The sequence below is a fragment of the Halichoerus grypus genome, chromosome 1 (genome assembly GCF_964656455.1).
Source record: "Halichoerus grypus chromosome 1, mHalGry1.hap1.1, whole genome shotgun sequence".
Lineage (NCBI taxonomy): Eukaryota > Metazoa > Chordata > Mammalia > Carnivora > Phocidae > Halichoerus > Halichoerus grypus.
The window spans coordinates 193,666,199-193,738,287 of record NC_135712.1 but is presented as its reverse complement, the minus strand read 5'-3'; the positions used below and the strand labels follow the sequence as shown (position 1 = coordinate 193,738,287).

The following is a 72,089-nucleotide window of genomic DNA, read 5'->3' as shown; positions in this document are numbered from 1 at the left end:
TTTATTGACTTGACCAGCTGTTTTATATGTGCTTACAAACCAGTCAGCTGTGGTTGCCATAGGGCAATGGTCCCCACATCAGCCACATGAGCATCACCTGGGAGCTCATGAAAATGCAAATTCTCTAACTCAGCTCAGACCCATTAAAACAGAAACCAAATTGGAAACACAGCAATTTGGGCTTTAACAAGCTTCTGACACCCCCTCAAGTCTGAGGACCACTAAGGGAACCACTGAGGACCCAAGAATTATCAATTTCTTTAAGTACTCCCTCCCTCCCTTCCTTCCTTCCAATTCATACACAACACCTTCCCTTAAGACACAGTTTTCAAACAAAAGGAAAAAATTATGGGAAAACAAAGGGGTACACTAACTTGAAGTCTCTAACTTGGGTGATGGCATAGGTAAAAGTGTGTACAGATTTAGGCATGATCTCTCTATCTTTAATTCCTTTCCTCTCTCACTCAAGAACACTTACCTGAATTGCAAGCTGGTGCAAGGGAGAGCGCAGTCCACCATTATGATTTGCATATGGGGAGAACAAGAGGTGGTTAAAAGACGGGGTGGGTTCTTTTTTCAAACAACTTATCAAATCCTTTTTTAAAATTTTTTATAATTTCCATCTTTACAGTCATATTCCATCCCTTCATTATATCAACCCTTATTTTTGTACATATATAAGTTTTTCTTTCTTTAAAATTTTGGGAGGGACTTTCTTTTAACAGACCAAAATACACCCAAAATCTAGTGTGTGGCACTGATCTATAAACCAGCCTGATCATATTTGATCACATTCTGTTTTTGTTTTGTTTTGTTCTGCTTTTGTTTGTTTTTATCTTTATCTTTTTCTTTTTTCTTTTTTTCTTTCTTTTTCTTTTTTCTCTCTTTCCCTTTCTTTTCCCACTGCTTCAGGTCTTTTCTGATTTGTTTAGAGTATATTTTCTGGGGACGTTGTTACCCTGCTAGCATTTTGTTCTCTCATTAATCTATTCTCCTCTGCACAAAATGACAAGACGGAAAAAATCACCTCAACAAAAAGAACAAGAGGTAGTACCGACTGCCAGGGACCTACTCAATACGGACATTAGTACGATGTCAGATCTAGAGTTCAGAATCATCACTTTAAAGATACTAGCTGGGCTTGAAAAAAGCATGGAAGTTATTAGAGAAACCCTTTCTGGAGAAGTAAAAGAACTAAAATCGAACCAAGTCGAAATCAAAAAGGCTATTAATGAGGTGCAATCAAATATGGGGGCGCTAACTGCTAGGATAAATGAGGCAGAAGAAAGAATCAGTGAGATAGAAGACCAAATGATGGAAAATAAAGAAGCTGAGAAAAAGAGAGATAAACAACTACTGGATCATGAGGGCAGAATTCGAGAGATAAACGATACCATAAGACGAAACAACATTAGAATAATTGGGATCCCAGAAGAAGAAGAAAGAGAGAGAGGGGCAGAAGGTATAATGGACCAAATTATAGCAGAGAACTTCCCTAATTTGGGGAAGGAAACAGGCATCAAAATCCAGGAAGCACAGAGAACCCCTCTCAAAATCAATAAAAATAGATCAACACCCCGACATCTAATAGTAAAATTTACGAGTCTCAGAGACAAAGAGAAAATCCTGAAAGCAGCTTGGGAGAAGAGATATGTAACCTACAATGGTAGAAACATTAGATTGGCAACAGACTTATCCACAGAGACCTGGCAGGCCAGAAAGGACTGGCAGGACATATTCAGAGCACTAAATGAGAAAAATATGCAGCCAAGAATACTATATCCAGCTAGGCTGTCATTGAAAATTGAAGGAGAGATAAAAAGCTTCCAGGACAAAAAAATAAAGGAATTTGCAAACACGAAACCAGCCCTACAACAAATCTTGAAAGGGGTCCTCTAAGCAAAGAGAGAGCCTAAAAGCAACATAGACCAGAAAGGAACACAAACAATATACAGTAACAGTCACTTTACAGGCAATACAATGGCACTAAATTCCTATCTTTCAATAGTTACCCTGAATGTAAATGGGCTAAATGCCCCAATCAAAAGACACAGGCTATCAGATTGGATTAAAAAACAAGACCCATCGATATGCTGTCTGCAAGAGACTCATTTTAGACCCAAAGACACCCCCAGATTGAAAGTGAGGGGGTGGAAAACCATTTACCATGCTAATGGACACCAAAAGAAAGCTGGGGTGGCAATCCTTATATCAGACAAATTAGATTTTAAACCAAAGACTGTAATAAGAGATGAGGAAGGACACTATATCCTACTTAAAGGGTCTATCCAACAAGAAGATCTAACAATTGTAAATATCTATGCCCCTAACATGGGAGCAGCCAATTATATAAGGCAATTAATAACAAAAGCAAAGAAACACATCGACAACAATACAATAATAGTGGGGGACTTTAACACCCCCCTCACTGAAATGGACAGATCGTCTAAGCAAAAGATCAACAAGGAAATAAAGACTTTAAATGACACACTGGACCAAATGGACTTCACAGACATATTCAGAACATTCCATCCCAAAGCAACGGAATACACATTCTTCTCTAGTGCCCATGGAACATTCTCCAGAATAAATCACATCCTAGGTCATAAATCAGGTCTCAACCGGTACCAGAAAATTGGGATCATCCCCTGCCTATTTTCAGACCACAATGCTTTGAAACTAGAACTCAATCACAAGAGGAAAGTCAGAAAGAACTCAAATACATGGAGGCTAAAGAGCATCCTACTGAAGAATGAATGGGTCAACCAGGAAATTAAAGAAGAATTAAAAAAATTCATGGAAACCAATGAAAATGAAAACACAACTATTCAAAATCTTTGGGATGCAGCAAAGGCAGTCCTAAGAGGAAAGTATATAGCAATACAAGCCTTTCTCAAGAAACAAGAAAGGTCTCAAATACACAACCTAACCCTACACCTAAAGGAGCTGGAGAAAGAACAGCAAATAAAGCCTAAACCCAGCAGGAGAAGAGAAATAGTAAAGATCAGAGCAGAAATCAATGAAATAGAAACCAAAAGAACAGTAGAACAGATCAACGAAACTAGGAGCTGGTTCTTTGAAAGAATTAACAAGATTGATATGCCCCTGGCCAGACTTATCAAAAAGAAAAGAGAAATGACCCAAATCAACAAAATCATGAATGAAAGAGGAGAGATCACAACCAACACCAAAGAAATACAAACAATTATAAGAACATATTATGAGCAACTCTATGCCAGCAAATTAGATAACCTGGAAGTAATGGATGCATTCCTAGAGATGTATCAACTACCAAAACTGAACCAGGAAGAAATAGAAAACCTGAACAGACCTATAACCACTAAGGAAATAGAAGCAGTCATCAAAAATCTCCCAAAACACAAAAGCCCAGGGCCAGATGGCTTCCCAGGGGAATTCTACCAAACATTTCAAGAAGAATTAATACCTATCCTTCTGAAACTGTTCCAAAAAATAGAAATGGAAGGAAAACTTCCAAACTCATTTTATGAGGCCAGCATTACCTTGATCCCAAAACCAGACAAAGACCCCATCGAAAAGGAGAATTACCGACCGATATCCCTGATGAACATGGATGCAAAAATTCTCACCAAAATACTAGCCAATAGGATCCAACAGTACATTAAAAGGATTATTCACCACGACCAAGTCGGATTTATCCCTGGGCTGCAAGGTTGGTTCAACATCCGCAAATCAATCAACGTGATACAATACATTAACAAAAGAAAGAACAAGAATCATATGATCCTCTCAATAGATGCAGAAAAAGCATTTGACAAAGTACAGCATCCTTTCTTGATCAAAACTCTTCAGAGTATAGGCATAGAGGGTACATACCTCAATATCATAAAAGCCATCTATGAAAAACCTACAGCGAATATCATTCTCAATGAGGAAAAACTGAGAGCTTTCCCCCTAAGGTCAGGAACGTGGCAGGGATGTCCACTATCACCACTGCTATTCAACATAGTATTGGAAGTCCTAGCCACAGCAATCAGACAACAAAAAGAAATCAAAGGCATCCAAATTGGCAAAGAAGAAGTCAAACTCTCACTCTTTGCAGATGATATGATACTTTATGTGGAAAATCCCAAAGACTCCACCCCAAAACTGCTAGAACTCATACAGGAATTCAGTCAAGTGGCAGGATATAAAATCAATGCACAGAAGTCAGTGGCATTCCTATACACCAACAACAAGTCAGAAGAAAGAGAAATTAAGGAATTGATCCCATTTACAATTGCACCCAAAACCATAAGATACCTAGGAATAAATCTAACCAAAGAGGCAAAGGATCTGTACTCAGAAAACTATAAAATACTCATGAAAGAAATTGAGGAAGACACAAAGAAATGGAAAAACGTTCCATGCTCATGGATTGGAAGAACAAATATTGTGAAGATGTCAATCCTACCTAGAGCAATCTACACATTCAATGCAATCCCCATCAAAATACCATCCACTTTCTTCAAAGAAATGGAACAAATAATCCTCAAATTTGTATGGAACCAGAAAAGACCCCGCATAGCCAGAGGAATGTTGAAAAAGAAAAGCAAAGCTGGCGGCATCACAATTCCAGACTTCCAGCTCTACTACAAAGCTGTCATCATCAAGACAGTATGGTACTGGCACAAAAACAGACACATAGATCAATGGAACAGAATAGAGAGCCCAGAAATGGACCCTCAACTCTATGGTCAACTCATCTTTGACAAAGCAGGAAAGAATGTCCAATGGAAAAAAGACAGTCTCTTCAACAAATGGTGTTGGGAAAATTGGACAGCCACATGCAGAAGAATGAAACTGGACCATTTCCTTACACCACACACAAAAATAGACTCCAAATGGTTGAAAGACCTCAATGTGAGACAGGAGTCCATCAAAATCCTAAAGGAGAACACAGGCAGCAACCTCTTCGACCTCAGCCGCAGCAACTTCTTCCTAGAAACATCGCCAAAGGCAAGGGAAGCAAGGGCAAAAATGAACTATTGGGACTTCATCAAGATAAAAAGTTTTTGCAAAGCAAAGGAAACAGTCAACAAAACCAAAAGACAACTGACAGAATGGGAGAAGATATTTGCAAATGACATATCAGATAAAGGGCTAGTATCCAAAATCTATAAAGAACTTACCAAACTCAACACCCAAAGAACAAATGATCCAATCAAGAAATGGGCAGAAGACAAGAACAGACATTTTTCCAAAGAAGACATCCAAACGGCCAACAGACACATGAAAAAGTGTTCAATATCGCTCGGCATCAGGGAAATCCAAATCAAAACCTCAATGAGATACCACCTCACACCAGTCAGAATGGCTAAAATTAACAAGTCAGGAAATGACAGATGTTGGCGGGGATGCGGAGAAAGGGGAACCCTCCTACACTGTTGGTGGGAATGCAAGCTGGTGCAGCTACTCTGGAAAACAGTATGGAGGTTCCTCAAAAAGTTGAAAATAGAGCTACCATATGATCCAGCAATTGCACTACTGGGTATTTACCCCAAAGATACAAAAGTAGGGACCCGAAAGGCTATGTGCACCCCGATGTTTATAGCAGCAATGTCCACAATAGCCAAACTGTGGAAAGAGCCAAGATGTCCATCAACAGATGAATGGATAAAGAAGATGTGGTATATATATACAATGGAATATTATGCGGCCATCAAAAGGAATAAGATCTTGCCATTTGCAACGACGTGGATGGAACTGGAGGGTATTATGCTGAGCGAAATAAGTCAAACAGAGAAAGACATGTATCATATGACCTCACTGATATGAGGAATTCTTAATCTCAGGAAACAAACTGAGGGTTGCTGGAGTGGGGGGTGGGGTGGGAGGGATGGGGTGACTGGGTGATGGACACTGGGGAGGGTATGTGTTCTGGTAAGCGCTGTGAATTGTGCAAGACTGTTGAATCTCAGATCTGTACCTCTGAAACAAATAATGCAATATATGTTAAGAAAGAAAAAAAGAAGAAGAAGAATGTAGCAGGAGGGGAAGAATGAAGGGGGGGAAATTGGAGGGGGAGAAGAACCATGAGAGACAATGGACTCTGAAAAACAAACTGAGGGTTCTAGAGGGGAGGGGGGTGGGAGGATGGGTTAGCCTGGTGATGGGTATTGAGGAGGGCATGTTCTGCATGGAGCACTGGGTGTTATGCACAAACAATGAATCATGGAACACTATATCTAAAACTAATGATGTAATGTATGGGGATTAACATAACAATAAAAAAAATTAAAAAAAAAAAAAGACGGGGTGGGCTCTGGGGCCTGAAGTTCACCTCCTCCTATTGGTTGGGAGACCTTGGGCAAGTCTCTTAACCTTTCTGTGCCTCCATGCCTTTATCTGTAAAACATAGACAATAATTGTTTCTATCCCATGGGGTTTCGAGGATTAAATGAGAGAATATGTATATATAACATTCTTAGGATAGGTCTTGGCCCAAAACAAGTCCTCAGTAAATGTTAGCAGTTATTATTAGCACTGATATTATTAGATCAAACAAAGTAATCCTTCCATAAATTTCATTTTGATTGATGTATCAGACTGAGCTCTTTGGACAGCAGGGGACAGAAACTCAGAGCTAGATTCCTTAAAAAGAGAGAATATACTGGTTTGTGGACATCATGGAAACAGTCGCATGAGTTGGCCCCCAAGGATGCCTGCAACCAGGGACTCACCCAGATTCATCCGGGACCCTGTCTGTCTCTCTCCTCTCTGCTTCCCTGGGTATCACCTTCATTCTCAACACTGTCTTCTTTCACAGGGCAAGGAACCCAGTCACCAACTGCTTCACAGCCTCACCGTTTTGTGACCAGGGAAGATGATCCAGTTAAAGCACTCCAGGGATGACCATGACCCACCCTGGGTCATTGCGCTTCTCAGAACCCAGGACCCCTTCACATTCCACCCACCAGACTCAGCAGCAGTACCAATCCACCATGTATTTTGCTGAGGATTTATATCCCTTGAAGGTAAGCCATGAGCAGACTTCCTGAGCCATCTGGCTTGAGAGAAGTAACCAACCATTTTATTCCCTCTTCCTGTTGTTGCTGTCATTCTGACCATTTCACAATCTGGTCCTTGATGAGTGTCCCATCTTTCATGGCTTTTGTTGAGTTTGACCCCAGGCTGAAAATGGGACGTGTGTTTATTTTACCTGACAAAGTACCCATGGCTAAGGCTTGGTGCACTCAAGTACTGTACTTTCTCCCCCTCCAGATGCGGCTGTAATTATAATTTAACTGTCTGGGTCCAACCTAAGGTGAGGAAAAGATATATTAAGTTTGCACACATGTTATTCCCCTACCCCCACTGACATCCCTTCAGCTCCCCACATTTCATATGCGACCACCTTTTGGGGAGGTGTGTATGTGTGTATGTGTGTATGTGTGTGTGTGTGTGTGTGTGTACACACAGTCGCGTTACAATTCTCATTTTGCAAAGTTTATGCAAAAACCAAACACCTGGGTTCAGAGTTTCCTAAAGGAGTCATCTGAAGTAGGCGCTTTATGCCAAAATGTCACAAAGATTTATGTGCTTTCATTTGTGCATTAAATTGAGGACAGGTGGGAGAATGCTCAAGCCTGAGAAAAACTGATAGCTCATTTCTCCCTTAGAAAAGAGATGGCTGCTATGACTACTGCTGGTTTAGATAAAATAGATACAGACCTTGTAAAAAAAAAAAAAAAGAAAGGAAAAGAAAGAAAAAGAAAGAAAAGAAAGAAAGAAAGGAGGGTTCATGTTTGAAAGGCAATATTTCAGCAGCCAAATAATTACCTCTGTGATCATGTTTCTCACAAATGGGAACCCTGGACTGGGATCCCAAGTTGAGTCCTGCCCCCAATTCAAACAGAACGGGCAATCCCCTACCCAAACAGCCAAAAAAATGGCCCGGCGTCTATTCACACTTGCAGAGAAAGGGTCTCTGGAACGGAGGCAAATGGCGGCCTCAACACATTCCATTTTAATGGCTTGCAACAGAGTCGGTTACACATATGTAACCACTCATTTTTTAATTTGATTCTTGTTTCAAACACCTTTTCGGGACCCAATACATCTACAAGATGTCATCACTTGATAGGTCGCTACTCTATGCCTGGCCTTGAAACAAGTGATTCGATGTGCTGAGTATTCGCCTGGATTTGAAATGAGAGTGTGAATTTGCATTTCAGAAAGGGAATACTATTTGGGAAACAGTCAAGCCAGATTTTTCACAAAGGGAAATGAGAGCCGCTCTTGGAAACCTGGTGGTCAGCTCCCTCTGGGAAGGGACACTGCTTGTCCCTGGGATGACCCGGAGGCATTTGGGATAAATCAAAATGATTCTGTGCACTCGATCCCCTGAGGTTCAAACTGAGCTTCTGAATCAAATATTGATCAAACCATTGACTGGTTTCTGAAGCAAGAACTTTCTATTTGGAGATGAGAGCTATGTCCACACTGAGGGGCAAAGAACACACAGTTAGTCCCTGTTTTTGTATGACTTCACTCAATTACATGGATGCAAATGAAATTTGAAACGTCCCAGTGATTTCTGATCTTTTCTTGTGTAGGCAATTACTACCATTCTAGTGATCTATCATTTAAAATGACCGCTAAATATAATAACCAGATAGTAAAAAATGCTCAATAAGCAACAGGGAAAACTCTCAGAGAAAATACTGACTCCCAGACATTTTTTGCAGAAGTTTATTTAGCAGTTCAGCTTGTGATGTGTGTGTTTGTGGGGGAGGGGATAGCTAGGACTGTTGAAGGGAGGTAGATAAAGGAAGACATTTTATACATTGGAGATAAATGGTGTTAATAGTTCAATAAGATAAATTCTGGTCTTTTAGAGCTGAATTCCAGAAGAAATTGCAACATGGGAACTGACACAACATTTTTTTTTTTCTATGCCAGTAAAACACATTATCTTGCAGATTGGAGAGTGGTATATGAGAGCCTGAGCAATATTGGGATGATGCTCTATTTAATTTCTAGAATATTGCATTTCTTCTTGTATTATTTTTAGCTAAAGTTTTGATTAAAATTCCACTGCTTGGTGAGAACAGTCCAAGGTTATATAACAATTTAAAAACAAATAAACAATTCTATTCCCTACCTTTTAAAAAGCATGCCTTGAAAGAGAGCCCTACCTTAAATTTGCACAGTTCTTCATAACAATGGATCCTAACCATTTTTGAGATAAATAACCCAAACACACAAATAATTGTTTACCATGTTAGTGAATCTTTGGACTATTTTTTTTAATTTATTTTTTTTTAGAAAGAGAGAGAAATATGTGGAAGTGGGGGAGGAGAGGAAGAGGGACAATCTTAAGCAGGCTCCATACCCCGTGGGGTTCGATCTCATGACCCTGAAATCATGACCTGAGCTGAAATCAAAAGTCGGACACTTACCCAACTGAGCCACCCAGGCACCCCAATCTATAGACTACTTAAAGCCCATTGCTAGACACTGTACAGGGCTATGGAGTCAGTTTACCACCCCAAGCTCTGTCCTTTCTTGCACAACAAGAATCCATAGACCATCTATTAATGCCATTGCTAGACACTGTGCAGTGTTATGGAGTCCAGTTTCCACCCCCCGCTCTGCACTTTGCACCTTCATTTATAGTCTCTCTCACTTGATTCAAATAATTGTCCTCTGAGGATCTTATCCCTCGAGCCCAGGTCATGCTCACCTCAAAGAGAGTCTGTGGAGGGGATTGAGAACCCAGAACTAACCACTGCCAACTAGAGTCCAGAGGGTCTTACTTTCTCTGTTCCCTCCACCCTGACGTTGGGTCTCTAGCCTCACCTTCCCAGCTAGGATCATAGTTAAGTTTGCACTATGTCTCATTTGGTGGGCTGATTGGGCAGAGTATGAAATTCTTTTTTCCGGAAGGAAATAGACAGAGTTGTTTAGGTTCCCAGTTTGTATCTCCGCAATGCCTACTGGGTCAAGAGTGTTAGTCCTTTACCTCCACGTATCACAAGGACTCCATGAGATAATTCACCCTGGCTCCTTTAGGGTGAATCTCTTCTTGCCATGGTAACACCAGAAACACACTGTCCCAAACCTCTGGGGCAAGTTACTCCCCTATTTCCTTGTCATTGGTAATGAACCCCACTATGACTTAAAATAATAAAAAGAAGAGCTAACCATTAGTACTGGATTTGTGCCAGGCACTTAACACATATTGACTTAGTTCATCCTTACAACAATCCTATTAGGTAAGTGCTATTATTCTCCACCTTTTACCATTTGGGGACCTGGGCACAGAGAGGGTTTTTCTAGTTTGTTTATGATCAAAGCCAATAAAGGTTGGAACCAGGACTCAGATCCCAGGTCCTAGTCCAACTTCTGACCACTTGACTCTACTTAGCAATGAGGAAAGAAAATGCACATATTTACAAATAAACATACATATATGAGGGGTATTGACCAATGTTTTTATTTATTTATTTTTTACTGATGTGAATATGTAATCAAGAAGACTAGAGATACACCATTCAGGTGATGGGACATGGAGTTTGAGAAGAAAGCTATAAGGTATAGGGGTGAGGAGAACCAGGTGCGGTGGACTTGGCTATGAAGGAAAGCCACGGAAGGTCAACCTCTCTTCTTTGTCTAGCACCAACCAGGGGTTGTGGGGTCACATAGGAGGAGGGTCTGGGTGGAAGTCAAGGGGTAGTTCCAGAGGGTAAGGAGTGAGAAGATGAAAGGGAAATGGCACGTGATTCCACTCAGCTGTAGCCAAAATGTCCAGAATAGCTCACAGGCCATGTCTACAGTTCACTGGGAAGCGTAAGCTGGAGACTGTCCCTGTGTACATACTTATGACCTATTGTTATTCTGTCTGCATGCCTGTGTCATACTGTGTACAGTAAAGCTTACATTAGGGGGGACTTGTTTCTAAAGTCAGCAAAGTGAAACTTGCCGAGAGTTGACCTTTCCCTGTGCATCCTTCAAACTGTTCATGAAGTAGAATACACAGACATAGCTCTGTCAGTGAAGGCAACATGGCCAATTTAACCACCAGTAAGGAAAGTGATTTCTGTTTCTTCCTTGGAGCACCCTTGAAAGTAGTTGGCTTGAATTTAAGGGCCATGTTGTTCAAACAATATGGATTTTTCAATAGCAGAATTGCCCTCACCACAGGCTGATGCTTACACTAAGAGATGTACTATGGAACCAGGACAGAAAAAGGAAACATCAGATTCTTATTTCCTTAACTCACGCCCACCTAAGGCATAGCCCAACCGAAGGGAATGAGACCCAGAATTGATCTGAGTGGGCATGGTTCCATTTGACTAAGTTAAGCATGTCTAAGAGAGATTCCTCTGATATATTCATAGGAAAGGCTCGTGCTTAGTCATTACACACTGGTGTGCTGGACTGGCAGTGTAAGTTCTGATTGGACAGTGCCTAGAGTGCCTTACTGTACCAGTCTGAAGTTTTGACTGTCATCCTCTTGAAAGCCTTTATGGACCCACACATGCACGTGTACCTCCATGTACTTGCATCTCCATCCCTTTAGCCTAGACCTTATGTCTGGTACTCCCTAGCTTTAAGGCAGGCTTCCTTGCTTCTCACCAATTGGGCATTATTTCTCCTTCCTTTTACTTCTGTCTTTTTGCCATTTCTTCCACTCCACCTTTTATTATAGGTGATTGGAGATCTGACATCCCATCTAGGAGATGAGCTCATGGATCCTTAGTGACCCCCTTTTCAAGACTATTAGAGGGTTGCCTTTTATAAAGTCAGTGTTCAATAAGTCTTTCATAGCCAATAAAATAATAATGAATGATTCCATTTATGTGTATGGACCATAGAGAGACATGAGAAAAAGAATGAATTAATTATATTAGCACAAAATGCATGACCTTCTGAAGGTTTAATGTGACCAAACCATTCTTGTCTGTGTCCCCCAGTCTCTCTTTCTAATCCCCTAATCCCAACTGCCACTATTGGAAGGAAAGGTGGAATAGAAAACCACTGAATGACAAAGGAATTAGGAAACTTGGAATTTGGAATCTATCTTGGTAGAGAGATGGGAGGTGTTGAGTCAAGATAAGCATCTATCTATGAGTTTTTCTCTTAACAGAAAAGATTATACAAAATGCCTCTCTTTCTCTGTCCTCCTCTCTGCCCACTTGCTCACCATCTATTTTCTCCCTAATTTCCTAATTTCCTAATTACTCTAATAACTTACCAGGAAATAACTTCTTCTCATGGCCCCACTGTGGTGCATTGGAGGGAGTGTAATTCTGGTACCACCTTCTGTTGTGGAAGTCAAAGGGCCAGGGCCAGACCCACCTTTCACAGATCCAGCATAGGTAGGGCAATGTTCTCTCCTGGCACCTTGAATCTTGGTCTCAGAACTCAGGGGCAAAAGGTCAGTAGCAACCCTGTTTGATCAGGCTGACCTGGCTTTGCTTCTCTTCCTGCTCCTGTCTCTCTGGCACTTCCACCAGCCCTTGGCACCTGCCCACCTTTCCAGCTTCTCATGCCGCTCTCTGTGAGTTCCCCAGTAGCCTCTAAAAAATTCCCCAAGGCTTCAAGTCACCAAAATCTGTTGACATTGCTAGCAACCATTACTTCTAACCAAGAAGGTGCTTCAGGAAGCACCTAATTAGTAAATTAGTATCTCATAGATAGATGCTTGTCTTGACTCAACACCTCCCATCTCTCTACCAAGGTGCTTCAGGAAGAAATGTTCTGAACATGCTCTGATTCCACACACACGACCACCACTGCAGGCTGTTAACTAGTCTTGTGAGTCACAAAAAACAACTTCTGCAGGTGAGGAGATGTGCTTTCTGTGGAAACATGCCCACGAGCCAGCCTGGATCTAGCTGCCCCTCAGCCTGCCTGTGTTGTGGGGTGTCTCCTTGCAAACAGTTTAAAGGCTGACTCAAATGAAAATATCCTATACACATATGCAACAGCTACTTCTGTTTTATCAAAGATGAGGTTTTCACACCAGGTTGTCATGGACCAATCCATTCACTAAAGATAATTAGTTTCTTTCCTTAATGAACCTAAATTTCTCACTCAATCCCCTTGGGAAAGCCCCATTACTATTACTTAACTACCTTTAGGGGGATATTGAAAATGACTCCATTCAATTGGATCTAACTGGTTAAAGTAGCTAAATCAAAGCTTCAGAGTTCCAACCCAAATATTTCTTTTTTTGGTTCTTATACACATAATTACATATGATTTACAATGACGCACAAAATTTCCGGAAATAAAAGCAGGAATCTTTGTTCAAAATTTCACCCAATCCAGAAAAAATATACCCAGGCAACAGAAGACGTGTCATGAGCATGGGACACATGAGGCTGGAAAATTTTTGCAGGGTACATCTTCACTATCCCCTGAAATCCCATAAAGGGCAGGAAGGCGAGATCTCAGTGGTGCCTGGGGCGGTAGTAGGGCCAGGAGGTGGGGGAGGGGAATAAAGTTCACAGAGGCTCCAAAACCTTTTGTGTTGCTCTGACAACTTCCTCCCAGTGATCAGGTTTTATAAATATTTCCCCACCAGTATAAAGCTATCTGCAGAAGTGCAAGCTCAGAGGGAGGGGTGTGTGTGAAGGTGGCAGGGGGAGGACCCAACCATGAGGGGTCTTAGAGAAATACTCAAGGTAAGCAGGGCAGTGAAAAACACACTGTAGCTACACTATAAAACTGGAATGGCCACATAAATATCCAAAGGCTGGAGGATTTGCAGCTTAAGACTTGGCCAGTTGGGAAGATGGGAAGGTAGGAGTATCCCGTTGGCTCCTGAGGGAAGGTTAAGCAACCAAATCTTAAACTGCTTATCTGAGCTGAACTTGTGAACTGCTGAGGTTTGCCCATCCTGGGTAATAATAGCTGTGCTCAATTATCAGCTCTAAATAGCAACCATCATGGAAAGGGAACTGGGCCAAAACACTGACTGGGGTTTTGCAACCCCAATGGTGAAATCAGCTTCATGCAGTTGGCCCTGGGCATGTTCTTCCCCATCATCACCCTCTCAAAAAGAAAAAAGAGAAAAGAGAGAGAGAGAGAAGATGGCCCCTCCAGCCATGGACAGATTGGCTTCTTTGGGTCAAGTGGGACCCAGTTCTAGAAGGAAATACTCATAGCCCATATCCCAATTTAAGTAGAGGAATGAGTGGCCTCTGTCTGTGATGTAGGACCTACAAGGCTCCTTGTCCTTGGGTCTTTGCATATCTCTTCAGCCCACTTCACACCTCTCTTCCGCTCACACCTCTGGTGTACTTGTCTCTCAGCCTTCCATCACTTCCCAGACCTTATTGTCTTTAGCCCCTCAGCATCTTTGTGTTTGCTATTCCCTGCCTGGAGTGCTATTTCGCATAACCAACTCTTCTCTTAGCTCTACATTTGTAAGTCAACCTCCCCGGGGAACAGTTCTCCAGAGACCCTCTTGACTAGTTCCCACCTTGTTATCTTCTAGAGCAGAGTCATCAAATGATGGCCTGAGTATCAAATCTGGTGGGCCACCTGGTTTCATAAAGTTTTCTTGGTACCTAGCCATACCCATTCATTTAAACAGTCTGTGGCTGGTTCATGCTACAATGGCAGAGCTGGGTAGTTGTGACAGAGACCACGTGGCCTGCTAACCAAAAATACTTACTACCTACTTCTTTACACTGAAAGTTTGCTGACCCCTATTCCATAGATTTAACACATTCTATAATTATTTTCTCTCTACTTCTTTATTATTTTTTGACTCAAATCTGTAAGTCCATGTAGGCAGGATCTTGTCTTTTTATCTTCAACATCCAGCACATTGCCTGGCACAAAGACTACACACAGTGCTAAAACTAAGCAGGAATTATTATTCCTATTTTCAAGATGGAAATGTTGAGTGGAAAGAAAGAAAATGTATCTGGATTGGAGGGGCTTCCCTGGAGGTAGGCTTTTATTCCTTTTGCTTTAGTCTTCTTTAATGGCCCTTATCGATATTGGTTGGTTTAGAATCTGTTCCCCCAACTGGAATGTGAGCTCCAAGAGGCCTTCTTTTTTCTGTCAGTAGCACCTTGAACAATGCCTGGAACTTAGTGAGAGTTCAATAAATGTGTTGAGTGACTGAGTGAATGGATATCCTTAGCTTTAGAAGGCAGTGTTTCTGACTCCCCTGGAGCTGGATGAACAGTATGATGCACACTGAACATGACTACAGTCATAATCAGCATGGATATTATTTCTCAAAACTATATGGTCATGTTCCAATTATTCATGCCAATAGAGAGGTACCCTGGCTCTGGAAATCCTGAATGCAAATGGTCCAGGCATCCATTCTGTTTGGATGAAAAAGTACCTCCTCTTCTGTAGTTGTGACCAGTAAACTTTCCCAGGGGATTTCATGTTTACTAACTCAGTCAATTCTCTCCTTTAAAGGTGAGGAGAGGAGGTATGTATGGTAGGGGGAAATTTTACAAACATTATGAATCTCAGGCCTGGGCTGGAAACTACCACTTATTGGTTATATGACCTGGGAATGAATTCAGGAATACCCCAAGCCTCAGTGTATCCATCCATTAAATAGTGACACAAGTAAGTCCGTAAGGAGCCATTCATATCATCATCAGTATTATCAGTAACAACTGAAGAGCGGAGTTAGTGTTCAAAGAACTAGTATGATGTAGAACTAGTTTAGAATAGTAGTCAAGAGTGTGGACAGTGGAGCTAAACTACCTAAGTAGAAATCCCAGTTCTGCCATCTATTAGCTCTCTGAACTTAGGTAAGTCGTTACTGTTATCATTATTATTGTTAATGGTTTTACTCCTCAAAGGTCTCCCAAGCCCCTGAGAGCTTTCACTGCAAATTCCAGAAATAACTTCATAACTTCTATTGGGAATAAAACATGGGTCAGTCACCTAGTGACTATCTGAGGACCTTCCCTCTAAACCATCCTCAACCTTCTGTAAAATGGCACCTTTCAATGGCTGTTTGGACTATGACCAAAACATGAGAAAAGAAGTTAAATGCAAAATAAGCTTGGAACATTAGCACTTGGTCTGTGAGAGGCATAGAGAATGTAGTCAAAGGGCAGAATCTTTGATTAAAGTGCCAATGTCCCCACCAATCAATGGCACAGAGCCCATTCCATCCCCTGAAATTACCCTGGAAATTAGAAGTTGGCTGAGCTTTACTTGGGAAGGGAAGGCTAACATGGCTTTAACATGGCTTTCCTTTGCATGGCCTTTTTCTTTTTATCTGAAAAGTGAAGGCCAGTGACAAGATTCTCTTGAGAAAGAGAAACCAGCCTTGAGACTCTCTTACCCAAGTTTTAACTGAGCCCAAGATATACCTTCCATGTTGCGCATTCACCTCTCTTCAGTCAACCTCGCCACTATAACTTTGGACCATAGTAAGCTGACCTTACAAGGTTTTTCTCCATTCTTTTGGGATCCGCTTAAATCCCTTTGGCTTGAGTGACACTCTGGGCAAGTTTTCATGAATGAGACAGAGGAAAATTGTGCCTGAATCACCTGATTAATCAGAGTATATATGTTTTTTTCACTTATGCTACCGTAAGCCCTTTTTATTAATGTATTTAGTCAGTTTGGAGATTTTTATTAGATATTCATGTTTCTAAGTCTTCATCCTAAGGATAAGACAGGCAAGAATTTGCTTCCAAAGCAACTTACTGTTGCTACCTTTTAATAACTGAAGGTTTTAGTACAGTGATTTATCCTTAAGCCTCTTGATAATCCCAGCAACCTCTAGGTGTCAGAAAATGGAAGGCAACCCTCCTGCATTTTGTCCTGTATCCAAGACATAGCGTTAATGGAGTCTAGCTAGACTAAAGACCATTTCCAAACAGGCGAATAAGACGTGGGCAAACCAAGGATCCCACATAAATCCTTCTGTGGAACCAGGAAATGAGCATCTAGTTGAAAAATGTGCCTGTTTTTCTCTCTCCACACCCCTTCCTACCATCTTAATGTTACTTTAAGATTTAGCCCTAAATAACTGAAGCATGGCCTAGAGCCACAAAATATAGGCAGTGAAAAATCTTTACTAGAGCACACCAATAAAGCTAATCCCTTTAATGCTGACGATGGCCCCATTTTTGTCGCCAACATCTCACAGCCTGACAGAGATGGGGAGGGAGTGAGGATTCGCAGAGCAAATAAAGACCCCTCTTGGGTGTAAAAAATCAGCATCCCCAGGCACTTCTGAAGCCCCAACCCCAGGCAAGCTGGGAGAGACCATGTACATTTTTTAGATGGGGTACTTCCCTCACAAGCAGTCAGAACAGAGCCATCCGTTGCCAGAAACCATTCATCAGACTCTGTAGAAAAGGCTGTAGCTCGGCCTACAGACCTCAAGCCAGCCTGTCAGGATCTAGGCTAACAGCCAGAGTGTCAGGGGCTGCGGCTGGTAGCCAACCAGAACTTTGATGTCTAAGGGTTGGCCAGCTGGTATGTGAGGGTGGCCGATGGGCTCTCTGAAACGATATACTCTGCTCAGAGGTCATGAGTTCTGAGAGCGAGCTGGCCATTAAGAGGATCGCCAATAAAGATGGAGGTAGACATTTTCTATTTTTTTAGAAAAATTGTTCAAATTATTTCAGTATTTGTTTTGATTTAAATTTCCATTACACATGCTTTTCATTATGCAACTCAATTAGTATATAAAAGATTTTTCTGTTTAAGATGTTTAAATGAACATAATTGTTCAATTTGGAAAGATTACGATGCTTTTATTTAATTAACACTGCAATAAATACATCGCTCTGTAATGAACCCCATACTTTTCGGCCATTAACCATTCAATAAATTTGCAATATGGAAGGTTCTTTATGGAGATGAAGATAAATAAAGCAACATAAATGAAAGTACGACAGCTATGATGCTAAGCAGCAAATTATAGCTTTTTGCTTCTCATCCACTAGAGTTGTACCTTGATTACAAACATATGTGAGTGTAATAAACAGCATACATTTCAATTACTATTTTGAACATGAGGTACACTGGACGTTAAAGAAAAAATTCCACACCATTGGTGTGGGCTATACTCCATGGCATCTTCCCAACGAGAAGCTCTTTCTGAATTTGTCCAAAGGCTCATCCGTCGTTTGCCTTATCAAACCGGGCCTGGGCCCTGCCAGAACACAAATAATCTATGTCTAGCAGGTAGCCTCTCAGAACCAGCTGGCTCTACAGTGATCAAAAAATGAAAGCCACGTCCCTCATGTGGTGTTCCCTGACACAGGGCCATTACCTGTACCTTCCCAACCACCACAGATCTTGGTAGGTCTTGACGCGGCCAAGGGCATGTCTTCCATGGCCAAGGGCTTCCAGGACCTACCTTCCCTTTCCTTCTCCCTCTCTCACATCAACCGTAGTGAAATGACAAACTTTTCCATGAGTACCACCCTCTGCCCTCTCTAAACCCTGTCCGCTCCTTCTAACACTGAGCCCTGCAAGGTCAGCATACAGTAGCAGGTGCTAGTAAGCCCAGAGTTCAGGTGAACCCACTGAAACTTAGAGAAGTTAAGTATTGGCAAAGAGTCACGGAGCCAAAATCAGGAATCTAAGTTTGTCTCTTATCCAATGCACATGACTAGTATTGGTAGCTATAATATTAATAGCAACAATAGCTAAAATAAAGTGTTAACATTGAAAATAAGGTCTGATATTGAGTGATTATTATGTATGTACCAGGGATTATTACATTGCATTTTATAGATGAAGAAACCAAAGCTTGGATGGTGGGGAGCCTGCTTCAAGGTCACAGGGAGAAAATGGCAACATCAAGCCCAAGTTCTCCAGCTCCTCTGAAGGTTCTCTTTCCAAAGGGTACCCGGGAAGGTCCCCGAAAGCCTTCCTTTAATTCTTAGCACCCTTGCCTCTGCTCTCCTTCATTCCATCCCTGTGGTTTGAGCCTCTTGCAGGGAAATCTTAGAAGGATCATAAGCGGGAGCTCCTCTTTCACCCTCTTCTCCATAGACATCTGGAAAGGTGGTGCCCACAAGCCAGGCAATACCTCCCTCGGTAGCCAACTGGCCATATTTGGCTCACAAGACCAAGGGCTTTCAGGAACAGGAGCCAGAGTACATGTGGGTGTGGAGCCAGGCCTGGTTTTAAGCTCCACCTCTGTTATTTACTAGCTGTGTAACTTCAACCACATTACTGATCCTCTCTGTGCCTCATTTTCCTCAATTCACCCTACCTTCAGATAGTTATCATGAGATACAAATCAGATAACCAATTTTACTTGAATTGGCTTAGTACGTAGTGAATAGTAAAGGCTTAGTACCTGGCAAAATAATAAAGGCTTAGTAGAAGACTCGGGTCCATGTTACAGGTTTAAAAAAAATATAAGCAATTCAGTTGCTCACTCAACAAATACTTATTGAGCACCTATTACTTCTGGATACTGCTCAGGCATTTGGGGTAGACAGGTGAAGTTTCCCCTCCAGCATGTACTTTGTAGTGTATATAGTGTGTGTGTATATATATATATACACACACACACAGACAATATTTCAAGTTGTGACAAAATAAGGAGAGGAGAAGGAACTGACTGATGAGAGGGAAGTGTGGGCCATTCAAGGAGGTGACATATGACCAAGTCCTGAATGAAGATTCAGGTGATGGGGCACATACCATAGTGCCTGAGACACAGCAGGAGGTCAACAAACATGCAGTGGGGATTCAAATCTGGACTTCCACCTCACCTCCCCAGTGGTCCAGTCTGGCCAGATTTGTTCAATCCAGCATACAAACATTTACAGGACCTGCTGTGTGAGAGACACTAGAAGGCGCAGAAAAATTGCCTCTGAGCTTAAAATAGCTTGCTGTCCTTCAGCATCATGATGCTGATAATTAAGGGTTGGAGTGGTGGCCTTTTTCTAGACTCCAGAACATTCTAGGACCCAGATCTCTCTTCTGAGAAGATGAGCCTGGAATATGAGCGAGGGGACAGATGGAGCCATGGGACAGACGTGGCAAGAGGACCACTGGCCAGGCATGGAATCCAGGTTTGCTCATTCAGTGCGAGCAATATTGCATAGAGCAGTGTGAGCTTCTTGCCAAGTCTCTATATCTCTATATAGAAAATGGGAATACTAGTCTCTACCTCACAACAAATTAGCGGAATGATTTAAAATGATGTGTGTAATAGAAACACACCAAATCAAACATGCCGTGCTTAGCAGTTGTCAATCCGAGGTGGTGAGTATGTGATGATCACTATGCTATGTTTTCAATTCAACATTTCTGTACATTTGAAAATTTCCCTAAACATTCGAAACGTTATTAAGAAAAACAATACATGCAAACTGCCTAGGATAAAAGGAGACATTAGATTGCAGTTATTTTGATTTTTTTCATTTGGAAATAAATTCTCAATTCCCACATGGCACCAAGCTCTGCCTTGGAATGGAGATGAAAACAGACCTTCTTTGTCTTTGAAGAATTCACACTCTCCTATACTCTTAACCATCACCATTCTATGTTTCTTTATATTACCCCTGGACCTGATTCCCTATTTTTGCTTCAATTTTATCATTATCACCTTGTATGTGTTTATGTCTTAAGCCACAAATAATTTAAAGAACCAACCAGGATATAACTATATGGGTGGACGGACAAATGAAGGGATGGACAGGTCATTCTAAGGAAAATCTGAGACTTTGCTCAGAAACCTAAGTTGTTGGTCAGTTAAAAACAAAGTCTGCCTTTGGCTCAGGTCATGATCCCAGGGTCCTGGGATCGAGCCCCATGTGGGGCTCCCTGCTCAACAGGGAGCCTCCTTCTCTGCCTGCCACTCCCTCTGCTTTTGCTTCCTCTGTCAAATAAATAAATAAAATCTCAAAAAAAAAAAAAAAAGAAAGCATCCTTTCAATGGCTAAACTGAACTTCCCTTTGTTGGCAGCTCCACCAGCCCTTCGAGGTTCCCCGGTACCTCTGGTAATAGAACCTACCTCCTTGGCCACAGACTGAGCCAATGTCTCAGGCTGAGCCAATCATATTATATCACCATTCCAACCACATGACGCAAGTCAGGCTAGAGACCTTGCCCAGGATTTCCTCCCTGCATAGACCCGTTAGGATGTTAATACAGGAAAATAAGCACCATATCTTCCCATCCCTCCTTCCTCCAAATTGCCTGAAGGAGGAAGTCAAAACACAGAGTGGAAAAAAAAAAGAGAGAATCATATGGTTCCAGGTGTCCCTGGCTCCAGTAACTCTGAGGCCAGCTAGCTCCATTCATATCCATTCACAGAGAGTCTCATGTGTCTGGACCGATAGACTCCCCCTGCCAATGGGCATGCCTCTCTCTCATCTTCTCTCAATATAATTCTTTCTAATAATTAGCCCTGGAGGCCTCCAGAGTGCCTGGGCCTATGTTAGAATCCATTGAGTTTAAGGAAACTCTTTGTCATTCTAGTTGTGATGGTGCTGGGAGGCAGCAAGACAGCAAGTTATGAATTAAATTGTTAGAATAGGCGAAGATTTCTTAAGCTAGTCCCAAAAAGCACTAACCATAAAATAAAAACATAGATAATCTGGATTTCAGTGAAATGAAGAACTTTTGTTTATCAAAGACACTAACAAAACAGTGAAGAAACTGGGAAATATATACAAAATATAGAAACCTAACAGAGGACTTACATCCAGAATATAGAAATAATTCCTACAAATCAATAAGAAAAAGTCCAGGAACATAATAGAAAAAAAAAATGGGCAACAGTTGAACAGGGACTTCATAGAAAAGGACATCCAAATGGCCAATAAGCATACTAAACAGAGTTCAACATCACTACTCTTTAGGAAAATGCAAAATAAAACTCCTAGGAGATATTATTGCCAACCTACAAGAATGGTTAAAGATCAACACCTGAAAATACCAGGTGTTAGTGATGATATAGAACAAGTAAAATGCATACAGTGCTGATGAAGCATAAACTGATAACCTATTTTAGAAAAAAAATATTTAGTTATTCCTACTAAATCTAAATCTAACCCAGGACTTGACAATTCCACTCCTGGGTATACATGCAAGAGAAATAAAAACTTATGTTTACCAAAGGACATATACAAGAATATTCACAATTGCTTTACTTGTAATTGCCCCAAACTAGAAACAGCTTAAATATCTATCAACAGGAGAATGAATAAATAGTCCTATATTCATATAATAGAATGCTACATAGCAATAAAAAAAGAACACATTTTGATACACACAAAAACATGGGTAAATCTCAAAGACATTGTGTTGGCAAAAACTAAACACAAAAGAGTGCATACTGTGTAACTCCATTTGTGTGAAGCTCAAGATTAAGCAAAACTGATTAATGGGGACAGAGCTAAAAGAGGTACTATGTTATTAGGAATAGTACTGACTGGGAATGGGCCCAAAGGAACCATCCAGGGTGCTGGAAATGTTCTGTATTTTTTTCTGTATGTAACGTAATCATACAGGTGTCAAAAATTTATACCCACACATCAGTAAAAATTCACAGAGTTACACCTCCAGGCACATGACTGGAGCCCTATCTACTACTAAAGTAGGGGAAAGCTAGGAAGTATATTTTAAAGCCCAATTTCAGTGTCTTCCAAGAACAACCTCTTTATAAGCAGGGTAGGACTCATGCATTGGAGGTACAGTGCTGTGTGTGGGGTCCTATCTGGAAGTGTTCTCTCTCCCACAAATCCTCTCGCGCCTCATACTTACATAATGCTTTTAAAGGGCAATTCATATCTCTGAGATCATTTGAAATGGCAGCCCTAAGTGACAGACAGGACAGGTATTTTAGTGCCTATTATAGAGTTGTGGAAGCTGGTGGCAAGACTTGCAAGGGTCTGGGAACAGTCCTGAATTGGAGAAACCAAAAGATCGGAACCAAAATATCATGACAAACAATTCAGATTCTGCTCACTCACTCTCGTGCTCTCTCTCTCTCTCTTTCTCTCCCCATCTCTTCTTTCTCTGGTGTGCTTTCTCCTTTTGCTGTTTTTTTACCCTTCCCTATTCTCTCATCTCACTTTCTCCTTGCTTTTGTTTTCCTTTCCTTTCATTGTACTCCTTCCCTCCCTTTCTTACTCTAGCTTACCATGAACTTACCACTGTCTACTGCAAACTAAAACTTCATTCAGAGCTTCCTGGGTCCTGTGCCAGCTCTCGGTTCTGTGTTTCCTCACTTGTAGCATCTTGGCATGGAATGGAACACACACATAACCTCTTCCCAAAGCTCTCCTGCAGCAGAAATCTATCATCCCATTCCTGGCATCTATTACCCCCTTTCTGGGAAGAGCACTTCTCCTTGAGGAAGCCATATTGTCTCTGGTCTCCATCTGTCCCTTTCCTTCTCACTCTCCATGCACCTGCACACATCCGGCCAGTAAGAGCATTCTGGCTCCCAAACTGTAGTGACTGATTCATAGATGGGCACACAACCCAAGCCACGCCAAGGAGACCGACCGATCCTAGGATGTTTTAGGCTGGGTTGTGAATCTAGTGGATGAGTCTAGACCCATTTGGGGTCATCTTTGCCATCAAAGGGGACACACTGCTTGAGAAAGAAATGAACACAGTGGTAAGCAGAGCTGTGTTTTCTAACTTTAAAGTGAAAGCCGCCCACCAGGCCACGAGTGTGGGAGAGGCAAAATATGAAAAACACGGAGGCCCCTCTCGGCACTGCCCAGCTATCTTGTGATGGATTGTGATGGATTACTAACCCACTTTGAGCACCTGCATCCAGTCATGACTGAAGTTAGACTACTCTTAGTCTTCTGAATTCTATAAGCCATATAAATGACCTTCTAAGATTAAGCCAGCTTGAAGTGGGATAGTAGATTAATCTATCAAGATCTCTAATTTTATTCTTCTTCCTATATGTGTGTTTGCCTTGAGAATTTGCAATTTCTCTAAAGAATCAGAGTCTTATTTCCCCACCCCTTGCCCACAGTCATACTCCTAGAAAGCATGAATGAGAGTCAAGATGCAAAGTCAGGTCCTCTGGTTGTAGGACCCTTGCTCTCAACCACTGAGTCACAGGAACAGCAGTTGGGTTGGTGACTGCCTTAATGTCCTGGAAAGCCAAACCCCATGGCAACGTGAATCCCTGGGAAGCTTCGTCAATATTTTCTTAACAACCCTAACTGCACATGAAAACAAGTAAACATTAAAAACTGAGGGCTTTTTTTTTTCTTTTTTAACACACCAGGAAGTCTAGACACCTGCTTTTGTATATTTTCTGGAGGGGGGAAAAATAGACTCATTGTATGAAATTTATTTCAGCCATTTGGAGAGGTTTTAGTAAAGATGGGTTGCGTTTGTGATTCAGCGGTGAGACATAAATGTTTAACACAGGGTCTTCCTCTTCACCCGCTCTTCCCCTACGGATGCTTTGAATAATGCAAAGTCTGTTTTAAGCTCTGCTGATTTACTCAAGAAAATGATCAACATATTTTGAAATATTGGTCATACGGTCTGGCGGACGGGAGCATTAAAACACAGGGTAAAACTCAACAAGCTACTTCCTGTCAGCTGCTTCGCAAGACTTCATGGGCTCATAACACTTAATAAAAAAACATGAGCTGTAAATAATACGTGATTTCAACTGCATTTTTCATCAAATGAACTAGACATTTGTGAGACAGTTTTGTCCTCAGTGAAGAGCACATAAACTCTTTGTGCACGAGATGTTCATTTCCTGCCCCTTCGTTGAGGACCCACTATGTGGTAGGTGCTTTACTGTCAACCTAATTCACATGAAGTAACTAAAACTCAAACAGCCTCCCAAAAAAGGCGATTTCTTATGGCCCTAACTAATAGATAGTTTACACTTCTATCTATGAGGCAGGTCGTCTTACTATCTCTGGTTCATTAGAAGGTCAGCTCCATGAGGACAGAAACTCATGAGTTTATTTACTTCTAAGTCCTCAGTGCCTAAAACAGGGCCTGGCACAAAGTAGGTGCTCATTAATTACCAGATGGATGGATAGATGGATGGATGGATGGATGGATGGTTGGATGAGTAGACAGACAGGAAGCTAAAACTTAGGGAAGCCATCCAGCAAGGAAGTGGCAAAACCAGGCTTTGAACCCAAGTCTGCTGCAAAGTCTCCCATTCACCGAGCGTCTGGTTGGGCAAAGGGAGAAGGCACCCATTGCCATCTTCATCTCTGGTCCCATGAGTCACCACCAGTGGCCTTTCTCTAAAAGTCTCACCCCGTGTCTATGGGCAGAAGAACCTGGGACAGCCCATGGCGACATAGCCAACCACCTCCTCAGGCCGCCTTCCCAAGACCTGTGTGTTTGGGACAAGGGGGGCACAGCAGAGGGCAACCTTGTTCACAAGCCTTCTGAATGCCCCTGATGCTGAAGAACGGGAGGGAAGGGCCCAGCCGGGGCTTGTATGGAAGGACAAAGGTCACATGGGACGAGGTGCCGGATGCGAAGAGGAAGTCCGAAGCTTCACGTGAAGGCGTGTGGAGCTGTGTCCACATTCTCGGCATCAGCCCGCAATGCCTCGTTTCGTGAGGCCCCCAAGGGTTAACCAGGAAGGCGGAGGGGGCAGAATGGGCTGGGGAAAATAAACCTGGAGGAGGAGGAAGACGGGGAAGCAACTGGGGCTGGAACCGTTTTGTTTTATGAATAGTTTATGAGGCGTATCAGGAGTCACACTAACGGGTGAGGGCTGGAATGTTTTCTAACTTTAAAGTGAAAGCCGCCCACCAGGCCACGAGTGTGGGAGAGGCAAAATATGAAAAACACGGAGGCCCCTCTCGGCACTGCCCAGCTATCTTGTAAAACGTGGATCTCGGGGCTACACACACTAGCAAATGTGTCTCTCTCTTTCAATGCTAAACCGCCTTGGGGTTTTTCACAACCACCGTGCTCAGCTCAATGTTTTCCGGGTGACTTATCTCCGGGCCTGGAAACATGTCCCGGGGTGGACCCTGGGGCTGAGGAGGGATCTGGAAGGGAGGGCCCCAGACCCCGTGGGGTGCCCACGCCCACACCAAGTGCTTTCTGTACTTGGAATTATGCACTGGTCACCATGGGGCAAGGAGGAGTCTCACCCAGGGGTAGGCAATCTTGCTGGGGAGGAAGAGCGCACAAGGAGCCTCAGAAAGGAATCTTTATTTGTCCAAATCAGCTCAGTGCCATTAACAACTCCCTGTCCACCCACAGGTGAAGCCACAGGCGCCCCATAAACTCACCCCTCTGTCCAGGGTCTCCTCAGAGACCTGCTTTACAGCTAGAAGGCAGGAGGGTGGTTGGGAAGGATCTGCGTACAGATAAAGGCCACAGACCTAGACTTCTCAGAACTAAGGTCACACACTCAGCAGAGTTCAGTTTCAGGGAGATGGAAACAGGCTGGGGACTCTGAAGGTTAACCCTGCTCCCCTCGTCCTCCCCGGCCATGGCCGAGGGCTGCATCCATCACGGTGTGGAAGAAAGAGCACAGCTCTATTCCCCAGGAGGAGAGGCCTGAGTGTTTCCTGTGGTCCTGAGGACTTTACATTGAGAGAGGCAAACTACTGAAAGGGCCTTCCTAGTTTCCGGCATTTTCTTATTCCCAGGCTCTCATGCTAGAGGGGTCCTGGCCCTGGATCTGCTCCGTACAATGTTCTTTGTGCATCAAAGGACTGAACCTCCACCATGTGACCAGCAGTGTGAAGACAGGAGGTGCGGTCAGGGTGACAAGGGAGTGGGCTTTCATCTTCCTACAGAAGATGCTCTCTTCCTGCTTGCCTTTCTGGGGGCTTTGGCTAGAATAGTGGGTCATTGTGGCGGAGGGTCCACCACCAGCCGGCTGGTAGGCTCCAGTGCACGGACACTCTGGAATGAGGGAGCAGGCCCTCAGGCCTCAGCCCTTTGAAGGCTCCCCAGCGAGAGGTTGGAGGGCTGACAGTTCCCTCTCTGGGGAGTGGGAGAAGCAGGACCCGCAGACCCTCACCCCCGCCTTTGGAACACTGGGGCTCTTTTCTCAGTCTCGCCAAATGGGGAGGGAACATCCGGGTTTAAAGAAGAGACATTTTGTGGGCTTGGCCAAGGGCAAACGTTCACACCTGGTTAGGAAAAAACTTGCCAAATTGTAGAACCATTCTGGCCAGAGCATTTCAGTTCCTCACTGACACGTGGACACATACACCCAGGCACACTCATGCACCCTGCCCTGAGGGGCACACCTCATGACCCAGTCCAGCTATACCCAGGACGAGAAGACAGGTAAACGCAGACTCGTAAATGAGACTGGATGCTCATGGGTGGGATGAAGCACGTGCTGGGTCACCCGGCAGGGACCAGACCTTGGTCTGGACATTTGGTGGAACAATCTAAGGAGGGAGCAGATTCGCCCAGAGGTGGCCCCAACTACCCCGTGGTCACACTCCAGCTGCCATGCACCAACTGACGAGGATCCCATGAGCTCTCCAAGTTTCTCTGTGAAAATGCCTCCGCCCATAATCGAACTCAAATATTTGTCCACTTGGATTCAATTAACTCCTGGTGCAACACAGAGTGCCCAGCAGGCTCTTCAGATGCAGCCTCCTCATCGTAGAGGGGACTTGACGTTTATGTCTCCCTAAGAGGCTGAAACTGTCCTTAAAAATAACTCTGTGTGTGTGTGTGTGTGTGTGTGCGTGTGCGTGTGTGTGTGTGAGAATGAGGGGGAGAGAAACAGAGGCAGGGAGAAACAGAGGCACAAAGCCACACTGAAGGACGGACACCCACCACACTGACCTTTCCAGAAATGGCCCACACTCGGACAAACCCAGCACAGCAAATCAAACCAAGTCCAGGCGTTTCCAAGGAGAGCAGTGCATGTGGTCACCACAGAAACAAGGCTGTACACAGCAGAGTTAATCCTCTTCACACAGCACACCTGCAACTTTTCCACAGCGTGTGTTGTTTGGTTTTGCACACCCACCCCTGACGAGCATCTGAATTAATATAAACATTTCTTAGCCGGTCCTTATGGCAACAGCAGCACCGTGGTGGGAGCGACATACTCGGACAAAGACTGGGTAACGCCTTCTTTGTGTCGTCCTTCCCAGCAGAGCAGGGACACGAGGCCATCCGAGGGGGTTCTGGGGTGATACATCAGTTCATCGGTGGCCTGGACTTGTGCAAGACGGGGGCCAAGGACAGGGCTGTGGGCAATGACTCCGTGTCTGTAACACATGCGAGGGGAGCTTCAGCGGGAGGGGGACGTGAGGATGGCCAGAAGGAGCACTGCTTTTGCCAAAAGTGAGGCATTCACATAAAAGCAGGAAAGGTGGCAGGAGAGAGGATATGGGGGTGGGGGTGGGAGGTGGGCACTGGGCAGAGCTGGTGTGGGAGTACAGAGGCTGGAAACCCAGGAGAAAAGCAAAACAGTTTTCACCAGCAGGAATGGGGAGGAAAAGTCAGTAATCAGAAAATACAAGCCTAGTGATAATCAGCGTGTGAGGTTTTGCCGTGGCTGGTAGGGGCAGAAATCTCCCCTGCAGGGAGGGAAGTGGCAGAGATAAGACCGCAGAACTGAAATGTCTGTGAATGCTGCTGACGGCTCAGTTACCAGTACAGCTGAACGCCTCCCTTTTACCGTGCTGTCCATCACTTGCTGCTCACCAAAGGTGCTGGCGATACACAGTGAATCCCGTAGACATGTAATCCGTAATCTCTCTCCTCTCTCTTTCACTCCCTCCTTCCCTCTCCCTCTTGACAATGAGGAAGCTTTATTGAAGTACATATACATTTCAGGGGATGCAAAACAACAAAAAAGGAAATTACAGTCCAGGATCCCAAGTCAGGCCTTCCATTGCACTATCAACCTGCACCAAATAAACCTTTACTTCAAAGTATTCCTCCATTCTCGTACCACAGACGATGGAAAACCACCCAAGCTTGCCAGCGATCCAGGGGCCTCATAGAAAAGTCAGGTAGTCAATGAGTTGGAAGGCATGAGAGGAAAGAATTCCTCTCGCTGCGTAGACTCCTTTCCCAACTTTGTATGGATATACGTGGAAGAATAAAAAGGTCAGGGAGCATCAGAAAAGGGTCAGATTGTCAGATGGTGTGATAAGCCCTCTCATTTCAGTAAAAAGTACAGGGGAGCTGGGACCATGGGGTGGAAGTGCATGTCTCCCAGGCAAGTGTGTTGGAGAGGGTAGTAGTCAGCCAAGGCTTCCCATAAGAAGTGCGATGCATCTTTAGTCCTAAAGGATGAGCTCAGTTCACCCAGTTAAAAGGGTCTGTGTGCAGTTTTGACACAGGAGGGAACTGTTCCAGGTGGAAGGGAAATGACACAGCCAAAGGCTCAGAGGTTGGGGAGGATATGGTATACTGATGAAACGGACAGTAGTTCAGCAGAGGGGATGATACTTAGGAGGTGGTGGCAATCGTAAGAGACAAACACACAGGCCAGGTTGTGAAGGATCCCATCAGCTCTTGTAAGGTGTTTGGGTCTGGTCCTAAAACTACTTTTCTAACTTTGCTGGTAGGGTAGAGATTGGGGATGTTCCAACTGAGCTGCGTAAGTGGCCTCTTGGAGGTGGTAGCAAAGCTAGAAGGAAGGTGGAATTAGCTAAAATCATGGTTTCCTCTGTTCTTTTCACACTGGAAACTTCAGGCCAAAGAGAATTGGACCAATTGCCTGCAGGGCTGTGAGGTCACGGGCATCCCCCCCACCCCATTTCACTTGGCAGCCTCTTGGGAGAAGGAAAGCACTTATGCTAGAGAAGAATGGGCCCCCGGGCATTTCATGTGGAAGCCGTCTTATGGAAGAACGTGGGATACCAGGTTGGCACGGCTGAAGATGGGTGTAATCAATGGAGTGATGGAAGCAGCCAGGCAGTCTCTGTTTGATTTCATTCTGAGAGGTACCAACAGGGAGCGATGCTAAAGTTTGTGTGTTCGTGCGTCTCCCACTCCCTTCACTGGCTCAGAGCCAGGCTGCTAAGGACTCAGTGGGAGGTCACGGAGAGGAATGATAACCATCTTCAACACGTGCTGCACCATTACCACGCCATGGGCCAAGAGTGAGAAATTCTAGCTCCAAGTCTGGAGTTCAGGAAATCTGGATTGTAATGGCAGCATTACCCCTTGCAAACTCCGTGAGCCTAGTCCATTTGACTTTCTATCTTAACTCAGCATCCCCACCAGTGAAGTGCAGTTTATCATCATACTACTTCAAAGAGATATTTATGGCGAGGGTCAAATTTGATAGTGCATGTGAAGTGCTTAGCGTGGGGCCCGGCTCAGTCAACACTCAGTAAGTGATAGATAACTACCACTGCTCCTGTTATTAGCAGTAGCAGTTTTAGTACTAAGTTAGTATTCATGCAAGTCTTCCTAAGTATAGGGAGACCCACCTTACCAATAAATAGATGCTTGGTTGCACAAGCAAATGCTGATGTGAACCACCCCACATTTTGCCTAAGAGCTGGGAAAGCCACGTAAAACCACCCGGCAGTCACGTCAGCAATCCCTACCAGTAGGAAGCAGTGAGGTTGCTGGAGACTAAGTTAAGGTTTCACTTTCTGACTGGCAGTGGTGGTATAGAGTAAAACGTGAAACAGAGTTGTGTGAAGTAGTCAAACATGGAAAATGTCTTTTCACACATCCGGGCCAACCATGCATTGTGATGAATGGCAGAGTGGAAATGAGCCACATGGGGAGTTGGCGGGGTAGGGGTGGGGGGATCTTCCCAAATGCATCAACATCAAGTACTTTCCACACAACTCAGCACCCAGTGAGATATTTATGGTGCTGAGAATCCACAGATGATGTGTGTCATGAGGCAAGAGCAAAGATCAGGCTTTTATAGGCTTTGGCCTCCTGCGTGTTTATGGTGTTGTACAAATGGGAGCTGCTGAGAAACTAAAATCATGAAGCAGTCCACCTAAGAATCAGGGACCTGGGACCGCCACGGAGACAATGTCTGTTAGAAATGCCACAAGGGGGAAAGATGAGTAAGACGCAGCCCAGTGTTGCCATGCAGATGGCCCCTTACAGCTTACATGTCAAGCTTTACCAAACGGGGATTGTGCCATGCTTGCTATTTGGTGTCATGCCTTTTCTACTTAAAAATATATTTTAGGGAGCCTTACATATCAATAAAGGTGCAACTATCTCCTTATTTTAGAGGTGCATAGGGTTCTATTGTAGGGTGCAAGTAACTTTTGCCTCAACGTAAATTACTACCCAGCATTATAGTCGGGATGGGTATAAATTATGATGCAGTAACAAACTCCAAAGTGCTAGTGGTTTATGACAGTCAATAATCAAAGATTGTGACATTTTACCAACATGAACTTGAGAAAGATTATACTAATTTATAATCCCAAAGGTGATCCAGGAAAGCTACCCATTTCCCCCACACTTCTATGCTTTAGGAAGGAAGACCACAAAAGCAGGTCAATGAAAAGCATGTACTTGGCAAAGGCATTTAGTTGATGCCTTACCCTCAACCTCATGTCCTACTTTCTTCCCACCCAAAGAATCCCAGATGTTCTCTAAAGAAAGCCTCTACGCAGACACCGATCTGTCTGTTAATTATATTGTGTAATGTTGCTTCTAATCTCAGAGTCAAGAATGATTCCCAGGAGGGCCCTCTTCCTGGAAGGATGCAGACTCTCCAACTCCATCCCCCCCACCAAACAAATACATGCCTCTTCTAGCCAGCAAGACATTTATTTTCATAGCTTTGTCATTAGCTCTGTGCAAAGCTCTGAGGGGGGAAGATGACGAAGAAGAAGAGGAAAAGATGACTGAACATTCTTTAGAAGCCACCTCCTTTTGCATTCTGAAGTTTTAGTCACTGCTGATGACTTTTATCTCCAAGGAAATGGTCTCGGTTCCAAGAAGAGATGCTCCTAACTTCACTGGACCTGTATATGGCCACGAGAAAACAGAATTCAGGAACCGGGCTACTGAAGAGGCATAAGAAAATCATTTTGCCAGCAGTGAGTTATCTGTCCACACAAGCCCTGGGAACACCCCAACAACAGTGACATTATCCAGGAACCAGACAGACATAGGCTTATATTTTCCAGGGTTGTGACAACTGGTGGACCTCCACTGTGTTTCTTCCAATCATTGCCAAAGCTCTCCTCACTGGGACTGGCAGGAGGCCTGCTACCTATGACTTGCCTCCACCTCCACTCCAGACAGCTTTCACCTTCCCCTTTATAGTTATAATGCATAGGTTTGCATCCCAATTTATCAGGGTCCAAGGACCATAGACTCAGAAAAACTAGAGTTTCAACCTCAGCTGTTCTGCTTCCTAATGGTGAACTCAGTGAGCTGTTCTCACCTTATAAAACATGGATGTCGGCATCTCTCCTGTTAAGTTGCAATGCAGATTAAATGAGGCTATGATATAAAACTCACACAGTACCAGACACAGAGCAAAACATTCAACCATTATCACAATGTCCTAAGATCTATGTACACTATCTCCAGTCTAAGCCTGGCCTCCTTACCTCACCCCAAAACTAACATAATTGACTCCTATTGGCTTTGTCTACCTCTACTCTCATCTCTTGAATTCCACAGTGAACACCCAGTGGAGAGATCTGTCATTCATTCACTCACTCATTCATTTGGTAATTCAGGCTTATTTTGTGGGAGCCCATCTAGCCTCCTGGTTAGTTCTGGCACCTGGTAGACCCAGTTTGGTGTGTCGAACCTGCCAGTTATCTAACACAGAACCTTGGGAAAGCTACTGAAACTACTGAAACCAGGCTCTGTTTCCTCACCTAAAAATAGGAAAAAGAACTACCCCATCAGGAATTGGTTCTAAAATTTGAGTTTATATAAAACCCATTGGGAAGCTTGTTTAAATGAAGATTTCTGGGCAAGATCTGAGGTACAGCTAGATAACTTTATCTGTAGTCAAACCTCCATGGGAGGCAATATATTTTGAGAAGCTTGCTATGAAGATAGAATCAGATACTTCCGGTCAAGGGCTCAGTCCAGTGCTTTGCGCATAGTAGGTGCTCTTACCTTTAGTTATAGCATCCAACAGACTTTTGGACCAATCAAAAAATGCATGGAGCCCCTTGTATGTGCTAGGCACTGCGGTAGGTATTATAATGCATCAATAACCCAGAGAGATGCAGTCCCGCCAGCGAATCTAGAAGGGCAGGCAGACACAGGACAAATATTCCAAGTATCACAAAAAAAGAAACATGGAGCACTCTAAATCACTGGGGAAATGATTCAGACATTTTTCTTCCCCCATTGCTTCCCATCCCAATCTTTTAAGACCACCAAACTGTGTAGGCACTGGTGTGCTGAGCCAGCTCATACCAGCTAGGGAGAGCCTATTGTTGATTTTTTTTTTTTTTAATTTTGTGAGCTGAGTGACTTCTCATTGATAACTGCCTGTGTTGGGAGTATTGACACCATGGAAATCCGGAAACATCACAAATCAGGGCCAGTTGTTGAGTGCTTCCTAGCACACCACTGCACGCTGGTCCTCTTACCACCACTCCTCTGTCCTTTGCCTTCTCCCACAGTGCTTGTACTGGTTTGATTCCTACCCCTCCAGATCCAATTGACTGGCTCAGAACCACCCGGATGAAATCTCATGACATGTTTAGATTTTTTCCCTGGGAGAGTGGTTGAATGCCAGGTCACCAATCCCGCCGGCAAGGATGCATGCATCTTCATAATGAATTCCACCTGCTGGGCACACCCTGTGCTTCTTGGTGGATAATGGAGGGAAATTTCCCCTCAAGTAACCATGATACCTAATGGACTTTTTCTCATCATTCCTCTAAAGGTCCACTCCTTAGCCCCCTCCACCACTGTGTTGCTCTCTTGGGTCACAGAACAGGCTGTTTCTAGGAATCCCTTCCACAGGGTGGGGACATTCAGGTGATATCACCAGCCAGGTATCTCCCCACGGCCTGGGAGGGAGGAGGGGCTAACCCCGGCAGGCCCCTACCCTAATCAGATCACTGGCTGGCCCCACGATGGGAAATTCTTTTCTCTTGTACAGAACATTCTCTCCTCCCCAGATTCCAACTCTGATAGAAACTCAAAAGGAGAAATGCCAGGCCATAGAATTTAAACAGAAGGGCCTTAGACAATTTATCTCACACTTCAGCAACTTTGCAGTTTATATTTGTAAACCTCACTTATTTACTTGTCCTGTTTTTGTTAAAGTAAACTCATTTGGAGCCACCACATAAAAGGGTTTTGTTTACATGGCCCCTGCTTTCAGTTTAGATTCCTGGTTTAGTCTATTAAAATGAGTTCCATTTTATTCTCCCAAAGAATAAGAAAACTCTAAATAAAGTTCTGAGCTTCCCAGACACGGATAATAGGCCCAAGATTTTGTCCAAAAGGCTCAGAGCGTGGCAAGAGAGAAGGGTGGGGAGGCAGAGAAGGAATTTGTGGGAGGCCTAGGACTGGAGTCTACAGATCAGGCTTGCCTGGGTACTAGAGTTTGAGGCTTGAGGCTTGCCAATGCTTTCTGGCCTGAAAACCATGATAAAGTTCTCTCGGGACAGAGCTGAGAGCTGGTAACTCATGTTGGCTCTGTGGGGCTCACGGGAGGGTTCCCCGAGTCTCATTTCCAGCCTGTTATCTTATACCCAAGACCCTGAGAGTCAGCACCTCACCGTGTGCTTGTGGGAAGGCTCCACCCACTTGCCACACAGGAAATGGTCTTATTACCTACAGAGACAGCTAAAGAAAGCTTATTGGCATTCTGTCACACATCCCTTGGGGTGTGTGTGTGTGTGTGTGTGTGTGTGTGTGTGTGTGTGTAGGGGGTCTTTCTGGAGCACTAGGGGTAGAAATCACTGGCATGGGAAATACCTACTGACAAGAGTGAGCAATTGGAAAGACACTCATCCATTTTTCTCCTCCTCTTCTGGCTCATTTATGTTTCTGGATGGTGGGAAAAGTCACCTCCTAGCAAAAGATTGAAACAGGAGAGATGCGAGAACCACGAGAACTTTCTTACAGATGTGAGACTCCTCCACAGAGTCTGTGGGGCACCCTCTCCCTGATGCCCTTCTTTCTACCTTCCAGGTGGTGGCTAAGCACAACTCACGGATGAGGGCATCTGTGCGAAGGGGCTGGGGAAAAGTTTCCCCCTGCCCGCAGCCCCTGGAGGGGAAGCCAGCTTACTCAGGGGCAGCAGTCAGTAGGGAAACAAAGACAGTGTGAGGAAACTCGTCTGTGAATGTCAGGTGACAGTTAGCATAAATTGGATACATCTGAAGATCCTGAAAGAAGGCCAGGGAAACACCATCCAGTTTAAAAGCACGCGCAACGTGGTGTCAACGTATGTCAAAAACACAAAGCCTCAATTTCAATGGCATTATGCTGAGTGAAAAAACACAATCAAAAGGATCGAATACTGTGTGATTCTATTTAAACAACATTCTCCAAAGGACGGAATCATAGCAATGGAGAGAAGCTTAGTGGTTGGCAGGGATTAGGGAACAGTAGAGGGCGAGGAGGTGTGACTTTAAAGGGGTAGGTGATGGAACAATTAGAATAATTTATGGATGGAATAATTCTGTAACTTGATTGTGGTGGTGACTACACAAATCTGCATGTGATGAAATGGCATAGAACTATATACACCCATTTTACTAACGTAATTTCTTGGTTTTGATATTGTAGTATAATTACATCAGATGTAACCACTGGAGGAAATTGGGGGAAGTCTCGAGACAATACTATATATTCCCATAGATATATTTGTAAGTAAATGAAAACAACAAAAAAAAACCGTCCCAAAACTAAAAGGATATATATCATACTGATTGCTGTGGTCACTTCGCCAAAACAAACGTATTTTAGATTAAGGGCTGCTCAAATGGGTGTTGAGCCTTTTCTGTAATGTTAGAATATGTTCCCAACAGTATGCATTTGTGTATTGTTTTTGTAATTTAAAAAAGCATCATTAACTTTGTGGAGTCAGCCAAAATTAACAAGTATTGACTGAGCATTTGCTATGCGCCAGATATTACAGTGGCAGCAATGAAAAGCCTGACACAGTCCCTGTCCCCATGGAAGGATGGTCCAGCCATACAAACAACCATTTAACAGATGGTCACACAGATCATGCTTGTCAGGATTAAGAGACATCTAGAGCAGTGAAGATGTGGCACGCAGAACCTAGGATTCACTTCCATAGCCTTCACGACCTCCCTGCATCCAGCAGCTACTCACTCACTTGTTCACTCATCTATTCACTCATCAAATGTTCGTTATGCCTTTCTGGATTACCCTGCAGAGACAGAGATGAACAACTAAGGCTTCCTGCTTTAGTTACAGAAGGCACATCCAAGAGACTAACCACTTACAAATTTGGGTAATGCATTTGCCATGGGGTGAGGCTTCTCAAAGATGAGAGAGAAATAGGCTGAACCCCTAGGACCTGCCAGAATGAACAGAACGAGGCAGTCTTGAGCTGGGCCAAAAGGACCAACTATTAACTTTTTTTAAAAGATTTTATTTATTTGACAGAGAGAGACAGTGAGAGAGGGAACACAAGCGGGGGGGCTAGCTGGAGAAGGAGAAGCAGGCTTCCCACGGAGCAGGGACCCCAATGCAGGGCTCCATCCCAGGACTCTGGGATCATGACCCGAGCTGAAGGCAGACGCTTAACTGACTGAGCCACCCAGGTGCCCCCCAACTATTAACTTTTATGGGATTCTGTGAACCAATCAGTCAACACATTCAATGATTAAAAATTAAATTACACACATACTTAGCTTACATTAAAAAACAAATACAATAAATACTTAAGATCTATCACTTCTTAGTTATTTTACTACATTTTGCTATTATCTGTACGTGAAGTTATTAACAGTTTGGGGGTATCTATACAGTGAAAATATGTATATTGGTATGCTACTGAGCATCTCTTCCCAACCCTATGTCCAGTGATGTCGTGTCGGTAGCCTGAAATCAGCCATGGTTGGGGTACTGACATCACAGAAATTAACAAATGCCACAAAGCTGGACTCCCTCCCCACATGCTCTCTTACCCCCCAGAGTTGGTTGTTAAACATGTCCCAGCATACCACTGGACCAAGGGTTAGTTCTGCAAAGGGTACCTTGGTCATTACTATTGAAAACATTCATGTAGTTTTAGGTCTTCCCCTTTCTTTCCTGACCACAGGGCCAGGAGCTCAGCAGATGCTCAAGAGCTCATTAAGGGGTAGAGAAAATGCAAGACAGGACACCAAATATTTCTGTGATGCTTTCTCGTGGCTTCAAACCACACCTAGTGTTTCTTTTGCAAGTGATATCCTTCTATTTTTCTTTGTTTGTCCCAGGGGGTGAGGGGAGACATAACTACTCTAAGGCCCTATAACAGGCCTCTCGTAATGTGATGCAGACCTTACAAACCATGTTGTTGACACAGCCACACAAGAAGCCCATGGCCTGTGCAGGAATTCCCACCTGAGCAGCCGGTGACACCCAGGATTAACACTGCAGGTCAGTCCACAGCGAGTTCACCACTTTGTCTTAGCTTCCAGTACAAGTCCTCCCCCCACTCCCAGCCCCTCCGCCTTTCTGTCTGCCCTCCACCCACCATTTGTGACATAAGATGGATGCTCCCTTCCATTGCTTATGGATCTCACACTGCCAACTTCCCGGGATCTCTACTGCTCCACCGTGAAATACCTTTAGATTTAATACATTGGTTTTCAAACTTGATTGCATGCAAATTTCCCATGGTGGCCCCCATAAAACAGATAAGGACTGAGTTGCTCTAGTTGAAATGGAGTTTGGTTGAGCGGGCTATCTATACAGACCCCACAACATGAAGAGTGCCCCTTGGAGTTGTGTGATTCGGTGGTTCTTAACTCAGGTGCCTGGATTCCCCTGAGTCCTTGCCATCCTGCTTCACCCTACCTCTCAGAACCCTTCAGGGGGCTCCCCAGAGCTTCATGTGGGGATATCTTTCTTCTGACTGCTCAGCATCCCCTTCCCCATCTTCTGGATTCAGTACTTTGATTGTGCTTGGGGGAAACCACCTTGTTTTTTTCAGTTTCACAGGATTTAATGTGGCCAGACTGGCAGTCAAGGCCCTAGGAACGGGATCATCAGAGATAAGGAGAGGTTCAACTCTAAAACTTCTGTGGCAATTGTTGAAAAGAGGCATTGTTTCCACCGGGCTGGTGAGAAGGGTTGGTGGTAGCCTGAAGTTGCTAGCAGCCATCTTGTCTGAAAATGAAATCAATATGGAGCAAAACAGAGCTGAGCAAACGTTTGAGTCCTAGAGACATCTTTCGAGCATTTGGACCCAGCTATGCCTCAGAGTCTGAAGCTAGAAACTCCTGTACTTTTTAGTTACATGAGCCAGCAAATCCTCCTTTTTTGGCCTGAGCCAGTTTGAGTTGGGTTTCTACACAGTTTGAAAACTGATGCCTTCTAATTAGCCGTGTTGGCATTAGCTTGGACAACCAACAATTTCTAATAGAGTTTGGGAAAAATACTGAAAATAGCTCAAAGGAGCTCCTGTTTAACCTGAGGGCCTGAGCAGGCACACATGTATTTCCATGGCCTCCTTCCCAGCTGAACCCTTCTAAAATGGCAGTCAAGGATGTAAGGAGCCATCAACCTGCAGGACCATGAGAACAAGATATCGAAGACAAACAAGAGATGTCAACAGAATTGAATGGCAGGAGTCTTCAGATTGAAAGGTCACCAAGTGCCCAAAACATTGAGTGAAAAAAACATTTACACTCAAGTAAAGAGAAGGGCCAAAAAATTGTCAGAGAGAGAGAAGAAACAGACAGCCCATGTTAACAAAGAGAGACAAACAGAATGGAAAATACTAATAGGATAGAATACTAATGGATTTATTTTTACTAAAACTGGGAAGTGAAACCAGTGACTTAGAGTGGTTTCAGAAACTCTCTGTGCCCCAGTTTCATCATCAGTAAATTGGTGATAAAACAGAGTGTAGAGGAAAGGTAATTATGTCCATGAAGGGCAAGCAGTGTAGCAAGGCTTCAGTAAAGCAATGGATGGGGAGCTCCTTTAATTCCTGATCAAAACCCACCTTGGTCAGGACACGGCTCCCCAAGCAGCCTGTTCCCCTTTGGGAGGGGCCCGGGACTCCAGCTATAAACCAGAACAACTCAGAAATCTCCTCCTTGATGGAATGAGAAACTAGACCCTCCCACAGAAGGTACCAGACCTTGGGTTGGGCCCAGGTGAAAAGTCCAATTGTGCAATCCTGCCTCATTCCTCAGATGTCTCAGCTGCCCGCATCCCTCAGGGGAGGTTACAGGGAGGACCTGCTAGGGCACCAGCGGCCCTCCGGAGCCCATCCTCACACACCATGGTTTGAGACCAGAAGCTCTCACCCATCGTGCGGCCGTCAGCAACTAGTTCCTCATCACCACCCAGAATTCCTGCCACACAATGACCCCACGTCAGCTGTGCAATACACTCCTGTCTCCAGAGTTGTCAATACATTCTTGCCTCCACATGGCCAGCCCGCTGCTAGCTTCTCCCAGTTCACCTTCCACATGTCATTCCCAAAACACACATTTCACCTTAGCATCCTCTGGAAACTTCTAAGGCTCCCCATTTCAAAGGCAATAAAATGCCATCTCCCCAGCCTGCTATGTTTGCCCCACTGTATGTCCTCTAACATTCCCCCTCCAACCACTCTGGACTCACCTCCCCTTATGAAACATCTCCAGCTCACTCTCACCTCCAAACCTTTGTTCAAGCCGTTGCCTTTTCCTGCAGGGCTTTTTCTCCTATCCTGTCACCCCACAGTGTGTACACCTACTGGCGTAGGCTTCCTCTGAATCCAGACTTTATGCGAGTTAAGGCCAGAAGAAAAGAGTGACCACAGTGTATTTAAGTCTGAATCCCTGACAACACTCAGCACAGAAGTGAGCATTTAGCATCAGTCCCAGGGACTAGTGATAAGTCAGTAATGTCCGAGGGATGGTGATAGAATTCTGAGCATCTTGATGCCCTTTGCCTTGTGGTCAGGGCTTGGTATGTTCTCCATTAGCCAGGGTCACCAGGGAGAATATGCTCTGTTAGTCAATTATGTATTAATTGCTATTAGTCACATTGTCTCATTTGTAGTTAAAACCTTCTCTCATTTATTCTTTCCAGTAGAAAAATGAAAAGTATCATGCCACACTCCATACATCAATCCACACTCAATTTGCATCTGGCAAGAGACCAACAAGCAAGAGACAGGGAAATTTGGTGAATCAGAAGGTCCTTAAATGCAGTGTGGGGTGGGGGTAGGGGGGATGCTTATTCCTTTTGACTAGCGGTAGCTCCTGTCAGTGGAATTCATTTGAGGAACTTACCCCTCCCACCCCATCACCACCATCTTGCTGTCCACCGTAGGACAAGTGGCCGGCACTTAGCAACATTAAGAGTGGCAACCACTCCCTTCTCATTCACATGTCCCAAAAGCAGAGCTCACATTATTTGGATCTATTTTTTTTTTTAATTTGCATTCCTCTCTCCCACTCCTTCCTTTCATAATCTCCAAAATGAAACGGGGAAGACCTGAGCCAAGATAGAAATGAACGAATACCTGCTTTATAAGTTTTGTTTTGAAGACAGCCATCATGATTCATCCTTCCCCGGGACAAAATTATTAATAATAATACATGGAAAACAATCACAATTGAATCCCAATGCAAAGATCTGGAAGATCCATTAGAGACCAACTTGAGACCCAAGTTCAAGAAACACAGTAGGAGGAGAAATCGGCAAACCCCCCTGACTTTATCACGGGGTAGGTTACATGTGTGTGCGTTTCCTCTCCCTCTGCGATTTGTTCTCCTAAAGGGAAATCTATCCAAACAGCCGTGTCCAAACAGCCCCACCACACACACACCACCCTCTGCTCCCTGTGCTTTTGGGATCTCGACTGTGGTCCGGGGAAGCTCTTCGGAGAACGTGTTTTCTTTTTCCTAATGAGAAGTGTTTGGGACCAGGCAGAAGATGACTCCAGTGCAAAAGCCCTGCTCCTGGGCTTGCTTTTTGGCTCCTGGAGTACAGCGGAGATCTGATGCTCAACACAGGCCCGTGGGAGGCTGCCTCCCATCAGCCCGGCTTGAGTGGCAGACATCTCACCATGTAAGCCTCGCCTGATGTGTTGGCACCTCCATGCTCCGCAGTTTATCTTGGGAGACCGTGGATCCCGAAGCCACCTGGAGCCCCGGTTCCATCTCCTTCAAGACAGAGTGCTGTTCATTGCGGCAGACATTTCCAGGCTCCTCGGCCCTGCAGGGACACAACTTGGCCAAGAAGCGAAAGGCCTGGGCTCAGGGTAGCTGCAGGGGTGACCCCGCTGTTGCAGAGGGCGATGGCACGCAGGAACTATGCACGCACGGCCCGGGGGCTCCTGGACCACGGCAAACTGAAGCGTCTGTCCGTGTGTTTGACACTCATCCCGGAGTGTGGCCCACTGAAGAATCCTCCACACTGACAAGACCCTGCTGACGTCACCACCAGTCCAAGTTCAGAGAGAGAGAGAACACAGGGAGCAAGATGCCCTCACCCCAGATGTTGGCAAGATGAGCAGTGCGGGTGAGGGTCCCAGAAGGCTTCAGCCTAATTCATGCCGTGGCCAGGGTGCTTTAAGACCTGAGTGCTACTGGCAGGTTTGCTGGGTCCCTCCAGGGGCCTCACCTCACTGAGCACCTTGCCGACCTCAGCCAGCATAGTTTCAGCAGCTGCCTTTCACCATCGGAAGCTCCGGGGGAGCCAGAGGGATGTCCGCCAGTCAGGACATCAAAGATGCGGATAAATCACCCTTCACCTTTATGTGCTCACCCTTGGACGCTCGTTTCTAACATCTTAGGTGCGCTGGGCCTGGTGCTGGGGGAGGGGTGTCAGGTCAGAGCTGGGAAAAGCAGCTGTCCCCTCGCCAAGCCAAAAACCCTAACCCTATCAAGGCAAGAGGAGAGACCATCCCTCGAGTACACGGGTCTCAAACTTCGGCGGAATCAGAATCACCCGTGGGGTGGGGGTGGGGGGGCGGGGGGGGCAGAGGTTGTTCCTATGTGCTGGCGCTCCCCCTAGAGTTTCTGCTTCAGGAGGGCTAGAGGGTGGGGGTGCCGAGATGTGCTTTTCTGACAGATTCCCCAGCGATGTTAAAGCTGCTGGTCCAAGATGAGAGAACCACTCCACAGGCAACATGCTGAGACGCGTCAGCAGCCGGCGATGGGTCCAGGGCATCACTAAGTGATGAGGTGGCAGCAGTCAATGTAAACAACATCAAAGGTTCAAAGGCAGGGTCTATCAAAGCTGTGGGGCACCGAGACTCCATCTAAGGGAAAGTTCACACTTCATTCAGTCCTCTTGTGCCCTGCCTCATTTCTATTAGTCATACCTGGGTGCTAGTTTGTATCTCAAGGTTCAAACTTGGCATGAACTATCCCCAATATGCCCTGATTTAAAAGCTATAAACTAGATCACACATGCTGTGCGCCAGGCACTTTTATGCATTATTTTATTTAAATACTCACAGCAACTCTGTCTAGTAATAACAGTAACATCTAATATTTAAATAGCACTATTTTGTGCCAGGAACTCTTCTAAATGCTTTAGATCAGGGTCAGCAAACTGCTGCCTATGGACCAAATCTATTCTATCATCTGTTTTAATAAATAAAGTTTTATTGGAACGCAGCCATGCACATTAGTCTATGTATTGTCTGTGAGTGTTTTACTGCCAAAATAGTAGAACTGAATAGTTGTAACAGACACCATATCCCACAAAATCTAACATATTTACTCTCTGGCCCTTTACAGGAAAAGTTTGCTTAAACCGGCTTTAGGTAGATTTAACTTACTTAATTCTTGTGACAACACTACATATAAATGCTGGGTTTTTTATTGTGGTAAATATGCATAACATAAAATTTACCATTTTAACCTTTTTTTTTTTTTTTTTTAAGAGAGAGAGTTCATACACGAGCGGTGGTGGGGGTTGGGGCAGAGGGAGAGGGAGAGAGAGAATCCCAAGCAGGCTCCACACCCAATACAGAGCCCAACGCAGGGCTTGCTCTCAGAACCCTGAGATCATGACCTGAGCAGAAACCAAGAGTCGGACGCTTAACCCGCTGAACCACCCAGGCGCCGCCCCGCCCCCATTTTAACTCTTTGTAAGAGTATACTTCAGTGGCATTAAGTACATTTACACTGAGGTGCAGCCATCACCACCACCCATCTCCAGAACGTTCTTCCTCTGCCCACATTGGAATTCCATACTCATTAAACAATAACTCCCTATACCCCCACACCCCAAGCCCATGGCAACCACCACTCTACTTTCTGTCTGTGATTTTGACTACTCCAGGTACTTCACGTAAGTGTAATCACACAGTACTTGTCTTTTGGTGCCTGGTTTATTTTACTTAGTATAATGTCTTTGAGATTTATCCCTGTTGTAGTACGTGCCGTAATTTCATTCCTTTTTTATAGCTAAATAATATTCCATTGTGTATATGGCACATTTAATTTATCCATTCATCTGTTGATGGACATTGGGTCATTTCCACCTCTGGTTGTTGTGTATTCACAATATTCACACTGCTGCTATGAACCTGGGTGTACAAATAACAGTTTGAATCTCTGCTTTTGATTCTTTTGTGTTTGTATCCAGAAGGGGAATTGCTGGATCATATGGTAATTCTATGTATAATTTTCTGAGGAACCAGCGTACTGTTTTCCACAGCAGCTGTACCACAGTACCATTTTACATTCTCATCCGCGATGCATAAGCGTTCCAATTTCTCCACATCCTTGATGATACTCATTATTTTCTGTTTTTTTGTTTTTTCTTTGGTTTTCTTTGCTCTGTTTAGATAATAGCCATCCTATTGGATATCTCATTGTGGTTTCGATTTACATTTCCCTAATAGACCGTGATGAGCATCTTTTCATGTACCTATTGGCCATGTGCATATCTTTTTTGGAGAAAAATTTATTCAACTCTATTATTCATTTTTTAATTAGGTTGATGATTTTTTGTTGTTGAGTGGTAGGAGTTCTTTATATATTCTGGATATTAATTCCTTACCAGATATATGATTTTCAAATATTTTCCCCATTCCATCAGTTGCCTTTTCACTCTGTTGATCATGTCCTTTGATGCACAGCTTTTTATTTTGATGGAATTCAATTTATTTTTTTCTTCTGTTGCCTGTGTTTTGATGTCTTATCCAAGAAATCATAGCAAATCCAATATCATGAAGCTTTTCTTCTGTGTTTTCTTCAAAGAGTTTTATAGTTCTAGCTTTCAGGTTTGGGTCTTTGATCCATGTTTACTTAATTTTTGTATAAGGTAAGGGTCCAACTCCATTCTTTTGCATGTGGAGATCCAAGTGTGCACAACATCTTTTGTTGAAAAACTGTCCTTTCCTGCATTGAATGATCTTGGCACCTTGTGAAAACCCATATCCAAGAGCTTCTTTGGGGGCTCTCTATTCTATTCTATTAGTCTCTATGTCTGTCTTTATGCTAGAACTTTACTCTTTTGATTACTGTAGCTTTGTAGGAAGGTTTGAAATCAGGTAGTATGAGACCTCTAACTCTGTCCTTCTTTTTTAAAGACTATTTCGGCTATTTGGAATCCCTTGAGATTCAATTTGAATTTTGGGATGGATTTTTCAATTTTTGCAAAAAACATCATTGGGATTTTGAAGAAGGTTGCATTGAATCTATAGATCACTTTGGGGAGTACTGACATGTCACACATAGTAAGTCTCCTAATTCAGGATACAGTATGTCTTTCCAGTTACTTGTGTTTTAATTTCTTTCAGCAGTGTTTTATCGTTTTCAGTATACAGTCTGTCTTTGGCCTCCTTGATTAAGTTTATTCTTAAGTATTTTTTGATGTTATTATAAGTAGACTGTTTCCTTAAGTCCCTTTTCAGATTGTTCGGATTGTTCACTGTTCATTGTTCACTGTTCATTATTCACTGTTACTGTACAGAAGTGCAACTGATTTTTGTGTGTTAACTTTGCTAAAATTAAGTGCTATTTTAATCCCCATTTTACAAGTGGGAAAACTGTACCACAAAGAGGTTAAGTAGTTTGCCTAAGTCATACAGCCAGTAAGTGAGGGAGCCAGGGTTCCAACCCAGCCATTCTGTTTCCAGAACCCCTTCTCTTCACCATTACCCTCAACTGCCTCTTCTGAAAAAGTAAGTAATATCTTGGCCAAGGTCTCACTTATAGTAAGTGGCAAATCCAGAATTTGGACTCAAATCTGACTCCACAGCTTTGGTGGTAGGATAATAGCATTCTGACAGCCTTAGGATACCCCAACCATAAATCCATCAATTAAATAACTTGGTTATTCAAGGTGGGGGAAATTCAAATTTTGAGTGTTTCTTGTTTTTTGTTTTTTGTTTTTTTAATAATTGTGTGTGTGGAAGAGATGCATGAATTCAGCTGAAGAGTAGCCTTGGTGGTACACTAGAAAAGAGGTAAGCCCTGTCCTGATTTTCCTCCAGATAGTCCCAGATGCTGCCTTTGGTTTAGATGATATGTTTTATGGTGGCTCTAACTGTGGACACTACATTTCCTCAACTGGCCAGAATTTTAAGTTGAATTTTAAAAGGCAAGAAAGGTAAGGTAACCTGAACGAATTTCTCCTGAATCCTCCCAGTGTTTATTTTATGCCTCTCTCCTCTAAAGAGCATGGTGGAGTTGGCTGTTCAATGAGGAATTTCCCACTCTGAGCTACAAGATGAATATTCCAAATCCTGTAAGAAGCCCGGGGTGACTTCCAGCCTCAAGTGCCAAATGAAATGACACCAAGTGGCCTTGTTTGAATCTGTGGGACTCCCAAGCTGCCCAAGAGGTGGTCATTGTACCTTACAAAGGAATGCCGTGGACCCATCCCAAAGACCTTGGGCAGCAATGCCAAAAGGCAATGAACTTGAACTAAATAAGCCTCCTTATTGGCTGCTGCTATTGATGTTGTAAAAGATTCTGCCCAATGGCTTCAGGCCTGAGTAAATGTTGGCTTGGCCGACCCGGTCCACTAAAATGAATTGGGCATGACTAAGGTGCACGGATGCCAGACCTTCCATTAACAGGGAAGGCATGCAGGGGCAGCAGAGAGGGTCAGCATACCAAGGAGCAAACAAAGATTCCTTTGGGAAGGTGAGTTACAGAGGAGGAGGGGAAGAAAGAGAAGACAAACCTTGATGTCCTTGGGGGATGGGCTGCTTAACCAGTCCCTCGTGATTGCAATGTGACCTGAGGCAAGAGCACTTGATGCCCCTAAGCAAGCACATGGACACAACTATAACATCCATGAGCCTCCACCTTACCTTCTATGAAATGGGATTCATAGACCACTTTGCTCCTAATAACTACAAGGAATTGTCATAAGGATCAAATAATAGGAGATAGGAGAAAAGGAAAAAAAAGAAAGAAAATCTTTACATAGTTAAGTGCCCTATAGGAATCTAAGGTATAATCTTACAGCATAGGTTGGGGTGCTGAAGACAGTGGCAGGAATCAAAGGGGGCTTTGGCTTTAAGTACAATGCTTTAATTTTGTGTGGGGGTGGCAAATTCATACATATTTTCTGTGTATTTCAAAGGCACGCACACATGTTAAGACAGATACAAATCCCTATATTCATATAGAGTTCCAGCTCAGATGCCAACAAACAACCCTATTCTTTTCCGCATTTGCCTATTCAAACCCACTTTGTGGGGCTAATTCTTTCCCACCTCTTAGAAAAAGCCTAGAGATGGGCCCATCAATTTTCTGGTTGGAGACCACAAAATGTCCTCTTGTCCCTTACGGCTTCAGAAATTGTGTCATTTTGATAATTAATGTACAGTTCCATAATACAGTCACAATTCCACCTAAAGCTCAGGTGGCCTCAGGATGGACCTCTAATGGGGAAAGAAGCATGCAGATTCTTCTTTATGTCCTTGTTTTGCTCATACCTTCCTGGTCCAGTGGCTGGATTTCTGATTCCTCCAGGCCTGGGTGGCAGTAAGGAGAGAGAAAAGGCAGGAAAGGTGCTTCTGTATCGATACCAGTGTAATCTGACATTGGTTTTCTCTGGCTTTGGCAGATGTTTAAAGCCAGACCTTTGCAGGGTGGTCTGATTTGTTGGGTGATCCCTCCGTGGCTGGAGCTCTCTTCCCCAGTCCCCTCATGCAAGCCAGGGTCTCCCCACTGGCTGCTCCATACTCTTCCCTGGGTCCCTGGTGTCCAGGCTCCATATCCCAAAATCTCCAGGCGAGCTGTGCAAACCCGTGCAGTGGTGGACTTAAACCTCACTCGTGTGCCCTGGGGTTAAGAGGGAGCACACTCACCTGCACCGAGGGACGGAGATTGGGAGTAGGTAAGAACCACAACATGCTCAAACTCTCTCCAACGGATTTTTTCCCCCAATTTCCCTCTCAGCTTCTTCAATTTTATACCCTCCACTGAGGGGTTAAAGGTTGCAAAACCCATCCTCACCTGCCCAATCTGCCTGTCCCACATGGACAATCTAGTAGATTTTTTTCTAAGTATTATAAGATATTAAAAGGCAACTCTTTGCCCATTGTCTGCAGTGGCCCCAGGACAACAGGCATTAAAAACTGGGCTCTTTGCTAAGTGAGACAGATGGTTCTCATAACACCGTGTTGTAAAAAGACTAGAAGCAACTATGCTCTGTGTCATTCCAAGGGCCGGAGCTATGGATAATGTTTTTTGTTATGTTTCTCTACATTTTTTTAAATGTCAATTTAAAAAAGAAAATAATAAAAGATGAAAGTAAAGTTAGAAGATGAAAATTTCTAGAAAATGGGGAGAATTTGGGAAGCTAAAAAAGAAAGAAAGGGAGGAGAGGCAAGAGGGGTCAGGAGAGGTGGGTGAAAAGGAGAAAAAGCAGCAGTCAGGGCAGAAAAAAGATGACAGAACAGACATTGCTATCTTTTTTAGAAGTGTGCTTTAAAAGTGATGTCAGCCTTGGGGTACCGGGGTAGCTCAGTCGGTTAAGCGTCCCACTCTTGGTTTCGGCTCAGGTCCTGATCTCAGGGTCGTGAGATGGAGTCCTGCAACAGGCTCCACCTGGGCATGGAGCCTGCTTACGATTCTCTCTCTCTCTTTCTCCCTCTGCCCCTCCCCTACCCCGTGCATAAATAGAAGACATTAAATAAATAAATACATACATACATACATACATTGATGTCAGCCTCCGAGTGGGAAATGCACACATTAATTTAGAGCCAGTATTGCACACATGCGCCCCTTTGTGAAGGGTAAGAAGGCAGGCTAGAACGAATCGACCACTGCATTTGGGTGAACTGACTGATTAGTTTTTGCATGAAGCCCAGAGACAGGCCAGCTCTGCTGACCGGAAGGAACTCAGAATGGCAATCAATCTGATGGGACTGGTGTGACATTGGTATTCTGCACAGGCCAGGATGGAGGAGATGTGGGGAAGTGAAGACGGAGTAGCTATAGAAACAAGACTGCCGAGACCACCTAGAAGCTCCTCAAATAGCATTAATTTAACAGCATCCATTTGAACAATGTGCTAATCTCAGAGAATCTTCTCCTGAAAGCAGGTGTTGGCATCAGCTTTTACTCTAGCTGGAAGAAGCAAGGAAACAACAATTATTTTTCTCTTTAATTCTAACACTTTGACTTGCCACTATTTGAGACAGGATAGCAGGCATCAGGTCTGAGTGCAGTGGGGTGCTACTAGAATGGTTTTAAGCAGAGGAGCTAGGTGTGGGATATTCTGTGTGCCGTGTGTCCTCCAGATCCACTCTCTACTCTTTCCATCTTGCTCTGTACCCCTGGAGAGGGACCTCCATAGAGTTCGTCCCCTTGGCCTTTCTGCTGTCTACATTTGAGTTGGGTTCAGTCAGTGGAAGGTGCCGGAAGGATATGAACAAAGGAGAGAGAGATTGGGGTATTTATTCACCGTTCATTCATTCATTCTACTGAAGGCCACCTCTCCTGGAGTTATCATGTGTCCTTTCCTACAGCCACACAGGTCTTGCCGGGTTCTGGTAACTGCCCCCTCTACTTGCCCCTTCAGATTAGACTGGCCACAGAAGACATGGGGCTCAAGGATGGGCAAGAGTAGATTTGGAGAGATCAGTCCAGGAGGGAGATGGTGATAGTTTGGTCTAGGGTATGGTGTAGAGAAGTAAGGTAGGTTATGAAAACATTAAGGAGATTAATTCTATCCAACCTATGGTCACGGATTGAACATGAGGGTCAACAAGAGAAACTACTAGGTTGTAGGTCTGAGAAATCTGATGGATACTGGGGCCATTTGCAGTGGTCAAGAAAACTTGGATTCAATCATTTATTCCATGGAAACTCACTTTGTGAGTCACTCCTTTGGAGGTGGAGGCTGATCTGTATGGGAAGATCCTAATTTTCTTTTTGCCATTCACTATGAGACCGCAGAGAAGCAGGGCCCAGGACCTCGAGGAGGAGAGCATTTTAGAGGCTGCCGCTCAGTATGGTTGAAAGAGCCATTTCCACGTCATGCATTTGAATAGCGAGTTCTCATTTGCCTCTGCCCAAAAGTCACAGACTGTTTCTCTTACAACACCTAATGAAGACAGATTAGGCAAAGCAACTTAAAAACTTAACTTCTTCTATCTCTCTTAAGTACCAGAAAAATTGAATGTGAGATTTATAATTACTGTGCGTTTTGTTTGAGAGAGAAAGAGAAAGCTCATACGCAAAGAACATTTTCATAAATCACGTCTATGATTAAAAAAATATGGTTCGAACAGACACAACTGTGTTTTACCCTGCATCTGTTTCACATACACAAATGTGTCAGGTTTACATAAACCACACTGATACAGATGAAAAATAAGGGAAGAACAAGATAAAAATAGCTCTTACGGTATCAGTCACACATCTTTTATTATTATAATATATGATACCGTTGCAATCAATCACGCTGTTAGATTGCATTGACTAGTGACCTGAAGGCCCATGAAGGAAGAGCTAGCCAACATCCAGGAATCGATTCTGAACTTCGGCTTGAAAAAAAATCTCCAAGACCATCTGTTTGGATTTCTGGTGACAATTGCGAAGAGACTGAAGTGAAACCATCTCATCCCCCTCTCCACCCACCGCTGTTGTCAGGTCCTGGTCTCAGATTCATTCCTTTCACAGGAGACGCTCCCAGGGCACGAGTGGGAGGGGAAAGTGACACCCTGCCCCTTTTCCGACACTACCATCAACAGATCATCTGTAACTGCGCCACCCAACCGGCCTCTAGTAGCTTCCCAGGCCTGAGAGATAACGCTGCTGATGTGCACTTTGATCAACCCCCTCTCCTACCGTCCCTGACTAGCTGAGCAGATGCGCAGCTGGAAAACTCAACTCATTTTTTTCCTTCAGCTGAAACATTTAACTTCTATACTACAATTATAAAAATTGCTGAGGTCTCCTGGGAGGATTTTTTTTTTTTTAATGCATGTAAACTTGACCCTAGTAAGTAAAACTCTGCTTTCTCATTCATTGACTAAGGCACACTTTTTTCTCACAAACTTCTACTACTTAAGTTTCTCTCAATGCTGTAGCTTTACTTTTTGTACCCTCAGTGGCTCTAATCTTAAAGCTTATTGATCTATAAGCAGATACTTTATTGTTCTGCCAGAGGCAATTCTATTTAAGGATGAGGATAAGGATTCTATTAAGGATAAGGGGCAATTCTATTTAATGTCTGATGCAAACATTTACCCCAGATATAATATTTAACCAATTTTAATCCTTAAATCTTGAGGTTGCTTAAAATTCTACTTTCACCTTGATATCCCGTTTTAGAGCATTTGGCATTTTCTACATGTGTATCAGAAGATTATTTTTTTCATTCCTCAAGAGTGACCTAGCGTAAACATGTAGACAGTCTCTCTGTTTCAGGTGTTATATTGATTTTGAGCTTTGTGTTTGCCAGTTGCCCACTGAATTTTCATGACAGGCATATGACATCTCCCAGGCAAGAAAGGATGAACATTTTAACTCTCCCATTACTTGATCACGTCTACCAACGGTTCGTTGAATAAGAAATAGAAACAATCCCACGGAGAAATCCACGGGGAGAAAACAAGAAGTCTCCTTCTGGAAAATGCTCTCCCCTCATCCTCTCTAAGAACTGACTCAAGAGATGGTCGCTGCAGAGAAAAGTCCCTCCAGACTGAGCTGGCCCTGGCTTCCTATTAGGACATAAGTACTCCTCCCCACACCAGGAGGCCCAATGACAAGCTCCCAGAGACAAGGCACTCTGTGCTGTCCCCTTTAGGGCTCCTCCCTCAGGATTGAATAAACATTTGGTGGTTAACTGGTAGAGATTTTATCTTGGTTCCCCCCCCCCTTAATACCTGTCATCCATGGGAAATGTGGATCATAAACGCAAATAAAAAATGAAAAATTAACACTGAATCCCATGACCCACTGACGGTTAACACATTGGTGTATTTTGTTTCTTTTTTCAATGCATAAACTGCTTTTGTTATGGTGGTATTTTAACACAGCTGTGACTATCCTCCATGTACTATCTTATATCTTCAATTTTCTGATCAGGAGTATTTTCACACAATAAAATCCAGAAAAGTAATTTTTTCCTCTGCACCAGGACGTATCTGTAATGATGTAATTACACAGGGCCTAATCTGAGTTCAGAGCTACACCACCTGCTTCTGCAATACCAAGGAAAGGTCTCAGGTCACAATGGAGCAAGACAGGCCAATGGACTACAAATTTAAACCCATTTCATCAAGTCTTCTCCTACTTGTATACCTACTGCCATTCCAGTGCTCTTCTGGGTAAACAGAGAAGTCTTCAGGCTCAGTCGTTCTGAGTTTCTTTCAGTTCCCCAAACATAGCATACTCTTAACTCCTAGCTTCCAGGCTTTTGCACATTCTGTTCCCTCTGTTGGAAATGCTCTTCACCTTCTTGACCCTCCCACCTTCACTGCAACCCCAATGGAAACTGATAATTTCCTGTTCAAATTTCAGGCCTCAAATCAATTACCTCTCCCTCTAAGATGGGAATGATTCTTTTCCCATGTACCTCCCACCATCAGCACCTTCCACACTAATTATAACGGACCACATTCCAGTCTTCCCTGCCAGGGAAAGGACCCTCTTGTCCAAGAAGACAAGGATCATCCTTTTCTTGCCCACCATGAGAGTTTTAGCATGGTGCTTCTAAATGGTGGCCATTCAATAAAGCTGCTGTATGAATCAGTAAATGAAAGCACCATAAATATAACCATAAAGTTGAAAATTTTTCAGTCTTCTTGCTTATCTAAGATAGCATAGTCAATGTACATAAGATGTCAAGAGATTCTTCCTAGACTCCCCTCTAGCCATTGCTCCTTCCTTGTAATACCAGATGGGAATTGATCACTTGGCAACTAGACCCATAATGACCCACTCCCTAAGAAATTTCACCATCATTTGGACTTTCCCCCACTGACACCAAGGCCTCGAAGGTATGAAAAATATGGACTCACCCGAAAGAAAAGTGTTACCCTCTCTCAGAACTCATGACTATGTATCAGGATAATGATCTTCAACTCTGCTATGAAGAAACATTTACAGGCGGCCCCTTCAAAATAAAATCTCCTTTGCCAGACATTCCTGGTCAGGGAGGGAACAGGAGAATCTCTTTCCTACCGGGCTTTTAAATTCTTTTGGTTCTGAAATATAATGCTTACAAAATTTTAATTTCATCCCCAAATTCCTAAATCCCTGGGACACAGGCCCACTGGGCTGATTCTTCATGGCCAGGGTTGGACTGTCGGTGAGAGCTTAGTCACCTCCAGGTAAGGCTGCTCCCTCCATTAGAACCATGGATGTTGTACTTGGACGGGACGCTCTGGGAAGAGTTCAGTAAGGAAATCACCACACCTCTAATTCCGCAGACCCGCAACGATCTACTTGGCAGAAGGACACCTACGTGGAGAATTAAAAAAGGAAAACTTTCCAATAGTCTGCGAAATTTATGAAAACCTAGCTCAATCCAAAAGGGTCTCATAAATATAGTGACACACTTTTGTACACACACACACACACATACACACACAATCCCTCAAGCAAAGAGTAGAAAATGGCAAAATGATGAGTTTTTCTGGTCTGGTTATTTTTACAAAAGGTCTTACAAAGATGTAAAAATTAAATCCCATTCCATTAAACTCATCAGGAGTTAGCTTTACTAAAAAGAAGAAAATTATATGAAATTGGGACTGTCCCAGAAGACCTTAAGCCGCTCAGATGGTTACTACCCCTGGGTACTGAATCCAACATGAGAAGCAGGAAAAGCATAAAAATGGAGCCAGGGCTTGGGCCCTAGCCACTTAAAGGAAATACAAACATCATTAGATTCTTAACTCCCACTCCCTATAATTCATTAATTCTCAATCAATTATGTATGCCACAAAATGCCTTGACCTTCTGTACTGGCAAAGTTAATGCCCCACCACTGGAGATACCCAGTCTGCATAATGATTTTCTCTTAACCTATAAGATACTTTTAATTCCAGGAAAGGAAGTGCCATGGGCTGATGATTTGTGTCCCCCCAAAATCCCCATGTTGAAACCCTACCCCCCAGTAGCTATATTTGGAGATGGGACCTCTAATGAAGTAATTAAGGTTAAATGTAATAAGATTAGTGTGCTTGCTCTCTGTCATGCTCTCTCTCTGCAGGCATGCACTGGAAGAAAGGCCATGTGAGCCCTCAGGAACAAGGCAACAGTCAACAAACTAGGAAGAGAGCTCTCACTAGAAACTGAATTTGCCAGCACCTTGATCATGGACTTCCAGTTTCCAAGACTGTGAGAAAATAAATCTGTTGTTTAAGCTCCCCAGTCTGGTATTTTCTTATATCAGACTAATAAAGGAGGGAATACGTAAATGAAATCATGAATGACACCACACTTAAGCCCCTCCTCCTCCTTCTCCTCCCCCTCCTCCCATGAAGCCCATTGGGGTCATTTGTATAATCAAACCATAGCTCTAGTCCCAGGAGCTCATGGCATGGCAGTGCTGCCTGGCAGTTAGGAGCCTAGCCCTTCAAATGAGCAAACGTGGATTTGAATCCCAGCTCCACCACTTGTTACCTGTCTGATGTTTAGAAAGCCACATCACTTCCCCCAGTCTTGGCTTTCTCACTGGCAAGACAATGGTGTTGTTAAAAACAGTACCTGCCCATGGGGATTGCTGACAGTGTTAAGTCAGATAATGTCGATGAAATGCCAGAGTCATAATTCAGCTTCCAAACAGGGGCTTTGTTGAGAAGCATCTTCTTGGAAATGATAACCTGTGGACATTGAGAAAAACAGGTTTGCCTAAGCCACCTCATGTTCTCCCCCAAATTTAGAAGTGGTGACATTTCCAGGCAAAAGACCTGGTGATATTTCATCAGGCTGGAATGGAATAGACCTGAACATGGTTTCTCTGGAGATGACAAATTAGGAATAAAAAGAAACACTGGAAGGAACTATAAACCAACAAGGCTGCTGTCAGTGGGCCATGAACTCGGTGAGGACAGGAGCTAGATTTGTTTTGCTCACCACTGTTTAGGCAGTGGCTAATGCAGTGCATATCACAAATAGGACTTGGTCAAGATTGTTGAGCAAAGGGGGAAAAGGACAAGCAAGTGGTTACTGACCGAATGCCAATTGGCAAGTCAGAGCCACATCATGGGTAGTCTTGGCAATGCCACCAGTGGAAAAAGCAAGGTTAAATGTCACCTTAATTCAGCATCGCAGGTTGACATTGATGGCAATGAATGGCCTTGTTTATTAGATTCTCCTTCTTTGTCCTGACTGGGTGTGTGAAAAATAAAGCAACAAGGACTTTAATAAATAAACTCGCTGCAAGTTTCAAAACTGACCATGACCTAGCATAATTGTCACTCTGTGTGTTTTCACTTGCAATCATTTCCACAGGCAGATGCCTAAATAAAGGAGAACAAATATCTGGCACCCAAATGTTTTCTGAGCACACAGCAGATATTTCTAATCAATCATGACGTTTTTCTCCCTTGGCTTGGTCTCAGGCTCTTTCTCAACATGGCATTCCAGAGAGCCCCTGACAATTACCAGAGCTGGCCTTCCGAGGTGGAACCATTCTGTCTCTGCTCTACGTGGGTTTCCTTTGATGGTGATAGTCATTCATTAGCTTCCCCACTCCTCCTGCCTATGAAAACACCCTAATTTTCATTTGAGGACCCACTTCTCTTCTACTCCTTATTTATTGGCAGCTGGGGACACTTGACTCCACCCTTGGATCCAGGGTCACACACATGACCAGATGGTTCGCTCCATTCCCTGGGCCACAACAATTGGCTCAAAGTTAAATAAGGGAGAGTTGGTTGTTCTGCTACTTGCAACCAAGAGAATCAGACACTTAAAGCAATGCCCATCCTGATACATTCCTCCAACTCTTCAGTGTTGTGCATCTCTACTAAAGATCTCTAGTAAAAATACCCACAGGCCCACCACTTGGCCAACCTGGCCTTGTCCTGCTCAGGGAAACACACTTCTCTGGAACTGGGGCAAGCACCAGCTAATGCAACAAAAGTCTTGACCAAAGAACTGGATGAGGTCTTACAGGGTCTGGAGACCACTGGGGCATCTGGGGCTTGGACTTTCTCTCCATCCTCCTTGCCATGTGAATGTCCCCAGTCCTGGGATGCGCGCCATCTTCTTGAAGTATCATTTCCACATCTGCCAGCTCTGATGATTCAAAACTCTTCAGTGACTAGAACTTCTGGGGAGAGAGGGGAGTGCTAAACCTGAACTCTTCATTCTGAACGACACCCCGCAACAAGCGCTGTTTGCCCACTTATTTATCCACTCATTCAGCTCCTCCTACATTCAGTAAATATTTTTCAGTAGTTCCCACGTGTCAGGCACAGGCCCAGGTATTTGGGAGACAGGAGTGAACAAAAGAGAAAGAAGCCCTGACTCATAGAGTTTACATTCTAGAGATTTTATTTAGTTATTTGTCAGAGAGAGCGCACAAGCAGGGGGGGGAAGGCAGGCAGAGGAAGAAGCAGGCTCCCTGCTGAGTAGGGATCCCAATGCAGGACTTGATCCCAGGTGGAGCTTACATTCTAGAGACAGAAGACAAGCAATCCACAATAAATCTGACCATTAGGAAGTGACAAGTACCGCAGGAGAAAACAGAGTGGGTGACGAAAGGCTCTGACCAAAGGCTTGGTTTTACCACTGTAAATGGTGGTCAAGGTGGGCCTACCTGGCAACAGGACGCTGGGCTCTGACTTGAAGGAGGCCAGCGGTGACCCATGCGGAAAGCTAGGGGTCCTGTGACCAATGTATCAAAGTTACTTTCCCAGCTCTCCAACTTCCGAGCTACCTGCTCCATCTCCAACCACCAGTATTTGTTGGTAGTTCAGTGCTGTATCTATACACAAACCAGTTCAACTGAATTTCTTTCTCTCTTTTTTTTTTTTGTTTGTTTTAAGTGTTTGGGTGGTGAAGGGTGGAGAGCTGTCCGATTTTGGCAGCGAGAAGTTGAGTTATGTTGGTGGGAGGTGAGCCGACCTCACAGTTTGCTAGCATACTGACCCCCCCTCCCCTGGGGCACCGACTCCATAAACATCTGGGAACCTGAGTCAGGACTCTGACAAATGCGTGAGCCCCCCTAACACCTGACGGGGATTTTTCTTCTCCTTCCCAGCAGCTGGGGATGCTGCCTCTGCCAGGGCCAGAGACGGGCTGACCCCGGCATCCTGGGCCTGGGGAGGGGCCATGGGGAGGTGGTCTCCTTGGCCCCGGGGCTGCCCCAGACTGGGGGTTCTGTGAGTCGGCCACCCTTCCCATATGTGTTTGGGCTTTCTCGTTCCTGACCTGGCCTCCCACTGGCCCTCCCACTTGACTGGGATTTATGTGCCGACGTCCCACTCCCCCTGGATTCTTTGAGGAAAACATAAAACAAATCCCAAGGATTTGGGAGGGAGGGGCCAAGCATCAGTTACTGTGGGGGAAGTCAGAGGCAGCCACATACGGCCTCCCCCAGTTCAAGGTGCACCTTGATGTTGGAGCCCGAATCCCTTCGCTGCCAAAGCTGGCCGGGCTGCCTGCCTCAGCCTAGTCCCATGGGCGGCTCTTCAGTGCTTCCCAGTGAGACGCTAACTGGGGCATAGTACATGCCTCCCAGCTGAAGCCCTCTGTCCATCCCCTAAGAGTCTGGGCAGGGCTACCATCTCGGGGCAGTGGGGGGAGGGAAGTGGGGAGGAAAAACCAGGGGTCGGGGCTGGACCTCCGGCCTCAGGGAAGGGAGGTTAAAATCAGTCCCCCTTCTTACCTGTGAGAGCTTGGGCAAGTTCCCACTTCTGCATTAACTCACCTGTGAACTGGGCTAATGACAGTACCAAGTTTACCTAGGTATAGAGAGAGCAAATGTTCGAAAGCTTATCAAGTCCTTCATGCCATTCTTGGCATATAAATGGCACTAAAAATATCAGCTGCCGGCATTATAGTTGATATTATTGATATAACAACACACACACACATACACACACACACACACCATGGCCTGGAACCTGTAGGCTCTCCCCATCTCTGAAAGTTTTTTCTCAAGAGCAATCCCCTTGGAAATATGATGAACAAAATCCTCCATTTTATTACCTTATCCTTTCTTCAATGACTTCAAGGGGTGAAGCAATTTGTACACTGTGCTGCCGGCCATTTCTTTATGGAGACTATAAACCACGCACATTGGCACCAGCCCAAAGCCAGGGAGAAATCGGGCGGTAAAAACAAAATCTTTAATGGTCATATTCCTCTAGTCTTCCAAATTATGACCTGGTCCTCACTTCAGCACGAAGGACACATAGATTCTTTAAGATCAGTGGGAGGCATCTGTCCCATCAAGAGACAGATCACAGAGGACCACACTCAGCACCGCAGGGATACAACATGCTCAGACACACATAGACACAAATGTTCACACAAACACAAACACACAGATGTGCACACACACAGGTGCATAGACAACATGCACAATGTTCACACAAACACACAGACGCGCACATACACAGACACACATGCAGATGCACACACACACGTTCACATAAACAAACACAACTCACAAATCTAAACACTTAACATGTAAATACTTAACAACTCACCCCCATCCAAGTCATCATTTTGATTAGGGAGTTATCATTCCCATTTTACACATGCAGAAACTGTAACTCCGTAAAATCAAGCAACTGCACGACTTGCCCCAGCTGAGAATTTGAACTCAGCTTTGCCTGTTTCTCAAGTCCATGTTCTCTCTTATGCACGACAGATATATAGCACACATTGTCCTGGATACCTGTCAGGATCCACTGGAAGTTGCCAGTTGAAGCCTGGTTTGTGGTCTAGCTTCAGATGGAGGGTAAAGACAGGAGAATGTTGGGTTGGAGCAGCGGCTCTCAACTGGGAGTGATTTTGCCTTCCAGGGGACACTTGGAGGCATTCTTCTTTGTCACAGCTAAGGCAGGGGATGCTACAAGCATCTAGTAAGTAGAAGCCAGGGACAGTGTTGAACATCCTACGATGCACAGGGCAGAGAATTTCTCCATCTCAAACGTCATTAGTGCTGAGAGTGAGAGCGAGTGACAGAGAGATGCCATCCTGTCTGCAAGTTAGGTCCCGAGCTCTCCAGTGCAAACTCCTAGCTGGGCTCAGCTTACAGTCATTCTCCTGTCCATAATGAGTTGCTCACTTTGTTCCCAGAGTTTTGGCATTCTCCATAAATTTTCAGACCCATATTCTTTCCTTATTTTTGTTAAGAAAATCCTTCAAGTAATTACTCACTTTCTCTTTTTTAAGGTAAAATTAGAATTCTTTCCTGGGATGAATGGATCCATAGGGCTATCACTGTTGATACCCATCCCAAAGCCTACTGACTTTCTGCCAGAAAGAGTATTTTAATACCAACCAAGAACAATAGCACTTACGGAATATAAACCACCTTTTGCTACTCGAAACATACCCTTCCTTTTTTATTGGTTTGAATCATTTTCTCCAATTAATTTACAAGCATGTGAACACTCAAAATAGGCCAGAGATCCTCTCCCAACCAGGATGATGTTTAAGTAGCCCTATAAAATCTGTAGATCATCAAAGGCTGATATTAGATAAAAGCTAAGCAATTATATTATCAGGCTTCTTCAGAGAAGCAGAACCAATAGGATATAGATAGATGGACATAGAGATAGAGATGGAGATTTATTATAGGAATTGGCTCACATGATTATGGAAGCTGAGAAGTCCTGGTACCTGTTGTCTGCCAGCTCGACAACCAGGAAACCTGGTGGTATAATTGAGTCCAAATCCAAAGGCCTGAGAATCAGGGGCTGATGGTAAAAGTCCCAGTCTGAGTCTGAAGGCCAGAGAACCAGGAGAGCAGATGTCCAAGGGCAAGATATAGTGGACATTCCAGCTCAAGCAAAGAGAAAATTTGTCTTTCCTCTACCTGTTTTTTTCTCTTCAGGTCCTCAGTGGATTAGATGATGCCCACCTGCATTGATAAGGGTGATCTTATCTTCCTTATTCAGTCCACCAACTTAAAGGTTTATCTCTCACAGACACACCCAGAAATAACGTTTTACCAGCTATCAGGACACCTCTTAACCCAGTCAAGTTGGCACATAAAATTAACCATCACAGCAATTAATCACCGACAAAATTCCTAAGAATGAGGGTCATATTGACCCTTGATTACAATATAGGCATATCTTGATCAAAACATCATAACTCTCTAAGTCATGGTTTGATTGAGTCATGAAACTGAAAAGACTAGAGGAGGGATGATTTTAGGCATGGCTGGATCCAGGTGCTCAGAAAGCATCACAGGGGCTGGGTAGGAGGCATCACCAGGATCTGTTGTCTCTCAATTTATCTGCCCTACTTCCTCTGTGTTAGCTCCATTCTCACAAAGACTTTACCCTCATGGTAGAAAGATGGCCACTCCAGCTTCCGCTTACATCCTTGTAGGTTCTAGGCTAGTGGGAAATAGGATGTGCCTCTTCTCTGACATTCCCAACAGAAGTCTCAGTGTGTTTCTGATTGAATCATATGTCCATTCAATTTACTGAAGCCACAGGAACATGATACACTACTTGGCTAGGGCCTCTCAGTGTTGTCATAAGGGGTGATGGAGAAAAGACGATGGATAATGCCATCCAAAACCACATTAACCGCTTAAGAGCAAAATCATTATTTTCCAGTCAATAAAGGCTTGATCCTGAAGAATCAAGCACTGGATAGGAGTCCTTACTGTGAGTGACAAGCCTGGCCCTGATTTGCCAGAATGGCTCTGAGCAGGGCACCTGTCCTCTCTAAAGAGGTCTCCAGAGTCCCATCCATTTCAGAATGTTTTCCTCTATGGATGCCTTCAAAAGTTGCTTCAGGATGTGTACGTCAAGCCAGTTAGAGACCAAATGGTTCCACCAAACACAACAAATGAAAAAGAATAGGACAAGGATCAGAATTTTACTGCTGCTTTATGTCTTTTCTGGTAGTTACAAACAAACCAACAAGTCACTTAGGATAATCTATTTGGTTTATAAATTTCATGGTAGCATAAACTGTCCATTTGAGTATGTTCTGACTGATACACTTTAACACCAAAGGGTACTGTGCCATGGAAAGCAGCCTGAAGAAGAAGTCCTCCAGTGTCTGACAAAGACGGATGGGAAGAAGTAACAGAGACTAACATGCTTACTGGGTTGGACAGGCTTGTCTTTCCCTCAAGGGGGGAAATCATTTTCTGGTGCTTAAATTGGGTAGAGTGTGGAACTGTTATCAATATTATGATAAAATTATATTCTTTGTTGCAAGCATGAAGCCTGTAATTGTTGATTTCATCATCTGATGTGTCCAATTACGGATACATATATTGGTAGTAACTCAGTTGGGCTCTTGGCATTACCTACCAGAGAGTTGGCTGGAAGTACATAGGTGTCTATTAGGCAAATAGGATAAGCATGAAGGGGTGTGGCATGTGATCTATCGAGGCTGGGTAATTGTGTTACCACACAGAGTCTGTTTCTCTTAGCCAACTTATTGTCTCTAGGCCTACAGCTGAAAAGACGTGGTCTTCACCTAGAGAATGAGAGGGCTTAAAACAGTAAGGTCCATGATTTATCCCAATGGAGGCACAGTACTCAACAGTTAAAAGTGGTAACACGTGACCACATTTAAGTGGTCCTCTGAGCTGAAGAGGAATTAATTAGAAGACAAGAAAGTATTCTGAACATAGTCAAGAGATAAAAAATGCACAATAAGCACAAAGGTTAAGACACATAGAAGATGGGGCACCTGGGTGGCTCAGAAGGTTAAACGTCTGCCTTCGGCTCAGGTCATGATCCCAGGGTCCTGGGATTGAGCCCCATGTCAGGCTCCCTGCTCAGCAGGGTAGTCTGCTTCTCCCTCTCCTTCCCTCCCTGCTCATGCTCTCTCTCTCTCTCTCAAATAAATAAATAAAGTCCTTAAAAATAAATAAATAGGGGCGCCTGGGTGGCTCAGTCATTAAGCATCTGCCTTTGGCTCAGGTCATGGTCCCAGGATCCTTGGATCGAGCCCCGCATCGGGCTCCCTGCTCCGTGGGAAGCCTGCTTCTCCCTCTCCCACTCCCCTTGCTTGTGTTCCCTCTCTCGCTGTCTCTCTCCCTCTCTCTGTCAAACAAATAAATAAAATCTTAAAAAAAATAAAAAATAAGGGCACCTGGGTGGCTCAGTTGGTTAAGCGACTGCCTTCGGCTCAGGTCATGATCCTGGAGTCCCAGGATCGAGTCCCGCATCGGGCTCCCTGCTCGGCAGGGAGTCTGCTTCTCCCTCTGACCCTCCTCCCTCTCATGCTCTCTGTCTCTCATTCTTTCTCTCTCAAATAAATAAATAAAATCTTTAAAAAAATAAAAATAAAAATAAAAAATAAAAAATAAAAAAAATAAAAAATAAAAAATAAAAATAAATAACTTTAAAAAAACAAAAAGACACACAGGAGATGATGTGAAAGGTTTAACACAAATCTAATCCAAGTTCTGGAAGGTGATAAAAGACAAAACAGAGGCGAAGTACTATAAAAGAGATAATGTTACCCATTTTCAGATTTAGGATTTGCCATAGATGCATCATAGTGAAACTGCTGAAAACCAAAGAAAACAAAACAATCTTAAAAGTAGGTGATGATAAAACACAGATCACCTATAAAGAATTAGCCTTTGGAACAGCTGCTGACTTCCCACCCACAAGTGTTCCCAGAGGAGCAGAGTATCTTAAGTGGACTGAGAGAATTACTCAGTGAAATTCTCAATAATGATGTAAAATAAAAACACAAATAAAAACTGAGGATCTATCCACAAAATAGTAACCTACAAAATATCTTTAAAACTTTAAAGGATGTATGTTAGATCCAAGAAAAATTATCCCAGACAAAAATGAGATATAAGTAGTAAAAAGTGAGCAAAGGCATTGGGAAATGTGTGGGCTAATCTAATGATTGCATAAAGTGATAATACAAATACCAAATGGGATGGGGCAAACAAAAATAATAGCTGAAATAATAATACTGACCAATAGTAGTAATGGAATTCCAGCTGAAATAGTAATTATGGATAATAATAGTTGGAAGGAGGGTGATCTGGGAGTAAAATTATCCTAAGTTTTGAAGATTGTTCTGGAGGAGGAGAAATGTGTTAACTAAATTTGAACTTTGTTAAGCTAAGTACGCTTATTAAAACTGCTAGCCTGACTACTAAAAGAATAAGAATAAAACATTCATCCACCAAAGAGGGAGCAGAGAAAAATGGAATAAGAAAATACAATCCTAAAGAAGGCAGAACAGGGGGAAAAAGAATCAGAAGCAGGACAAACCAAAGCACACGACAAGATAGAAGAAATAAAATTAAATACATCAGGATTCACAATGAATATAAGTGGATTAATATCTCCACATAAAAGACAAAAACTGCCAAACAGAGCTGGAACTGAAAAAGTTCAATTATATGCTATATATAAAAACAAAAACTGGGGCGCCTGAGTGGCTCAGTCTAGTTAAGCGTCTGCCTTCGGCTCAGGTCATGATCCCAGGGTCTGGGATCGAGCCCCACATCGGGCTCCCTGTTCTGTGGGAAGCCTGCTTCTCCCTCTCCCACTCCCTCTGCTTGTGTTCCCTCTTTTGCTGTGTCTCTCTCTGTCAGATAAATAAATAAAATCTTTAAAAAACAAAAAACAAAAACAAAACAAAACAAAAAACAAAAATTAACAGACCTGCAAGAAACAAATCCACCAATATAACAGAAATTGTTTCAATACACCTCTTTCAATAATGGACAAATCAAACAGACCAAGAAGTCATTACAAATTGAAAAAGGCAATTAGAAATCCTGATTTCATGGGTCAATTGGAGAATACACACCCGCTTCAAGCACAAAAACTGGCCACCTATTATGCCACAGAGCTGACCTTGGAAAAAGCAGAAACTTGGCACCATCCATGCCATGTTCTCGGGCCAATATGCAATTAAGTGAGAAAATGTGAGGGAAAAAGATAATTAGAAAAACTGCATATAATTGGAAAATTTTAAAAAACCAAACAACTAATGTATCAAAAGAAAAATAATAATGGAAATTAGAAAATACTTAAACCCGTGTGAGGCAGCTAAAGCAGTATCACAGGGGAATTATACTTTCAATGCTCCATTAAGAAGTAAGATACAGGCTCCAAATTAATGAACTAAGCATCCAATGGACGGATTCTGGAGGGAAAATATCAGGATAAAGACAAAGAAAATAGAAGGAAAGCAATAATGAAGATGAAAGCAACCAACGCCAAGAATAAAGATCAACAAATCCAAAAGTTGGTATTCTGAGGTGACTGATAAATAGAAAATTATTGTCAATGTTAATCAATAAAAATAGATATAAATGCAAATAAAATTAGGAGTGAAAGAAAAGATATTACTACAGATGCTGCAGTAATAGGTTTTTATGGACAACTTTATGCTAATAAACTTACAAATTTTGGTAGAATGGATACATTCCTAGAAAAATACCTATCAAAATATCTAGAAAAAGTCCTATCAAAATTGACTCAAGAAAGAAGAGAATGTAGGAATGATCCTATAATTGTTTTAAAAATTATATCAAAAACTTGAAATGTCACCAAAAATAAAATCCTGGACCCAGATGGTTTTATAGGCACGTTATACCAAACAGATAAGAACAGATAATTCCATATTTACACAAACTCTTCCAGAGCATTATTTTTATTAGGCCAACCTAACCTTGATTTCAAACAAAACAGGGACAGTATAACAGGCCAATTTCACTCATGAGTACAAGTGAAAAATGTAAATAAAATGTTGGCAAATCAAATTCACAAGCACATGAAAATAATAAGACATTATTACCAATTTGGGTTTGGTCAAGATATATAAACTTAGTTTAATACAGAAAATAAATGAATGCAATCTTCATATGAACAAATTAGAAAAAAAAAATCCCACAATTATCCTAGTAAATGCAAAAAGGCTTTCCATAAACTTCAACTCAGCCAAATGAACCTATAACAAAACTACCAGAAATAAGATTTTTAAGGGTGTCTGGTGTCTCAGTTGGTTAAGCATTCAAATGTTGATTCCAGCTCAGGTCATGATCTCAGGGTCCTGAGATCCAGCTCTGCATCGGGCTCCGTGCTCAAAGTCTGTGTGTCCCTCTCCCTCCCCCCATTTGTGCTCACGCTCTCTCTCTCCCTCTCTCTCTCTTAAATAAATAAAATCTTTAAAAAAAAAAAAAAGAAAGAAGATTTGTAGTGATAAAAGTTGAGAGTATTCCATCTAGGAATATTTTTAGAAATATAGAATAACTTTATTACTTCAGTTAGAAAAGCATTTTTAAAATAAGACATAATAGGGGCTCCTGGTGGTTCAGATGCTTAAGCATCTGCCTTTGGCTCAGGTCATGATCTCCAGGTCCTGGGATCGAGCCCCATGTTGGGCTCCCAGCTCAGCAGGAAGTCTGCTTCTCCCTCTCCCTCTGCCTCTCCCCCTGCTCATGCTCTCTCTCTCTCTCTGTATCTCTCGGTCTCAAATGAATAAATAAAATCCTTAAAAAAAATAAAATTAGACATAATAAGCACAAACCATAAAGGAAAGACTGAAAATTTTGACAATTTAAAAATAGAAATTTTTTCGTAAGAAACAACAACCTGGGGGAAGATGTTTGAACCCATAACCAACAGAGGATTAGTATCAAGCATAAGGGATTCCTATAAGTCAGTGATAAAATGTCATTACTCAATAGAAAAAAATCATAAACAGATATATAAACAGACCATATACATATTAAAAGTTGATCCAACTCAATTAGTGATTGTGTAAACATGAGTTAAAACCGTATTGAGAATATTACACAGCCATAAAAAAGAATAAGATCTTGCCCTTTGTGACAACATGGATGGACCTACAGGGTATTATGCTAAGTGAAATATGTCAGAGAAAGACAAAGACCATACAATTTCACTTATATGTGGAATCTTAAAAACAAAACAAACAAATAAAAACAGACTCTTAAATATAGAAAACGAACTGGTAATTGCTAGAAAGGAGGTAGATGAGTGAGGATGGGGAAGATAGGTAAAGGGGATTAAGAGGCACAGACTTCCAGTATAAAATAAATAAGTCATGAAGATGAAAAGCACAGCATAGAAAATATAGTTTATAACATCGTATGCTGGCAGATGGTGACTACACTCACCATGGTGAGCACTGAGTAATGTATAGAATTGTCAAACTGCTATGTTGTATACCTGAAACAAATATAATATTGTAGGTTAAGTAATTAAAATTAATTAATTTTTAATTAATTAATTTGATTAAATTAATAATTTAATTAAAAATTAATTAAAATTAAAATAATTAAAACACACAGAGATATAATTTTGGACTGGGAATAATTAAAAAGTCTAACAGAACCTGATGTAGGCAAGGATGAGGAGTTATGGGGGTTGTCATTACATTGTTAATGGGAATATGGATTGGAGTAGCCACTTTGAAAAGTACCTTGGCATTACTCAGTAAAGGTGGCTGAGCCCCAGAAATTCCAACCACTGGTTGGAAAACTCTTGCAAAAAGTTCTCCCTCAGAAAACTCAGACAAATGTGCACCAGGGAACATATACAAAAATGACAGGGTAAGATTGTTCATGTAAGTGAAAAACTGGGAACAATCTAAATGCGCACCCACAGTAGGACGAGCAAAAATGGATCGTATCTAACAGTTAAAACAAGCTCTTGCCTGATGTATAGAATTGCAATCAGGGAAGTATCAAGAGAGAGCTTGGAAGGTACTCAAAATGTTTGTTTTTAATTACTGTGGGTGGTAGATACTTGACGTTCATTTTATTCTTTTTTTTAAGATTTTATTTATTTATTTGAGAGAGAGAGCGAGTGAGAGAGAGCACAAGCACAAGCAGGAGGGGGGGAGGAGCAGAGGGAGATGGAGAAGCAGATTCTCCTGCTAAGCAGGGAGCTCCATGCAGGATTCGATCCCAGGACTCCGGGATCATGACCTGAGCCAAAGGCAGACATTTAACTGACTGAGCCACCCAGGTGTCCCTTATTATTCTTCTTTAACTATGTAAACACATTTTACAAATTTTTATGTATATGACGTATTTTACAATTCAAAGAGCACTTAATAAAATTAGTCTTTTTTTCAACTTTAGAAAGACTCTAAAAAGAAACAAGATATTTGGTAATGAGTGTTTTAAATGTTTTAAATCCACCAGCAGTACTGTGTTCTTTGAAGAAATGCTGTAATTTCCAATGAAATAAAGAACAGCATAGAGATAACATTCCTATTATGTAATATTCTTTTTTTTTTAAGATTTGTTTATTTGAGAGGGAGAGAGAGAGCACGAGTGGGAGGGGCAGAGGGAGAGGAAATATCCAGCAGACTCTGCGCTAAGGACAGAGCCCCCCTCGGGGCTGGATCTTACAACCCTGAGATCACGACCTGAGCTGAAACCAAGAGTCAGATGCTTAACCAACTACACCATCCAGGCGCCCCACTGTTATGCAATATTCTTTATGCTACAGCCAATGCAACTGGATGAGAACATTAAACAAAAATTAAACATATTAGAAAGGAAGAGCATAGCTATTATATTTTGCAAGTTATTTTTTTAACATGGAAAATCCAAGAGAATCAGTTAAAAAATAAAAACTAATAAAACCTTGGGGTGCCTGGTGATGCAGTTGGTTGAGCAACCGACTCTTGGTTTCCTCAGGTCATGATCTCAGGGTCCAGCCCCATGTGGAGCTCCACACTCAGCAGGGAGTCTGCTTAGGACTCTCTCTTCAGCGCCCTCTGCCCCTCCCCCCTTGCTCACTCTCTCTTTTTCTCTCTCAAATAAATAAATAAGTCTTTTAAAAAAACTAATAAAACCAGAAAGAGAATTGAATAAGTTACTCTCAGCCAAAATAAACATATGAGAATAAATACATTTTATGCAATATCCTATTTTTAAAATACCAGGAAAATATCAGATTAAAAAAATATCTTAAGAACACAAGATACCTAGAAATAAATAAGACATATTCAGGACTTACCTAAATAAAACAGTAAAATTTTACTGGGGTACAAAATAAAGACAAATAAATTAAGAGATATGCCATAAATACCCCGGATGGGAAGACATGATATGTCAATTTTCTTCAAAACTAGCCCGTAAAATAAATAATTTTTTAAAATTAAAAATAAATAGATAAATAAATACCATCTCATTGCTTTGGGACTTGATAAAAGTGTTCTAAAATTAGTCTGAAGAATAATCGGTGAAAATTGCAAGAAAAACATTCTTAAAAAGAACAGTAATGCTCTAGGAGAGATATCAAATTCCTGGATATTAAAATACATCATAAAGCTTTGGTGAATAAAATAATATGACACTTATTCAGGTACAAGGATATCATACCAGGATGCATAAAAGAATAGGAACAGTCCCAATGCCTGTGGAAATAAGCCCACTTAATAAATTATGTGACAGTAGTACATTGAAATAGTGTATGAACATTGAAAACTTAAATAAAAGCTCATTTACATCTAGATATTCCTCATTAAATTGCAGGACACCAAAACAGAGAGAAAATCTTAGAAGCAGGTAGGCAGAAGTCTGTATTATGAACCAAAAGACGACCCTTTAACTGGTAGGAAACTTCTCAAAAACAACAGTATCGGTCAGGAGAAGATGGCATAATATACCAAAAATAGTGAGCAAAAATAAATAGCCAAGAATTTTCCCCTGGCTAAATTACTATTCAACAGTGAGAGCAAAGGATAAAATAAATGGTCTTCCTCACAAATTCTGCAAGAACTTGCCGCTGAAAGTCCCTTGCTGAAAGAACTATCAGAAGAAGGGGTCCTAGCCCCCCAGGCAAGGGGGAGGAGGCAGATGTGGTGAACAAACTGGGAAAATCTAAAGTGAGACCCGGGTGCAGAAATAAGAATCACTAATTTTGTGTAATCTTGAGATTACAAGAATATCAAGAATTACAAGAATATATAATCAAAGAGGGGTAATGAGAGCTCAAACATTACATATACTTCGATTGTAAGTTAAGCAACCTTGTGAAAAATATTTTATGGAGTCTTTAAATAGAGAAAAGAGGACACCTGGGTGGCTCAGTCGGTTAAGCATCTGCCTTCACCTCAGGTCATGATCCTGGGGACCTGGGATGGAGCCCCGCATTGGGTTCCCTGCTCAGCAAGACGTCTACCTCTTCCTCTCCTTCTCCCTCTGCCACTTCCCCTGCTCACTCTCTCTGTCTCTCTCAAATAAGTAAATAAAATCTTAAAAAAAAGAGAGAGAGAGAGAGAAGAAATACACAACATGCAAACCAACGAAGGGATAAAAGAAGGACTGTAAAGAAAAGAAATCAAACAATTCAAAACCAAAAAAAATGGAAAGGAGGGAGAATCAGAAGGAATAAACAAGGTGAAGAAAATACCCAAACGTGCATACGTCCTGCTCCTGTTTAGGGAGTAGAAGGATGTGGATGGAGCATTTCTCTTGGTTTACAACAAGAAAGCATCAGACACAATTTTTAAGTCCTATTGTTCTCAGGAGCTAGTAAAGAGCAGTGCGAAGCCTTGAATCACCCAATTACAGAGAGAAAAGAGGCTTCAAAAGTGGAGAGAGTCTCAGCGTCAGTTTGGGTGCAGAGGGACGGGAGTGGGCTTCCGCCATAAAAACAGATAATACGCACAGATAAGAAGAAATGAGCCAAACCTGAAATGCAAGCATCAGCTGGCAGGCTGGATCCCAACGCAGAGCAAATGACTCATTGCAACAACCCTCGCCCCTGTCCCACACCCTCAAATTGAGCCAAGAGAGCATCGATAAAGGAGGAACATGAGAACACAGTTCAACAGTCTCGCTGGAGTTGAATTCAAAAACGAAAAGTGTGAAATGACGGCCCAACCTCCCCCTAGATCGAAACTCACAAAATCATAAAGGGAGTGATTGATATGATGAGAAGGACGCTTTGCCTCTGGGCTTTCTCTCTCCCGGATTCCAATCCAATCATGAGAACAACATGAAACAAATCCCAGAGGAGGGGTTTTCCACCAAATGCCTGACCAGTACTCCCCAAAACTGTCAGGGTCCTAACAACAGGGAACGTCTGAGAAACTGCCATGGACCAGGGGAGACACGGGAGACGCGGTGACTCGGTGTCATGCGGGATCTCAGATGGGATCCTGGATCTGAGAAAGGACGTGAGTGGAAAAACTGGTGTCATCTGAATAAAGTCGACTTCGGGTCATAGTGATGTACCAGTGCTGGTTTCTCAGCTGGGGCAAATGCATTACCAGTAACATAAAATGTTCCTAAGCAGGAAAGCTGTGTGAGGGATGTGCTGGAGATCTTCCTACGAGCCTTCCAACTTTTCTGTAAATCTAAAACTACTCTAAAATAAAAAGGCTATTTTTTAAAAAGAAAAAAAAAACCCAACCATTTATAAAGTACAAAACATTTATGAAAAAAAAAATTAACAGAAGAGAAGCAAAACTGGCCCATGGAAAACTAAAACATAGCTCACAAAAAAATCTTAAAACACCGAACTAAATGGAGAGATATGCCATGTCCATGGATTAGAAGTCTTCATATTGTGAAGATGTCATTTCTCCCCCAAATAGATCAACTAATTCAATGTAATACCAATCTAAACTCAGCATGCTTTTTTTTTTTTTGTAGAAATTGATAGGCTGATTCTAAAATTTAAAAGAAGAGCCAAAACTACTCTGGTAAAAAGGAACAAAGTTGGAAGATGTACACGGCCTGATTTCAAGACCTTCTAGCAAGTGAGAACAAACAAGACAGTGTGATGAGGGTATGTCTACACAGACACGGAAATAAACAGAAATAGACATGCATATATATGGCACATCTATTTACCCAACCAGAGTCAGTGAATCACCACGTAAAGGATGGTCTTTTTGACAAATGGTACTGAAATAACTGGATATCTGTATCTTTTTTTAAAAAAATGAACATCTACCCCTATGTCATACCACAAACAAAAATTAATTCACAATTCTCATAGATCTAAATGTAAGAGCTAAAACTATAAAACTTAGTTTAGGAAATAATTTTTTACAAGTGTAGGGTAGGTAAAGATTTCTTCATTAGATAAAAAGAAATGAATCATGAGAAAAACTGATAAAATGGAGTTTATAAAAATCAGAAACATCTGCTCTTTAAAAGTTATCAGTGAGACAAGTAAAAAATAGACCACATACTGGGGGAAAATATTCACAATGTACACATCTATCAAAGTATTTATATCCAAAACAAAGAGAACACAATAACATTCAATAATAATAAGATTACTGATCCAATAAAAATGGGTAAAAAATTTAAACACAATTTATAAAAGTATAAAAACATATAATTTATACATATAGGCAATTAGGACATAAATCAATATCCCAAGTCATCAACATTGTGTGTCAACTACATTCGAATAATTTTTTTTTAAAAGATTTTATTTATTTATTTGACAGAGAGAGAGAGACACAGCGAGAGAGGGGACACAAGCAGGGGGAGTGGGAGAGGGAGAAGCAGGCTTCCCGCGGAGCAAGGAGCCTGATGCGGGACTCGATCCCAAGACCCTGGGATCATGACCTGAGCCGAAGGCAGACGCTTAATGACTGAGCCCCTCAGGCGTCCCTCGAATAATTTTTTTTAAATCCATAGTCACTAAAGAAAGTCAAATTAAAACCACAATGAGATACCACTACCTACTCCAGAATGGCTAAAATTTTTTAAATTGAAAATATCCACACTTGGCAAGAAGGTCAAGCAACTAGACTTACAGACGGCAGTGTAAAATGACCAGACAACTTCGGAAAACAGTTTGGTGGTAGCTTATAAAGGTAAGTATCCACTTATCATATGACCCAGAAATTCTACTACTGCTAGATAGTGACCGGAGAGAAATGAAGACACGTCCACAAAAAGTTTTTTAAACAAATTCACAAAGAGGCTTCATTCAAAGGAGTCAAAATGTAGAAACAACTCTACCGTGCATCAGCAGGAGAAAGAGTGAACGGTTATATATCCATCCGATGAAATGCTACTCATCAAGAAAAAGGCTCTAACTTCCATGCATGCAACAATGTGCCTATATTTCAAAAATACTATTTTTTGCAAAAGAAGCAAGCACGAAAGAGTACATACAATAGGATTGCATGTATGTGAACTTACATATGGAATAGAAATCAGAACAGTGGTTACCTCTGGAAGGAAAAGGACTGTGTACACAGGAGGATGAGGAAACTTCCTGGGGTTCTGGAACTATTCTAGATTTTGATTTGGAGTGTAGATTACATGGAGTGTAGATTACATGTAGATTAAAACTCATCTGTCTCCAGATGTGGTAAGCAGTCATCTCGGGCTTGTGAGCATTTTGTAAGCCCCTGCAGAGTGCAACTAGTAACCTATGCACTGGGGTGAGGTAGGAACTCCTGTAGTCTGCCCTTAGGTACCATCTCATCCTGCTGGGAGGCTGGACTACCCACTTAGTCAAGAAGCAGAGCACTCAAGGCATGGG

General features: G+C 43.0%; 1 long non-coding RNA gene across 2 annotated transcripts; it reads right to left on the bottom strand.

Annotated features, from left to right (window-relative positions):
* Positions 1-31,644: 31,644 nt before the first annotated feature.
* Positions 31,645-69,317, bottom strand: LOC118547107 (uncharacterized). 2 transcript variants are annotated; one of them, XR_004922945.2, is made up of 2 exons: positions 69,266-69,317; positions 31,645-31,860 (listed from the first exon to the last, which is right to left on the bottom strand). It is a non-coding gene; the product is annotated as an uncharacterized LOC118547107 (long non-coding RNA). The 2 variants fall into 2 exon arrangements; XR_013443800.1 differs by lacking the exon at positions 69,266-69,317 and adding an exon at positions 54,157-54,266.
* Between the last annotated feature and the right edge of the window lie 2,772 nt (positions 69,318-72,089).